The 70,036-nt window shown below is 48.2% G+C and overlaps 5 protein-coding genes, 1 long non-coding RNA gene and 1 pseudogene across 8 annotated transcripts; 2 read left to right on the top strand and 5 right to left on the bottom strand.

Moving 5' to 3' along the window:
• Positions 1-820: 820 nt before the first annotated feature.
• LOC136529518 (uncharacterized protein At3g17950-like) lies at positions 821-1,992 on the bottom strand. Its single transcript, XM_066522587.1, has 2 exons — positions 1,804-1,992; positions 821-1,650 (listed from the first exon to the last, which is right to left on the bottom strand). Exons 1-2 carry the CDS (start codon positions 1,879-1,881, stop codon positions 1,093-1,095), a joined length of 636 nt encoding a protein of 211 aa, XP_066378684.1. The 5' UTR covers positions 1,882-1,992; the 3' UTR covers positions 821-1,092.
• A 22,883-nt stretch (positions 1,993-24,875) lies between these two features.
• LOC136527767 (uncharacterized) lies at positions 24,876-33,764 on the bottom strand (annotated as a pseudogene).
• Positions 33,765-34,254: 490 nt separating this feature from the next.
• Positions 34,255-40,991, bottom strand: LOC136527765 (uncharacterized). The gene is made up of 6 exons (XM_066520605.1): positions 40,387-40,991; positions 39,929-40,264; positions 39,192-39,250; positions 38,953-39,081; positions 36,018-36,153; positions 34,255-34,883 (listed from the first exon to the last, which is right to left on the bottom strand). Exons 1-6 carry the CDS (start codon positions 40,753-40,755, stop codon positions 34,557-34,559), a joined length of 1,356 nt encoding a protein of 451 aa, XP_066376702.1. The 5' UTR covers positions 40,756-40,991; the 3' UTR covers positions 34,255-34,556.
• Positions 40,992-44,035: 3,044 nt separating this feature from the next.
• LOC136528317 (THO complex subunit 4D-like) lies at positions 44,036-51,785 on the top strand. 2 transcript variants are annotated; one of them, XM_066521265.1, is made up of 7 exons: positions 44,036-44,418; positions 46,132-46,402; positions 46,902-47,045; positions 47,144-47,212; positions 50,313-50,509; positions 50,603-50,659; positions 50,745-51,314. In XM_066521265.1, exons 2-7 carry the CDS (start codon positions 46,172-46,174, stop codon positions 50,788-50,790), a joined length of 744 nt encoding a protein of 247 aa, XP_066377362.1. In that variant the 5' UTR covers positions 44,036-44,418; positions 46,132-46,171; the 3' UTR covers positions 50,791-51,314. The 2 variants fall into 2 exon arrangements, with proteins under 2 accessions (XP_066377362.1, XP_066377361.1); XM_066521264.1 differs by lacking the exon at positions 50,745-51,314 and adding an exon at positions 51,325-51,785 and having other exon boundaries at positions 44,038-44,418.
• Positions 51,786-52,594: 809 nt separating this feature from the next.
• LOC136528924 (uncharacterized) lies at positions 52,595-54,862 on the top strand. Its single transcript, XR_010777159.1, has 2 exons — positions 52,595-54,070; positions 54,590-54,862. It is a non-coding gene; the product is annotated as an uncharacterized lncRNA (long non-coding RNA).
• Positions 54,863-55,307: 445 nt separating this feature from the next.
• Positions 55,308-56,506, bottom strand: LOC136529707 (uncharacterized). Its single transcript, XM_066522780.1, has one exon. It carries the CDS (start codon positions 56,201-56,203, stop codon positions 55,589-55,591), a length of 615 nt encoding a protein of 204 aa, XP_066378877.1. The 5' UTR covers positions 56,204-56,506; the 3' UTR covers positions 55,308-55,588.
• A 3,238-nt stretch (positions 56,507-59,744) lies between these two features.
• On the bottom strand, positions 59,745-66,143 carry LOC136528230 (uncharacterized). Of its 2 annotated transcripts, none has more exons than XM_066521161.1 (12): positions 65,728-66,143; positions 65,176-65,379; positions 64,937-65,082; positions 64,566-64,828; positions 64,216-64,301; positions 62,963-63,110; positions 62,456-62,895; positions 61,331-61,845; positions 61,189-61,249; positions 60,797-61,069; positions 60,388-60,649; positions 59,745-60,279 (listed from the first exon to the last, which is right to left on the bottom strand). In XM_066521161.1, exons 1-12 carry the CDS (start codon positions 66,121-66,123, stop codon positions 59,918-59,920), a joined length of 3,156 nt encoding a protein of 1,051 aa, XP_066377258.1. In that variant the 5' UTR covers positions 66,124-66,143; the 3' UTR covers positions 59,745-59,917. The 2 variants fall into 2 exon arrangements, with proteins under 2 accessions (XP_066377258.1, XP_066377259.1); XM_066521162.1 differs by having other exon boundaries at positions 64,216-64,298.
• Between the last annotated feature and the right edge of the window lie 3,893 nt (positions 66,144-70,036).

The raw sequence follows: 70,036 nt of genomic DNA, 5'->3' as shown, positions 1-70,036 counted from the left end.
CACACATATTCACATAGGTTTAATGTGACTATCCTAATTTGAATCATAGAAATGTGATTTTAAAAGCCAGGTACATCTATAATCTATTTGTATGGATTTGAGAGAGATAGGTGAATGTATATTGGATAATTGCATAATTTAAGTAACTGCCGTCTCTTTACACCTTCGTCCCGAGATCACGGCACTGTCGACTCCGATCTCCGACGCCAGAGGCGGACCCGCCAACTCAAATGTCGTAGGTACCCGCATGTATTCTCCTTGTGTATTCTCTCCGTCCCAAAATAACTGTTGTTCTCGCTTTCCAAGAAATAACTTTGAGTAATTTTATATAAAAATATATTAATATTTATGGTATACAATTAACATCATTAGATAGATCGTTGAATTTATTTTCATAATATTTATTTAGATATAAAAATATTATATATATTTTCTATAAATCTAGTTATACTTATGGCACGAACACATAAAACACAGTTAATTTGGGACGCAGTGAGTACCTGTGTATAGCAAGGAGCGGTGGGTGGGGCAATCCAGCTCAGACCGGGACCGGTGAACCCGTGCAGTGCAGATCACAGGAGGCCTGCAGATGTGTGCCGCGTTCGCGTATCTTTCGGCTGCCGTGCGAGTGCGAGTGCGAGTGCGAGTGCGAGTGCCGTGGAATCGTGCCGCAGTGCCTGGACAAAAACGCCTCGAGTACCGACGGTACTGGGCCCGGGATGCTTACGGTGTACCAGCACGAAAAAACAAGCGCAACTTTGTCCGTTGCAGCCATGAAATACAGTAGAGCTGCAGAATGTACATTGTGACAACTGATCGCTGATTTTTTTTTTTATCTGGCTCTTGATTCTTTTCTGTGCATAGAAGATTAGTGGAAGAGCTAAAGGGAAGAGAATAAGAGAAAAGGAACATCATCAAATGGCTAAAAAGACCCAAGTGGAATAACTAATGGCAAAAGAAGAAAAAAGATGGGGGACAAAGGGGCTTGATTAAAGAAGCGTCAACACCATTTTGTCACATGAAAGTATAAAACACCCCCTCCAAAGCCACTTTAATTGCAATTTGCAGGAGCCATTGGATTCGGTTGTTCTGTTACCCCGCTCCGCCGCTGCAGATGCCAGTGAGCAGCACCGGCAGACGCGCCAGGGACGAGGACGAGCCTTCCGACGCCCGCAGCAGCCGCCACCTCCCCCTCTCCTCCGCCGCAGCGGCGGCCTGCTGCGGCTGCGGCTGCGGCTGCGGAGGCTGCACTCTGCCGTCCTCGAACAGCGCCGTGGCGGCCAGTCCGCGCCCCGAGGCGCTGGCGCCGGCGCCGCCGTCGTCGCAGAGGAAGTCCGCGCCCGCGAGCTGCCGCTCCATGTCCAGGAACTCGCCCAGCGACGTCGGCGGCCCGCCGCCGTCGCCGTGGTCCCGGCACAGCCGCCACCAGCTCCCGCCCAGGCTGCCGCGCCCTCGCCGCCGCCGACGGCGACGCCACACGCCCACGCCGCTCCTCGCCTCCTCCCTGTCCGGCGCCACGCGCTGCGCTCCCTCCGCCGCGCTCTCCTCGCCTGCCGCCGGCGCCCGAGCTGCCCGCCGCTCGCCGAACGCCGACACGCCCATCAGCGTCCCCAGCGTCGTGCTCCGGTCCGGGAAGAAGGACCCCGTCGACTGCATGCCCCACAAGAAGCGAAACGTTATTCCCACCACAGACACCATGTCAAGCTAAGCTAGATTCGAGAAACACAAGAGGAATGCGATTGACCGTCCAGGTAGCCAAGAAGATGAGACCCAAGAACCTGGACGAGGGTGAACGGTTTCTACCTCGGTGTCGAGGTCGGAGGAGGAGGGCGAGGAGTCGGCGGAGGGGGAGGTCGGGATCATGCCGGCGTCGAGGTCCATTATATCGCCTCGCCGGCCCCGCCCGCCCGCTCCTGCAGAGAACCGTGGCCAGGCCGGGTGTGGGCAAGGCGAGGGGTGTCGTGGTAGTGGACGCCACTGGTGGAGGCCGAAGCGGAGTTATTAGGGTACGAACCTTGACGCAAGATGCCTGGCTAGGAGCTCGCCTGGAAAATGCCTTGTCCTGAGAGCTGGAGTGACCCAGGCAGCCGTGCGCATGCCCAGGCAAAGGAAAACGTCCGCCTGTCTAAGAGCATATGAAAAGTAGTCTATATACACGAGACCCACGTAACCAATCTATAACTATTCTTACATTCTCACAATGTTCAGTCAACAAGTAGTCTATAAGAATGGTTCCATTAGAAATATAATAACCTTCTTTCTACCATTCTAGCCAACAAAAGAGAGAGGAGTGAGAAACAATAATATTTTTTATTGCTTATGGGTAGTCCATAAGCTTATGGATAGCTTTTACTATAGACCACTCTATTGACAGGCTCCATAATGTTTCAGGTAGCTGATAGGTAATATTTTAGTCCTATGAACTGCTCATATGGACACATTGTGGTTGCTCTAAGGCTGCATAGTTTGTCGGGTCTAAATACATAAAATATCTTTATTGATATTAATGGTCACTTGATTAATTCCATAAGACCATGATTACAGCAGGTTTTTCCTCTCCTTTTTTCTATGTATAAACGTAACATAGTATATAAGATACCATAAATTATTGTATATTTGTATAGAAAAATATTATAGTGTAATTCAAAACTGAGCGCTGGCATAAGTGTTGTCTCGCCTAATCACCATCATTAGCTAATGGAATAGGAGTCACGACAATTTTTTTTACTGTCTAAACACAAAAATATTTTTTTTGTCTTTACTTTTCTCTTTCTACTATAATTAAATACATATAGAGATTTGTCATTAGAAAAAAAATTAAATTAATATTTTAACAAAGAATAGATAATTAACTTAAGTTATTTATTTAGTAAACACACAATAATAACGTTCATTAATCATATACACACAATTAAAAAAAGTAAAATTTCACTCGCATAAGCATTCTCAGGCACAGGCATCCAACCAAATAGACTTTCTCTGACCTTGTCTCACCAGGCAAAACTCATCAGCTTTACAGCAACTTTCAGACAATACTTTTTGCCAAGCAAGTCACCCAGCCGGTCACCAACTAAACATGCCCTAAAGGGTTTATAGGCAGTTGCTGGCGGGGCAGTTGGTTGTGGTGCTGTGACGGCGATGTGGTCGACCCGACGACTCATGGCGGCCGGTGCCTTTGCCTTTGTTCTCTCATCGGGGCATGCATATGCTATAAGCTCGTACAAAGTCCTGTGACCCAAAGTTTCAAAAAAAAAAAGAGTCCTGTGTGTGACCCAACAGACCAGCTGCACGGCTTCGCGTGTGCACCCTTTTTGCCTTGTTTTTTTAGTGGAAAATCTTGTGTTATTCCAAACAAATCAATATAAATTTTGGTGAATTCTCACTCGACATCTGAAGGACTCAAAGGAGCTCCTCGTGTACAGGCTACAGGGCGGTCCTTTATTTTGTCCTCGTACAACGAAGCTTTTACCTTTGCCTCGAACTTCGTATTTGGGCTAGACATGTTTTGCGAGCTCCGTCGTGCCACTGGGACCCTAACGGACGGTATCATGGTACATGATGCAATGCCACTAGGTGGTGCACGAGAACTTGAGATGATGGCATCGGTTCTATAAACACAGGAATATTGTAGTCTGTAGAGCAATGGCTAAGAGGACCATTCACCCAAGGGCACCCCCCAGACCAAACAAGGGGTAAAACACACAAGCAAACTTGCCAGCAACCAATTCGGTAATATATTTATCTATCTAGAACGGCTGAACCATCTTTAGCACATGTAGCTACGCCGCTGAGCATCAAGATTCCCCTACTATACTACTCCTACAGCTAGGTAGAAAAATCAAAAGAAATGAGCTAGAGAGCAGGACTACCCTAGCAAAATTTCTACCTACTGTAGATCGCTAGACGCAACAATCAAGGACGCCGGTGACTTGATGTCAACTGCTAGTACAACTGATTGACCATTGAGAGTGAAAGGGGGCATGCGATTCGTTGAGAAATGAGATTAGTTTGACGATCAGTACTGTGGTACAAGTGCACGCTGTGCACGACAGAAAACTACTAGTTACATGATCATGAAACATGCCTTGGACTGCTAGGCTAAGATTGTTGCTAACCCCTAGCTATCGGTATATATGAACTCTTCCCTTGTGAAAGCTTCTTAAATTTTTAGTTCGGCAAACAGTGCCCAACAGTACATGTTTCCAAAAAGAACTACAAGTGCACCGCACTGAGACGAAAAGACTAGTTTCATGACTAAGACCAACCATGAGCATTTGCTTCGAATGGAGACTGGGAACCGAATATTTGCTTCTCCTACGAGGAACAACGCTGTTTCTAGTGTGCTATAGCATTGGGGTTGGGTTAGACTGTCTCCAATAACGTACCCCAATCTCAAAATGCGTCGTATACAGTGTTTACCGTAGCCATAAACGCAGTCCAACAGAGCACCCAAACCGACGACCCATTTTGCATCCCATCCGAATCGAAACGCAAATAAGCGTCTTCGACGGAGACGACGCAAATCTCGGACGCCCGAAGCGGTGGGCCCGTGGCGAGGCGCGACCGGCTCGGCTCGGCGAGACCGCGGCGGGGAGCCGCCGGCGCTTCCAGACGGGTCCACGGCGGAGCGCGGCCGGCCGGGCAAGGCAGGGAGCGGGGCGAGGCGGGCCCGCGGCGGGGAGCAGCCGGGCGCGGGCGCGAGCTCCGCCGAGCCGCGGGCGCGAGATCCGCCGGCGCGGGTGCGAGCTCGGCCGGGCCGCGGGGGCGAGCTCCGCCGAGCCGCGGGCGCGAAGAAGGAGAAGGAGAGGGAGGGGGGCCGGACGCGGGCGCGAGCTCCGCCGGGCTCGGGGAAGAAGAAGGAGAGGGGGGGGGCGGATGTGGGCGCCGCGCCAGCGCCAGAGCGCGCCATCGCCCCACGTCGTCGCCGTCGCCACGCGTGGGAGAGAGAGGAAGAGAGAAACCAGCCGCGTGGGAGAGAGAGAGGAAGTGAGGCCGAAGATATTTGCGTTCGCTGTTGGAAACGGAAGTGTTTGCGTACCTCCTCATTTTACTGTGCCGTGACCCAAACATGAAATTTGGGTCCGCTCTGTTGGAGATAGCCTTAGGTGGGGGGAGGGATTGAAGTGGCTGCAAACACACGGCACTACTTCATCGAAGAAATAATATTTTTCTCTCACAATAAATTAGCATAAGCATCAACAGCACCAACGAAAGGAACAGGGCCATCATTTACTAGATGTTCCGTGCTTAACTGGGATTTGTTTTCTGGTAAGCAAGATGAAGCTTGCATCTCCCAGCTCAACTACTCTTAAAAATGCCATCCATGCATTTCTATAATGTTTTCAGATAGATAAACGGAGTTAAGTATTGTAATTTTGATCAATTTTTTAGTTAAAATGTTAATATCTATCTCGCCAAATAAACAATTTATGAAAATATTTTATAAATATCTCGGATGAAATATTTAATTTATGTCGTAATAAATATGTATGTTATTTTTTACCCTAATGCTCTGTGAGGGCATCCGGAGGGACAGACGCGGCTTCCCCACTCGCTATCCCGCGTCCGCCTGCTCTTGTCCGCGCCCCTTATGAAAAAAACAATCTCTCTATTGTGCTTCTTTTCCACCGCGCCACTCGCCTGCATTGCGCGCAACACGGCCGCCTCGACCACGCTGCCCACTCGTTGCGGGCGTCTTGACCGTGCTGCTCGCTCGACGCGGCCGCCTCCACGACGGATGCCCCAGCAAGCAGGCGAGGGGAGGAGCTCTGTGTGACACCGCCCCGCCGGCGAGTTGTCCGCGCCGCTGCCGCACTGACAAGCTCCATGCACTGTCGCCGACCTCCACGCCGGCGTCGAGCTCCGCAACGACGAGCCTCCATTCGTCCAAGCAGCAAGGTGACATTGCGCTAAAAGCACATGTTACAAGCGTATGTTTCAAGTGTTTCAGATATTTCAGAGATATGTTGCAAGTGTTTCATATGGATGTTGCAAAAGTAGATCGGGACGTTGCACATATTGCAATGGCTATACATGTTTGTTGCAAATGTATGTTCCAAATGTTTCATCTGTTTTCGGATGTATGTTTGAAAGTGTTTCATCTGAATGTTGCATATGTTTCACACATATATTGCAAATGTTTTTATCTAGTTGTTCCATATGTTTTGCAATGACGTTCAAGTATTTTTAGGTGTTTTTGCAAGTGTTTCAGATGCATGTTTCAAGTATTTCATCTGTCTTCAGACGTATATTGCAAATGTTTCATTTGCATGTTTCAAAAGTAGATCGGGTGTCGCATATGTTGCAACGGCGCCAGCCACCACCTTCCCCTTGTCTACGAACTCCCTAACCAGCGCTAGGGGCCCTGTCGTGGGTCACCAGTAGCTCTGGCGCCTCACTTCCCAGGATGATGCAGTCGAAGGGGATGGCGGCATGGCCTCTTGAGACGACATAGTCGAGGGGGGAGGGTGGCGGCGCGGCCTCCTGAGACGACGTGGTAGAGGGGGATGGCGTCCCTGGTGCGGGAAGCGGAGAGGGCGCGGGCGTCTGAACGGGAGGCGTGGAGGGAGCGCAGTTTCCACGTGAAATGGAGCAGCATGCGCCAGTGTCCAGACGCGGGCATCCGTCCGAACGTCCGGGCGCTAGCAACACCGTATTTTTTATAAATCAATTTAAATAAAAGTGTGATCTAGAACAACTCTTCATTTATTTATTAGGGACGAAGGTAGTACATGGAAACACACGAGGTGCGTTTGCCTTTGCCAAGTTGCCATCCACCCCCTTGAAGACATTTAATAAAATCTCATTGAGGAGTTTATCACATTTATATAGCCATCTTTACAGAGCACCTTTCCTTTTTTTTAATTTGCATGGACGAGTGGGCGATACTTCTTCCTCCGTTCAAAAAATAGGTGGTGTTCTCGTTTTCTGGAAAATCAAACGTTTTTAACTTTGATCAAGTATATACAAGAATATATTAATATTTATAATACATAATTAATATCATTAGTTGGATCATTGAATCTGTATTTATAATAAATTTATTTGAAGATTTAAATATTGATAATATTTTCTATAAATGTGCTTAAACTTTAAAAAATTTACCGGTACGAATAATATGACGGCACTTATTTTTGAGACGGAAAGAGTAGTATTTTATTTTAATTTTATCACCCATTATGATAAGTCCGGCAGGTTCCACGGCTCACTCACTCTTGTTGTTGGAGGCAGTAAAATTAATCCGGCGGTTACAGCGTCAGTCAGTCAGTCACGCAGATTTGAGCCCTGTTTAGTTTCTCATCGGATGTTCTATACATGCATAGAGTATTAAATATAGATTAAAAATAATTAATTATACAGATTATGACTAATTTGCGAGACGATTTTTTAACCTAATTAGCCCATGATTTGGCAAAGTTGTGCTACAGTAATATATACTAATAACAAATTAATTAGACTTAATAAATTCATCTCCTGAATTATTGAGTACTTTTATAATTTATTTTATTATTATCATCCAAGCACTCTCCTCTAACAACCTGATATGATATTTGATGTGACATTCCTAGACTCTAGGGCCTTGTTTAGATTGCAAATTTTTGCAATCTGGACACTGTAGCATGTTTCGTTTGTTTTTGACAAACTTTGTCCGATCATGGACTAACTAGGCTCAAAAGATTCGTCTCGTGATTTACAACCAAACTGTGCAATTAGTTATTTTTTTTACCTACATTTAATGCTCCATGCATTCGTCCAAAAATTGATGTGATGGGGAGAGAGTAAAAAAACTTGAAACTTTGATGGGATCTAAACAAGGCCTAGGATTAAGGAAATGTTGGTCACTGGTAAGGTCCATTTCATCGTTTGGCTCCCAAAATAGATGTCATTCTCGCTTTTTAAAAAGTCAAACACTTTTAACTTTGACCAAATATATATATATATATATAATTATTAATATTTATAATACATAATTAGTATCATTAGGTAGATCGTTGAATATATTTTCATAATAAATTTATTTAAAGATATAAATATTACACATATTTTCTATAAATCTCGTCACGGTTAATAAAGTTTGGCCTGCAACCCACGACGACGGAGGGAGTACGCAGAAGACACAGAAGTGGTGCCGCTGGACTGACCTGACGGCCGTGGGCTCGTGAATCGGAATCGGGCCGGGTGGGGCGTGGGGGTGCTTGCGCCGGCACGCGTTCTGACACCGATTTTTCTCTGACATCTTCGGCGTGCGTGCCATTCTACCATGTCCTCGTAGCATATGAAGTTGCATACTGCTAGTACCGTAGGACGAGAGTAGTAGTATACTCCAATCATAGGCCATACGCCCAGACGCATATGGAGGAGTATCATCATCGCCCCAGTCTTGCAGTCGTTAGTTGTAATCACGGAAAGCAGCTGAACCAAATCTCTCTTCAGACTTCAGTGCCCTTTGCTTCTCCTTCCTATCCACGTCTGGATCGATCACATGGCCCTCATCATCTTGTTCCTCTCTTTTCCTCGTTCGAGGTAGGAGTAACGAATTAGGACAAGCGCTTCCATGATAACAGCCTCCACCTGCTACCTGCTTGGAGCTTCAGGGCCTTCAGGAGAGAAAAAAAATGAACGTTTTCTTAGCTAACCAAAGAATGGGCCTTTACCTGACCTATTGCCGAAGAGATGGATCAAAATGACTCATCTTATTTGTTGGACTGCTTTTAGCTCCTCCATCTTCAATGGAGCTTGGGCCGAGGCTGATAAGAATCTTTTTTCTTGTTTCACAGGTTCTCGATGTATTCAGGATGTATTCAGAAGAAGAGAGAAAAACAATTTCACGCTATATTGCACAAAATTCAAAAGTTAGGAGCCAATTCGGTAGGAAAAGCCCTCCCAAATAAGGGCTAAACTTATACAAAACACTGAATAGGTTGCAATTAAACAAAGGTTTCAACATAACATCAACATGCGGAAGATAGAGATGAAGATGAGCGATAGAGATACCATAGTAGGTTGCAGTTAAACTATGGTTTCAACGTAACATCAACATGCTGAGGATAGATAGATGACCGATAGAGATCACATAGTATCTGTCGGGTACCTCAGAATGGGGTACCCCAAGCAAAACATCAAATGGGTTGCCCAAGTCCCATCTAAAAAATAATGAGGATAAAAGCAAAAAGGTAAGTCGCGGGCCCCTCCCCGTCGCGACCAGGCCCACTGGGTCCTCCTCCTCGCGTCGAGCCCCGAAACGGAAGCCTCAGCAGGGAACGCCATCTCCGCCTCGCCCGAGGCTCCCCACAGAAGGCCTCGGCAGGAGGCGCGGTCTCCGTATCGCGCGAGGCCCCTCGCGCGAAGTCTCGGCAAGGAGCCCGATCTCCGTCTCGCGCGAGGCCCCATTCTCCGTGTCGCTCGAGGCCGGCTCACCCGCGGTCCGTCGCCCCCCGCCTCGGCCGACCCTCCCGACAGCCGGTCACGTCCCATTTAATGCTTCCAACCACCCCCGTGATCTCAGCCGGACAGCGGCTCAACGTCACAAAAAGACCGACGCGACCCGAGGTCGCATCAGCACCATACCGGCCGGGGCAGGGCACGGCGGGGGTTACCGGCCACTGTGTCCTGCCACTGTGACCACGATCAGCGCCTGGGACAGGGTATGGCGGGGGTTACTGGCCACTGTGTCCTACCACTATGTCCACGATCAGCCGCCCGTTCAAGGCCTCGGCGCTGTACACCAAAGCCTCGGCACTGTGCATCAGGGCCTCGGCAACGTTGGGGTCCGCGCCTACCGAGACCCCCCATTGAAGTACCAGCCTCGGCCCCGACCAAGTTTCGGCCTCATGCATAGTCCGTCTCCAGCGGCTTATGGTCGCCGTCACGTCCACTCCGAGGAATTCCTGGGGCTCCCACGACGCACAGGATCTGATGGGACGACCACGACGCCCCGGTACTCCAAGGATGGGCCACCTCGACGACCACGCCGCCACAGGAACAGACCACAGGGTTTGGACATGCCGTTCCTGTCGGCACGACGCCGCATAGTAATACATGTACTGCCCTTGTCCCCCCTTCAACTATAAAAGGAGAGGACTTGGGCCACTTAGAAAAGGAGGAGAGACGTCCCGGATAACAGACACACAGCCACACCCTCTAGCCGCTTGAGAGCAACATCTCAGACGGCCCCATGACACCCTACCGAGACCTGGGACAAGTTCCCTCTCTCCCTTAGCTTGTAACCCCCTGCTACGAGCACTTCGGTGCGAGGAATACAAGTTCTATCCCTCAGACTGGACGTAGGGCGCCGATTGCCTGAACCAGTATAAACCTTGTGTCTCTTTGCATCACCATCCGGAATCGGGAGCACGCAGAACAAATTCACTAGTTGGTTGAGGACCCCCCGGTCCAAAACACCGACAGTTGGCGCGCCAGGTAGGGGGCGTCTGCGTGTCAGTTTCGTCATCCCAGCAGGTTCCGGATGGCAGACCCCGTGCGACCATTGCGTCTCGGCACCGTAGTTCGGTTCGGGAGCATAGAGTTCATGTCTTTAGGGCATGAGTACGATATGGTACTCCTCGCTCCTCGAGCCCCACCACCCGACGAAGAAGTTGCGCACCGACAACCCAGGCGCAGGCGGCGTCCGGGCGGCCGCTCTCGCCGCGCTCGCCAGGCACGACATGAGCAAGGCCACCCCGACGCTACGCGAACACGGGGCGGCACGCCACTCACCGCCGATACCCTACGACCAGCTGTTGGTACGGGGTCCCTGGCTAGGGACCTATCTGGCCTGAGCTTGGACAAGGGGAAATCGCCGGTGGCTCGCGATGATGCCCAGTCGTCAAGCTCCGCTCCACCACTCCCTGAAAAACCAACCCCGACGGAGCAGAACCTGGCAACGACATCATCTCCACACCCCTGTGGATTGAGAAATGCCGCCGCTTCTTACATCTACGCACACGCTGCTGCTCATGAAGGTCCCTCAGAACGCTGCCAGCGCTTCGGTCTCGACCTAAGCACCCACGCTGACTCCTCGGATGAGGACGAGGCATGGCCCGGGGCGGATTTCTTCGGGCTCCACGACCCTAGGACTTTGCGCCAGTTCTTGGCCGCAAGTGACTACTGCTTCGGTTACTCCGACTCCGACGACAAAGGCACTTACGACCCCACACGTGAGTGTTTCCACGTCGGGCTCGGGATGCCGAGGGCAGGCGAAGAGGATGAGGGGGCAGGTAGCCGCTCCCCACTCTGTCCAGGGGCGGGCGCCGTCACGCCCCCAGGCGATGTCCTGCCTGCCACACGAAATGAGGACGTCGCTCTTGCACGACCTCAGCGCCCAGACCTAGAGCAGCTCCGTGAACTCCAGGCCAGGGTCGAGCAAGACCAACTCCTTCTGCAGCTGCTTCGAGACTCTCTCGAACAGGAACAGCGAGGCCGCGGCGAAGGCGGGGGAGCCCGACGAAGAGCTCGCGATGTGTATCACCGCATCCATGATGACGAAGGAAGCGAGCAACCCCCAGTCTTCAATCGCGCCAGCCAGAACGTCGTGGCTGCGGCAATGCTGGTCCGTGCAATGCCCGAGCCTTCTACCACGGAGGGGCGGCGGGTCCGTGGCGAGCTCCACGATCTCCTAGAGACCGCTGCGGTTCAGCAAGCCGAGAGTTCCGCCTCTCGACGGCGCGGGGGCGCCTCGAACCTTCTCACGGCACCGCCTCGGCAGGACAGGGAAGCCCCGGCTCGTCCCGAGCCCGACCAAGTGCCAATGGCCCACAGGGTCCCCGTGCTTCCGGACCGCCTCGGCAATCGACGCGAGGTGCAGGGAGACCATGAGGTGGTCAGCAGGCGACGACGCCACGACAGCGAGGGGCCCGCTCGGGGCTACCACCCACACCGAGGCGGTCGCTACGACAGCGGTGAGGACTGCAGTCCTTCCCCTGAGCTGCCAGGCCCTCGGGTCTTCAGCAGGGCCATCCGCACTGCTCCTTTCCCCGCCCGGTTCCGACAGCCGGCCAATCTCACGAAGTACAACGGCGAGACCAACCCGGAACTCTGGCTCGCCGATTACCGCCTGGCCTGCCAACTAGGTGGCGCAGACGATGACCTACTTATCATCCGCAATCTCCCTTTGCTCTTGTCGGACTCGGCACGAGCTTGGCTCGAGCATCTCCCTCCCTCGCAAATCCATGACTGGCGCGACTTGGTTAGGATCTTCGTCGGGAACTTCCAGGGCACATACGTGCACCCTGGGAATTCTTGGGATCTTAAGAGCTGTCGCCAGAAGCCGGACGAGTCCCTCCGGGACTTCATCCGGCGCTTCTCCAAACAGTGCACCGAGCTACCCAGCGTCGGCGACTCGGAGATCGTCCAGGCTTTCCTCTCCGGCACCACTTGTCGGGACTTGGTCCGAGAGTTAGGTCGCAACGTCCCGCGCTCTGCTGCCGCGCTCCTCGAGATCGCCACCAGCTTCGCCTCAGGAGAAGAGGCTGTCGGAGCCATCTTCGCCGACGCCGATACCAAGGGTAAGCGGAGGGAAGAGGCCCCCGAGGCCTCAGCCTCCCACCTCCCTAAGAAAAAGAAAAAGGGGCGCCTGGGGAGGCAGGAGGTCCTGGAGGCTGATTTGGTCGCGACCACAGAGCGCAAGAATCCCCGAGGCCCCAAAGGCCCTAGGCCCTTCGACGACATGCTCAAGAAACCCTGCCCTTACCACCAGGGCCCGGTCAGGCACGCTCTCGAGGATTGCACCAAGCTGCGGCGCTACTACGCCCGCCTCGGGCCCCCCGATGACGACGCCAAGCAGAAGGGCACCGGCGGTCGGGATGAAGACAAGGACGACGGGTTCCCCGAGGTGCGCAACGCTTTCATGATCTTCGGTGGGCCCTCGGCATGCCTTACGGCGCGGCAGCGCAAGAGGGAACGCCGTGAAGTCTTCTCGGTCAAGGTGGCCACCCCCCAGTATCTCGACTGGTCTCGAGAAGCGATCACCTTCGATCGAGGTGACCACCCCGACCGTATTCCGAACCCCGGGCAGTACCCACTGGTCGTCGACCCGATCATCGGCAACACCCGACTCTCCAAGGTATTGATGGACGGAGGCAGCGGCCTCAACATCCTCTACGCCAACACCCTGGAGCTCTTGGAAGTCGACCGATCGAGACTACGAGGCGACGTCGCACCCTTCCACGGCATCGTGCCAGGGAGGCGCACGCAACCCCTCGGGCGCATCGACCTTCCTGTCTGTTTCGGCACCCCTTCCAACTACCGCAAGGAAGTCCTCACCTTCGAGGTAGTCGGGTTCGGGGGAGCCTACCACGCCATTTTGGGACGACCGTGCTACGCCAAATTCATGGCAGTGCCCAACTATACCTACCTCAAGCTCAAGATGCTAGGCCCTAATGGTGTCATCACAATCGAGTCCACGTACGAACATGCATACGACTACGACGTCGAGTGCATCGAGTACGTCGAGGCTCTTGCAGAGGCCGAGACCCTCATCGCCCACCTCGACCAACTCAGTGGCGAGGTGCCTGACTCCAAGCGTCGCACGGGGGCGTTCGAGCCCGCTGAAACCATCAAACTCATCCCGATCGACCCCGCCTGCCCCGACGACCGGGCGCTGAGAATCAGCGCCACCCTCGACATCAAATAGGAAGCCATGCTCATCGACTTTCTCCGTGCGAATGCCGACATATTCGCATGGAGTCCCTCAGATATGCCGGGCATACCAAGGGAAGTCGCCGAGCACACCCTGGACATCCGGGCTGGATCTAGACCGGCGAGGCAACGCCTGCGCCACTTCGACGAAGAAAAGCGCAGGGCCATCGGAGAGGAGGTACAGAAACTCTTGGCGGCCGGGTTCATCAAGGAAGTATCCCACCCAGAGTGGTTGGCTAACCCCGTTTTAGTCAAGAAGAAGAATGGGAAATGGAGAATGTGCGTAGACTACACCAGTCTAAACAAAGCCTGTCCAAAGGTCCCCTTCCCATTACCTCGAATCGATCAAATCGTTGATTCCACCGCAGGGTGCGAGACCTTGTCGTTCCTTGATGCGTACTCTGGGTACCACCAGATCAAGATGAAAGAGTCCGACCAGCTCGTGACTTCTTTCATCACACCGTTTGGCATGTACTGCTACGTGACGATGCCCTTCGGCCTCAGAAACGCAGGTGCCACGTACCAGCGGTGCATGACCCAGGTCTTTGGCGACAACATCGGGCAGACCGTCGAGGCCTATGTAGACGACATCATGGTCAAAACCAGAAAGACTGAGAATCTCGTGAATGACTTGAGGGTGACCTTCAAATGCCTTAGAGAGAAGGGCATCAAGCTCAACCCTGAGAAGTGTGTGTTCGGGGTCCCCCGAGGCATGCTCTTGGGATTCATAGTCTCAGAACGCGGCATTGAGGCCAACCCAGAGAAGGTCTCGGCTATAACCAGCATGGGACCAATCAGAGACCTCAAGGGAGTACAAAGGGTCATGGGATGCCTTGCGGCCCTGAGCCGCTTCATTTCGCGCCTCGGCGAAAAAGGTTTGCCTCTGTATCGACTCTTAAGAAAGTCCGAGCGTTTTTCTTGGACCCCCGAGGCCGAGGAAGCCCTCGACAGACTCAAGAAGCTGCTCACCAATCCTCCCGTTCTGATACCCCCGACCTTGGATGAGGCCCTCTTACTCTACGTCGCCGCAACAACCCAAGTGGTCAGCGCCGCCGTAGTAGTAGAGAGGCAGGAAGAAGGGCATACTCTGCCTACCTAGCGACCGGTCTATTTCATCAGCGAGGTGCTCTCCGAGACCAAAGCGCGCTACCCCCACATCCAGAAGCTAGTCTACGCCGTGGTCCTGGCCCGGCGCAAACTACGCCACTACTTCGAGTCACACCCAGTGACTGTGGTATCATCCTTCCCCCTGGGTGAGATAGTTCATAACCGGGAGGCCTCGGGCAGGATAGCCAAGTGGGCTGTCGAGCTTATGGGGGAAACCTTGACCTTTGCGCCTCGAAAAGCGATCAAGTCTCAGGTCTTGGCCGATTTCGTGGCTAAATGGACAGATACTCAATTGCCACCTACTCAAATTCAGACGGAGTGCTGGACCCTGTACTTCGATGGATCCCTGATGAAGACCGGGGTAGGCGCGGGTCTGCTCTTCATTTCGCCCCTCGGAGTACACATGCGCTACATGGTGCGGCTCCACTTCGCCGCCTCCAACAACGTGGCCGAATACGAGGCCCTCATCAATGGCTTACAAGTCGCCATCGAGCTTGGGGCAAGGCGCCTCGACGTCCGAGGCGACTCGCGGCTCATCATAGACCAGGTGATGAAGGAGTCAAACTACCTCGACCCTAAAATGGAGGCTTACTGCAAGATGGTGCGACGCCTAGAAGACAAGTTCGACGGTCTTGAACTAAATCACGTCGCGCGAAAGTACAACGAGGCCGCCGACGAGCTGGCAAAGATGGCCTCAGCACGGGCCCCGGTCCCCCCGAACGTCTTCACCAGAGACCTCCACAAGCCGTCCATCGGCTGCACCTCGACAATAGAGGAGTGCCCACCTGGGAAAATCATGGCAAAGCCAAACACCCCCTCTGCTGCCGAGACCCCCTCGACCAAGCCCGAAGTCATGGAAGTCAACGCCGAGCCTCCACAGAATGATCAGGACGCGGATTGGCGAGTCCCGTTCCTCGATTGGCTTGATCGGGGGGAGCCTCCCGACGACCAAACTGAAGCACGACGGCTTGCGCGCCGAGCCAAGACCTACGCCCTCTACAACGGCGAATTATACAGGCGAAGTCCCTCAGGCGTCCTTCAACGATGCATCAGTTCTGAGGCGGGCCAAGCCCTGCTTTGGGACTTACACGCAGGCGCCTGCGGGCACCATGCGGCGCCTCGGACGCTCATAGGGAACGCTTTCCGCCAAGGATTCTACTGGCCGACGACGGTCACCGACGCTACCAAGCTAGTACGCTCCTGCGAAGGATGCCAGTACTACGCTCGGCAGACACATCTCCTGGCCCTGGCCTTGCAAACCATCCCCATCACATGGCCATTCGCCGTATGGGGGCTCGACATGGTTGGGCCTCTGCAAAAGGCCCCCGGGGGCTTCACCCATCTACTGGTATCAGTCGACAAGTTCTCCAAATGGATCGAGGCCCGTCCGATCAATCGAATCAAATCCGAGCAGGCAGTGCTGTTCTTCACTGACATTATTCACCGGTTTGGGGTCCCCAACACCATCATCACCGACAACGGGATGCAGTTCACCGGCAGAAAATTCCTGATGTTTTGCGACGACCACCACATCCGTGTGGCCTGGTCGGCCGTAGGACACCCAAGGACCAACGGCCAAGTAGAGCGTGCCAACGGCATGATCCTACAAGGCCTCAAGCCAAGAATTCACAACCGGTTGAAAAAGTTTGGCAAGAAATGGCTCGCCGAGCTCCCATCGGTCATCTGGAGCCTGAGGAACACTCCGAGCTGAGCCACGGGGTTCACGCCTTTCTTCCTAGTCTATGGGGCCGAGGCCATCCTACCCACTGACCTGGAATATGGTTCCCCGAGGCTGCAAGCCTATAACGAACAAAGCAACCGCACGACCCGAGAGGACGCCCTCGATCAGCTGGAGGAAGCCCGAGACGTCGCGCTACTACACTCGGCCAAGTATCAGCAGAGCTTGCGGCGCTATCAGGCCCGACGCGTCCGAGGCCGAGACCTAAAGGTAGGCGACCTAGTGCTGAGGCTAGCGCAGAGCAACAAGGGTCGCCACAAGCTAACCCCGCCATGGGAAGGACCGTACATCATCGCCCAAGTCCTGAAGCCCGGGACCTATAAGCTGGCCAACGAAAAGGGCGAAATCTTCACCAACGCTTGGAACATAGAACAGCTACGTCGCTTTTATCCCTAAATTTCCAAGCATTGTATATGTCGTTTCTCGAAATGCAATTAAAAAGCGTTCTTTAGTTGGTCTTTACTTTTCGAGAAACCCCCCGAGCCCACCGTAGGTCTCGGCAGTACAATAAACACAATAAGGGAGACTCGGCTCTACCCTAGCAGAACCAAGCCTCCCTCGGGGGCTAGATGGGGGACTTCCCCTAGGTCCCATGCACCATTTTTTAGTTGCTTTTCGAAAAAAAAAATTCCTACGCCAAGTCTCTGGCAGGCTCTGACGAATCATTTGTAGAGACTCCTCGGACCAAGGTCCATTTCCTAAGCAAGAGGTCGGCTGAGTCGCGAGACGGCCTACGCCCCCGGGCTACAGCACTCCCTCACTACCTCTCGCTCAAGGGACGGCTTAGGCCCCAAAGGGGTGTCTTGCAAACGAAATCGGATCAGGAGCAACAGAGGGCAAAGGCTCGGAAACATGAGAAAAACAACTAAGAAACACAAATACGTCAAAAATAAAAGCCTCGACGGCCACGAATGTTATGATACAAAAATAACCCCTATTCCATCTTTACATAGCCCCCGGGGCCCAGATTAAGGCTCAGGACCCCCAGCACCGGCAGAGGGTAGGGGAGGAACCACCTCATCTTCAAAGAGCGTTGCCAGCGCCGTGCTAGGGCCTTCCGCCGCCTCCAGCAGCTTCACGACCGCCGCGTGGGCCTCCTCGTCATCATCAGGCAGAACGTAACCATCACTGATGGCCGGGAGGTCGACGCCGAGGTAGTGAGAAGAGATGACGGCCATCGCCCGCTTGACACCCGTGTGCAGCGCCCCTCGGAGCCGCTCGCGCATCTGGCTGCTCAGCGCAATCAAGCGGCTCCCCAAGGAGCTGCCCGACTGAACCCCCTCGACCTCCACGGCCTCGCAGGCGGAAAGGGCAGCACGCTTTAGCGCCTCGTGTTCCCCGATCTCGGTCTCGAGCACCGTCTGCACCGCGCTGGAAGCCTCGGCGACCCGAACGATCTCCGCCTCTGACTCTGCACCACGGAAAATGAAATAAGGTCGAGCCAAAGAAAAAACAACCTAAGTTAGGAACGGGGGCCCACAGAGCTCACCCTTGGCCTTCAGCTCCCAGCGTCGGGTCTCAGCCCGACAGACCTCGGCTTTCTCCTTCAACCGCTGGGCCTCGACTCGAGAGGCCTCGGCCACCCTGGAGGCTTCACTCCCCAGCTCTGTGTCATACAAGGAAGTTAGGAAGCGAACATAAGGGGAAGAAAACAAAACAAGGGGACCCAAACTCACCCTCGACCGCCCCCTCAAAACCACAGCCTCAATTTGCGAGGCATCAGCCGCAGCAAGGGCCTCATTCAGAGCGCCTTTGGTCAGCCGGTGCGCACTCTCCTCCGCCCCCAGCTGCTCGGCGAGGGCCTTGCCCAAGGTCATCGCTTCTTCAGCCCAGGACCTGAAGGCGTCCCGGTCGCTGACGGCGCGGGTAAGCTCCTCCTCCAGCTCCTTGATCCGCGCCGCCAAGGGGGCGAGCTGCGTCTGGGCTGTGGCCGCCTCGACCTTCGCGTCGGCACAGCAAAGGTGGAGGTCCTCCACCTCCGCGCTTCGGGCCGACAGAAGCTCGTTAGCATCGGCAAGAAGGCCCCTCTGCCTCTGAAGCTGGTCCCAGATACCCCTCTCCCGCCGGAGAAAGACCGACTTCCTGAGGGACCGGGTCTCGAGCTCCTGAGGAGGCAGAGCAGAGGTCGTCGATTGCGATAAAACAAGGAAAGAACAACGTCGCGCGAGAAAGGAAAACACGAACCTGAGCGACTCCGGGCAGATCGTCGGCCACCACGGACAGCGCCGTCCATAGCGACCGTTCCGCCAGCTCGCGGTACTGCTCGAAGGTACTCCAGCGCCCGCCCTCAGCCGTGTCCTCGAGGGCGAACAAAGGCTCCCCCTCAGGGTCGTCCCGGCTCCACCACAGTACCCGCGGGTGATCCCACCCGCGGGGCTCAGGTCGCACCCGCACGAGGGCCGAGCTTCCCTCGTCTAAGAGCGGCGCCGGCTGCTCCACGGCATCGGTCTCCTCGGCGCCAACCACCTCCCATGCCCGGGATGTGTCGTCGGAGGAGATCGGATAGACCTCCGTCTCCCGGGCACTCTCCCGCAACAACGGCGGGCCCTGGGCCAAGGGCACGGCTGAGGCCTCCGCCGCCGACATCTCCGCCTCCTGCACAGACGGCCTCGCTGCCATCACGACGGCCGTGGTGACCTCGGGGGCTCCGGCCTCTGTAGTCACGACCTCGGCGGTCTCGGGGGCTCTGGCCTCCGTCATTATGGCCTCGCCAGACGCAGAAGCGCCGGCCGCGGACACTGCGGTCTCGGCGGTCATGGGCGTCGAGGCCCCCATCGCCTCAGCCCCGGGGGCCCCAGGAGCCTTGGCAACAAAGGGCACGATGGCCCCATCCGACCGAGTAGGGGCCGCCTCGGCAACCCTTCCTTGGGCAGCCGGTTCCTGTGGGTCGACCCTCGCCGACGCCGCGCCGCGCTGGATGGCGGCTTGTGCCTCCGCCACCCAGTGGGCAGAGGAGCCGGGGCTCGCCTTGAGCGCTTTAAGGGGCGCCAAGGGGAGGTCGTCCGCAGGCCGCTTCCGACTAAAGAAAATCAACCTACAGGGTCAGCACGAGACCAAAAAAGCAAATGGAAGACGCCATAACCCCGCCAAAAACACACTTACTTTGAACGGGGCAGCCCCAGCTTCGCCACAGCAAACCTCCTCCACAACGGCGAAGGCGGCGGCAGCAGCGTCGCATCCGTATCCACCGGCGCCGGTCGATCCTCGGCGGACCCCGGCGCCCCTTCGATGCTCTGCGGGGCCGGCGGCGTCGCCTCCACCGCCACCGGCTCTGCCGCGACCGCCGAGCTTACCGGGCTGACGGCGCGTTTGCCTAACGCCCGCGCCCCGGGCGTGTCGGCCATGGCCCCGGAGGGGGCCACCGCCGGCCCCGAGTCCGCTTCCTCTCTCCTTCCTGGGGGTGCCGGGCTGCTCACCGACGCCCCGGGAGCCACCTCCTCGACGTCCGGAAGGTGGTCTAGGGGGCCTCGCCCCACCTCGCCCTTGTCATTCCCATCCGAGGCCTCCGTCGACAACGACGTCGACGGGGACTCCTCCAACGGGAGACCTTCCTTCCGTTGCTGACGGCGGCGTTTATCCAACGCCTCGCGCGCAAGGATGTGCTTCGTGCGCTTCGCCGCCTTAGCATCCTTCCGCTTCTTCTGCGCGTCGGCGTGAGCGCGGTTAATCGCTCGCTGCCCCGCGTCCTCGGGAACGGGCGGCGGGGAGGAGCGCACGTCCCTCATCCCCTGAACAAACCACAAACGTGCATAAGGAAACAAGGGATAAAGGGAGATTGAGGAAGCTCAGAGGCTGCAGCGGCACTCGACTTACCAGCGAAAGAAACCCCCGCGACGGTCGCATCGCGAGGGGGGTCAGGTTGCCGCCCCTCAACTTCGCATCTACCGTCTCCCCCACCCGACGGTGAATCTCCTCGTCGGAGAGGGCGGAGGAAGACATCCGGGTGCCTTCGACGAGCTCACCCGGCCTCATCTCGAACAGCCGCCGCCGTCGAACCATCAGCGGCAGCACCCTCCGGCGGTGGAAGGCGGCCACGACCACAGCGGCGGTGAGGCCATGGTTCCGCAGCCTCGCTAGCCCCTCCAGGAGCGGCTCCAGCTTGGGCTGGTCGACCTTCGGGACGCCCCATTTCCATTTCTCCGGGCAACTCCCCACAATCCACCCAGTATAAGGGGGAAGTCCCCCGTCGTCGTTGTGGAGGTAGAACCAACTCGTGTACCACCGGCGGTTGGAGGACGCGAGTTGGGCCGGGATGTAGAGGTGCAGGCGGTCCTGACGCACTTGGAGAGTGCAGCCTCCGGCCCTCGATGCCTTCCTCTGGCCCGATGTGCCCGTCGGCTTGGTAGTATGCCCCGCCCGGAACAGGTGGAGCCACAAATCCCAATGGGGAGCGATCCCCAAAAACCCCTCGCAGACGGCAACAAAGATAGCCGCCTGAGCGATGGAGTTGGGATTAAAATTGTGAAGCTCCACTCCATAGTAACGCGGGAGCGCCCGCATGAACCGGTCCGCCGGAACGCCGAGGCCGCGCTCGTGGAAGGAGACGAAGCTCGCGACGTAGCCGTCGCGGGACCTCGGCTCCAGCTCGCCGAACGGAGCAATCCACTCCGGCCTGCTAGGGTCTGTCACTGGGCGGAGGAGTCCACCGTCGACAAGCGACTGGAGCATCTCCTCAGTGACATCTGATGGATCCCAGGGGTCCACCTCGACAACGACGATGTTGCCGGCCATGAATGCGATGGAGGAATCAGGCGCGGCGGTGAGTTTTTCTCCCCCCTCCACGCTCTCGCTTTTTTCTCGCTTTCTCCCTAGACTCGCTCTTCTCTCCTCTTCTCCCCGGCACCCGCTGCTCTGGCGACGGCTCGACGGAGGTGGCAGGCAAGGTAAGATAAGGAGGGGCGAGACCCTTTGGGTATATATGCAGGGAGGAGGTGAAACGAACGGGCGATGAAATCAGAAAGGTGTTCCCCGTCCGGCGCGGTTAACCACGAGCCGATTTCGGCGGCCCACGCACCCACGTCTCCCGCATTAAATGCGAGAACAGTTACGTCCCGTCCATCACGTCGTGCTCGCCCACTACGGCAGCAGGCGTCGCTTCGCCTCCCCGTGAAACCGCCTCAAAAGGCGCACCACCCGCGGCCGAGCCAATAGGGAGGATATTTCCCGCGGCCTGTTCCTTTCATAGGAAGGAATCGGGCTCTGAGCCCGTTACGATCCAGGGGTTCGAAAGCTGGACCCCAAAGGGTTTCGACAGCTGCCCCAGGATAATAGAGTCAGGGGCGACTGCGGGCGAGCCTATACGGGGCCGAGGCCCAAGCGAGCGAAACGCCTGGGACGCCCAAAGTTGTGTCCGAGACCAGCAGGAAAGTATCCGAATGGGATCCCACCGTAGGGAGGCACCGAGCCACCGAGGCCCAACGAACGGCCTTGGCACCCACTAGAGAAATCCTCTGGTACTCTTGGAGTGTGTCTCTGGACCGCTAGCCGTCCCCTAACGAACAGGGTTCGGACCTCCACTCGGACTACCCGATAACAGCTCACCGGAAGTGCCACCGCTCATGCCCATCGAGGGTAGCGAGGCACGTTCCACCCCTCCTTCCGAGCGAAAAGGAAGCGCGAGGGTCGCATAAAAAGTCAGGGGAACCCCTGACGGCCTTCTCGCCCTATGCAGAGGCTAGGGGGCTCCTCCTGCAAATATGCCGAGACCTCACGACCCGGGCTCGCGCCCAAAGGGGCCTCGGCAAACAAACCCTCACGCGCGAGGGGCGCATAAAAAGTCAGGGGAACTCCCGACGGCCCTCTCACGCAGAGGCTAGGGGCTCTTCCTGCAACCTTGCCGAGACCAGAATGGGCTCGGCAAACTAACCCTCCGTCCGAACGAAAAGGACACGTGGAGACCAGATGAAAGGGCCAGAACACCCAAGACAAAGGCAAACAGTCCAAAACCGCGCTAGAGGTTTCGCTACAAACACGATAAAAGGGCGCCGAGCCCGTTACGGTCCAGGGGTTCGAAGGCTGGGCCTCCAAAAGGTTTCGACAGCCGCCCCAGGGCAACAGAGTCAGGGACGACATCGGGGCGAGCCTACGAATGGCCCAGATCCGAGCGAACGGCCGCTCGGGGCGTCCTAAGTCGTGTCCGAGACCGGTGGGGAAGTATCCGAATGGGATCCCACCGTAGGGAGGCACCAAGCCACCGAGGCCCGCGAACGGCCTCGGCACCCACTAGAGAAACCCCCTGGTACTCTTGGAGTGCGTCCCTAGACCACTAGCCGTCCCCCAGCGAACGGGGCTCGGGCCTCCACTCGGACTACCCGCTAACAGCTCACCGGAAGTGCCACCGCTCGTGCCCATCGAGGGTAGCGAGGCACGTTCCACCCCTCCTTCCGAGCGAAAAGGAAGCGCGAGGGTCGCATAAAAAGTCAGGGGAACCCCTGACGAACCTCTCGCTCCTCGGAGAGGCTAGAGGCCTCCCTGCAGCCTCGCCTAGACCCCCGCAACCCGAACTTACGCTTGGGGGCTTGGCAAATGCAATAAGAACTACTCGTTCAAGACACGGAAATAAAGAAAGCCCCTGGAGGAGTAACTCCACTCCCCCAGGGGCTCGGGGGCTACACCCGGCGGGTGCGCTCGCGCGCACCCACCAGAACCTCAAAAAACAAACCCCAATTCCTACGGGGCAGGTTTGAACCAAGCTTCGGCCAACCCTCAGGGGGAGTGCACGCACTCCCCCCGAGGCTCGGGGGCTACTGTCGGGTACCTCAGAATGGGGTACCCCAAGCAAAACATCAAATGGGTTGCCCAAGTCCCATCTAAAAAATAATGAGGATAAAAGCAAAAAGGTAAGTCGCGGGCCCCTCCCCGTCGCGACCAGGCCCACTGGGTCCTCCTCCTCGCGTCGAGCCCCAAAACGGAAGCCTCGGCAGGGAACGCCATCTCCGCCTCGCCCGAGGCTCCCCACAGAAGGCCTCGGCAGGAGGCGCGGTCTCCGTATCGCGCGAGGCCCCTCGCGCGAAGTCTCGGCAAGGAGCCCGATCTCCGTCTCGCGCGAGGCCCCATTCTCCGTGTCGCTCGAGGCCGGCTCACCCGCGGTCCGTCGCCCCCCGCCTCGGCCGACCCTCCCGACAGCCGGTCACGTCCCATTTAATGCTTCCAACCACCCCCGTGATCTCAGCCGGACAGCGGCTCAACGTCACAAAAAGACCGACGCGACCCGAGGTCGCATCAGCACCATACCGGCCGGGGCAGGGCACGGCAGGGGTTACCGGCCACTGTGTCCTGCCACTGTGACCACGATCAGCGCCTGGGACAGGGTATGGCGGGGGTTACTGGCCACTGTGTCCTACCACTGTGTCCACGATCAGCCGCCCGTTCAAGGCCTCGGCGCTGTACACCAAAGCCTCGGCACTGTGCATCAGGGCCTCGGCAACGTTGGGGTCCGCGCCTGCCGAGACCCCCCATCGAAGTACCAGCCTCGGCCCCGACCAAGTTTTGGCCTCATGCATAGTCCGTCTCCAGCGGCTTATGGTCGCCGTCACGTCCACTCCGAGGAATTCCTGGGGCTCCCACGACGCACAGGATCTGATGGGACGACCACGACGCCCCGGTACTCCAAGGATGGGCCACCTCGACGACCACGCCGCCACAGGAACAGACCACAGGGTTTGGACATGCCGTTCCTGTCGGCACGACGCCGCATAGTAATACATGTACTGCCCTTGTCCCCCCTTCAACTATAAAAGGAGAGGACTTGGGCCACTTAGAAAAGGAGGAGAGACGTCCCGGATAACAGACACACAGCCACACCCTCTAGCCGCTTGAGAGCAACGTCTCAGACGGCCCCACGACACCCTGCCGAGACCTGGGACAAGTTCCCTCTCTCCCTTAGCTTGTAACCCCCTGCTACGAGCACTTCGGTGCGAGGAATACAAGTTCTATCCCTCAGACTGGACGTAGGACGCCGATTGCCTGAACCAGTATAAACCTTGTGTCTCTTTGCATCACCATCCGGAATCGGGAGCACGCAGAACAAATTCACTAGTTGGTTGAGGACCCCCGGTCCGAAACACCGACAGTATCCATATGAGCATCGTGTTAGAAAATAAACATACAGATAGAGTGCACAAAGAAAAGAAATTTTGATTAGTCCAAGGTCTCATAATATTCTAGTTCGTGCAAGAGCATATATCGATAATTAGTTCTGCTATTTGCAAATAAAATGATAAAATAGCTCAAGCTAAAAGAGAAGCGGTAAGATATATTTTTGCAGAATTTGGTCACAATTCAAGTGAACGAGCACGCATCCTTTATCAAATGAAAAGAAAAAAAACATTGAAAGCAGATTCAGAAGGATTTTAGTTTTGCCCAAAACAAAATTCTGAATTCGCAATCCATTGCCACTAACAATGTACAAAAAATTTACAAGACTTCAAACGTCCAATAATGCACACAGATGAAGCCTCTGCACTAGATAGACCTTGGTACTATCCCTCTTCTCTATACCAAAAATGACCGATCTCAAAAAGACATTCTCAACACTAGCCAAAAAAGTAGTAGACATATATTACAACTGCAACTTACTCTTTTATACAGCTGGCTAATAGAATGGACTAAACCATGGGCAGAGCAGTCTCGGCACTCGTTACTCGACAGTAATTTCCCTTACCATGGCATCCTTGTTCACGACAAGTTTCCCATCTTCATCCCTGGTGAAAAGCTTCTCCATCAGTTCGTCCCAACTTGTTCTACCTGCAGATTTTGTATCCGTGGTTGTCTCGCTATGAGTACCAGAGGGTGGTCCAGTGCTACCATGCTCCTGAATCTCCTCTTCAGACAGGTCTGCGGCATGAGGAACATCCAGGGTCTTTGCTCTCTGGAGAGCATTTTTGTGTTCATCCTCAAAACTTTGCAATCTCTCCATCTTTTGCTGCGGAGGTGGAGTCATTTCCTTCTTGCTGTCCATCATTAGCTGCGAAAAATATAGATCTGTAATCAATAACAAATATTCGCTGCAAATGTTAGCATACCAGTGCTGCAAGTAACCACAAGTTCCAGCACACAGAAGCTCTGCTGAGTTTGCTGCTACAAAGATGTACTCGCTCAGTTCCAAAGTATAAGACGTTTTGGCTTTTCTAGATACATTGCTTTAACTATGTAGGTAAACATAGTGTATATCTAAATGCATAGCAAAATCTATGTATCTAGAATAGCCAAAACATCTTATATTTGGAATGGAGGGAGCACATTTCTGAACACTTTGTTCGCAAGTAGCTCACCCTTTTGTCTTCTAAGTTAAGGGTCTGTTTGGTTGGTGCCAGAATTTGCCACGCCTAACCTTCGGCAAACTGTGGCTGCCACAGAAAGTGCAGCGAGCAAAATCGATGCCACACTTGTGGCAAAGCTTGGCATGAAAATGAGTCTATGACATGTGGGACAGTGTGCTAAGAAAGTGCGGCGTGCCATGGTTGTGGCAGTGAAACAAACAGCTGCCAAAAAAAATGTGCCATGACTAACCTGTGGCGTGACAAGAAGTGGTGGCGAACCAAACAGGAAGAAAATGCAGTATACTACAAAAAAACCATGATGACACAAGTGTACTTCATAATTTATTTATTTTTTTGAACGCAAAAGTGTACTTCCTAATTTACAACAGCTTTTAGGGAAGAAAAATGCACAGAAAAGAGAAATAGAAGAAGCAAAAAGGATAACACGTAAAGCCAAATCTAAACAAGTATGCTATTCACAGATGCTTGGAAAAATACAGTTTTGGCACAGTTTTCCATGGTTTTCCATACGGCAAAACCATATAAGCTAGTCATGCAAACATGGTTCCACAATTTCTTGTTGATCCTCCGCTATTTAGGAGTTAGTATCTTGTGGTACTATTTCCTTATATTGGATATTTGTAGTATATAGATGGTCGGGGGTCTTCCCTTTCATTTTCTAACAATTTCTTGTAAATACAATGGTATACCAACCATAAATACAATATGGCCTAGCAATTGGATAACTGTGTAATCAACAAGATACTACAGTTCAGAAAAAAGTGAAAATACATGGAAATTTGTTAAATAAATCTGCAACATGTATAATGAGTATATACCTCTAAAGCCTTTTGTGATTCCCGTTCAACCCAAGCAATAGCATGATCAGAAGTGGTACTGCATGATAACACGACATGCTCAAATCGTCCTTCCACTGGAATTGCAGTTCTGACCTCAGGTGGGAATCTTCCACATCTGCAGATGAGTAGCATTGTAGTCATTAAAAATATCAAAACATACTTTTTGTGTACAACAATGAAGAAGTTTTGTGAAATAAAACATCTCTAGCATTGTATTATGCAGATAGTGCAGAACATACATCAAACCAAGGTCCTGACATGGATCACATTCCATGATAATAGACCCTAATAAGATATATTATCCGATAATCTCCAGATAACTCGTCAATTCTGTAACAACTAATCTGTACTAGGCTCCTGAACTCTATCTTATTTATTCTTAAGATTCGTAATTCATTTCATCTTGATCCTGTAATGGACCAGCAGAAATGTAAGGAAGTTGAGGAAAACAAGGTAGCCTTCATCTGTTCAACCAATATAGAAGAATACATGATTGGAGCTTCCATACTCTCATGCACGAGCAGACTGAAGCTTTGCTGCTTTCTGCTAGAAACAAAACAAGGACTAACAATCCTCGCTTTAAATTAAATCATGAAAAATGGCTGTAGCATGGAATATAAGCAACAGGCAGGAGCTTCCTTATACTAGAAGAGTAGGTTTGTTGTTTATATTATTTATGACACAAAAACGCAAACGAGCAATTAGCAAGCAGGGGAAGCTACTCTGTGCAATCATATGATACATTACCTGCAAAATTTCCTCTCAACGATATGATACAGTCGCCCAGGAGCATACAATCTTCTTGGATCTTTAAATTTTCTCTTGTCTTGTTTAAATGTATCTCACAAGCAGATGAGGAATAGCAAGCAGGGCAAGCTGTCCAAAGCATAAAGGCCTGGTGAAAAACTCAATCATACATGCAGTTGTTTTGTTTTTGCTAGACAAGAGCAGAAATACATAAGAATCTGGAGAAAATGATCTAGTTACCAGAAGATAGACCCAAAGATGTACTCTAGCGGTGTCGGCGTTCTTGGCAAAAAGTCATCCTGGAAGAGACACCAAAACGTAAGCCAAAGACTTCAGATGAGACTAAGATTTCATTACTACCAGAGATGACAATTAAACTGACAACATAGGATTGGCTGAGTTCACAGAGGTTCATTTATTTAGAATAAACAAGACAGCAACAGAGCAACAACCAACATTAGTAGTTGCAGACTTGCAGCACACACAAATAGCATAAATAACATATTCAAGTGTGCTATCTAGGTTTCTTCAGAAATATAAACCATGCTCCCTATCCACTCAACTTGCTGTATGAAACAAATTCATTGTGTTTTGGGGCAATGAGAAAGCAGCGTACATTTACTGATACAGGCTGCTCCTCAAATTGAACATTGCATTTCATGATCGACAGTCGACATATATGACTTAAACCTCCTGTAAACCTTTCTTTAGCACGTGAAAACTAAATGATTCCTGCTGTTGTCTCTAATCAAACTAATTCACCTTTGAAAGACATTCCAAATGAGGCAACAAGCAAAGCACATTTGATCAAATCGATCCCCTTTCCCCCCTCCCCTCCCCTCCCCAAAAACCATCCCAACAGGGCAATTGTTGATGAAAGGCAGCAGATCAACATCCGGAGAAGTCCATGGCAACATCCTAATACAGCCCGAAGCGACCACCCCAATATAGAAGGTCAAACTCGTCCCCCGTGAGGCCGTACCTAGAGCACGACGGAGTTGATGACGTCAGCGTACTTGACGGCGAGGTTGAGCGACATGCACCTGGCGGGCGCGAGGGTGTAGCACTTGACTCGGCTCCTGGGTATGTTGTCGAACTCCTTGCGGTTGTTGACCACCAGCACGGTCATGAGCGCGGCGATGCCGGAGCCGAGCGAGTGGCCGGTGAGGACGAGCTTGTACTCGGGCCCGTAGCGGCGCAGCAGGTCCCGCAGCGTCTCCGTCTCCCGCTCCAGGATGAACTTGGCGGCCTTGAGCAGGCCGTGGTGCACGTAGCCGCCGTCGAACATCTGCATCCCGAGCTTGTTGTCCATGAGCACATGCGGAACGAATTCGCGACGCGACAACAAGACCCGTCAAATCATCTCGCCTGCTTGCTCATGGAACGGCGGGCCAATCACGCGATTGCTCGCGAGCTGGACGATGTCATTCAGGCACTAACCTTGTAGTCGGCGTTGCGCACGAAGTTGAGGCCGCGGATGGCGAGGATGATCTCCTTGTGCGCCTCGTCGACGTAGATAAGATACGGTGGGCACGCGTTGCCGACGTCCTCGTAGGCGGCCCGCTTGACGATGCCCCTGGGGTCGATGTCGAAGTACCCGCGCTCCGGCAGCGCGAACTTGGGGTTGGACAGGTCCTCGTCGTAGTTGGCGAGCACGGCGCGGCAGAGGCGCGGGACGGGCTCGAACTCGTCGGGGGACGCCGGCGGCCAGGTCTAATGTAGACGGGGTCCCAATCTTCCGTCAGGTTCAAGATAATTATCATTGTGGCGGAAAATGACACACCGATCCGGCTTCAGATCGAAAGATCGAACCCTGCAATCTTAGCACCACAGCTCCTCTGGTTATCAACCAAGTCACGGACCAGGTTGACCTCGCCAAGAAGGCTAATCCCTGCCTGCGCAACGAAGAACACAAGCAAGAACAAGAAAGAAAGCAACCAAATTACAGATAAAAAATTAATCTCACGAGTTGGGATCTCACAAACCGAAGAACGGCGAAACTGTTTCTTGACAGAATAATCTAAGCAAAACCCAAAACCTAATGACGGCGGCGACGTATGATTATAAAGGTCTTAGGGTCGTCGCCTACCCTGGACGCCCCCCCTAATGGGCCCAAACACGATACACGGTCCAACGGACCAAAAGTAGGTGTCGCAGCACCCTAACAGATTCTGGACGCTGACTTGTTTCGACGATTCCCGTTGATTCCGAAAAGGTTTTGACACGAAACCACTTGGATTGACTTCCTTATCAAATTAGCTTTCCATCCATATGTGGATCATCGAAAACGGAGTTCGGATGCGTCCTGGGCGTCCGTTTTATTGCAGACTGGTTCTGACGGCCGAGGCAGACTCGAACTCGGATTGGACTGGGCCTCTGGCTTGGCTTGGACGTCCTTGCTGGCCTCCTAAGGTGGTGGCCAAGGAGGAGGACGTCCAAGGCCATCTCTTAGGCATTCTCTATCTTCTTGGGGCGTGCTCCAACTTGGGCCTGGGTCCTAAGGATGTCTAACAAGCCCATGACGACAGTGCAGCTCTCGCCAGAAATAGCGACAGAATATATTGGTGATTTGGAGGCCTTGACGACGTGATATTGATATGGGACCAGATCTATTTGAAAGCTTATCAAACAAGCTTTCCATCAAGTGCTCATTGACCTCGATCGCACTCCGGATGGATGAGTTATGGCCTTCCCAATGAGGCACTGTCGGGCTGCCGACGAACCAAAAGTTCAACTTTGATGAACTTGCACGTTGAGACATATTTGTACCTACATTCAAATAGTGACATGTACATGTGGAACCAAGTGAATTATAACCAATATCACTATACAAATATAGGAACGAGCGCACCTTATAATCATTGTTCGTATCTGAAGGTGCCATGTCCTCATCATCCTCCCCTTCTTGACAACAAACCGTCCTCGGTTTGAGCTTAGCTAGTGGACAAGTTGTCGGTAGTAGCCAACATTGCTCTCCTTCTTGAAATTTAACATGTTTCTTTATAACAAAACTATGGGAACTTGACATGACAAGATTATAGCAATTGCAATCCTTTGGTTGATCATACTTTTGCACAATATAAAGAGATTTCATATTTGAACAAATATAGACACGATGCACCATATACTCTCCTTTACAATTATATTTTCCAATAAAATGATATGTATGTCTAGAGAACCATGGCAAATCAGCATATGCATAAAGTTTCTCCTCTAAAGAACTAAGATTACACGGAACATCAAATTCAATGTAACCCAAAGTATTTAAAGAAGACAACAATTTCAGCTCATCAACTTCACTAGCATTATGAATAACAAGTCTATTTTCAGCACAAGTGCTCATTTTCAGCACACATATAGCGTGATCATTCTTCAATGATTGCATGGGTATAACATAAATATCATCATGCAAGTCATCTTTATCATAAGAAACATCAAGCAAATCATCTTGTGACAAAGGTAAATCAAGCGAATGCTCCACTAAAATTTGCTCTATCATAGCATGATTGGTGGAAAAATTTAGCACATCAAGAGAACTCTCACCTTCTGTGAGTTTAGCATCAAGGGCATTACCTTTGCTCTCATGTTCAGCAGAGGTAATAGTTGATGGTTCTGAATTTTCACATGGGGCTGTGAGCTTCTCATTTTCTGTCACATCATCCTTACTCTTTTCTACATTGTCCTGCAAAAGGTTAGGCATAGTAGGAGGAATAACAACAGACTCTTCCTCTAAATGGTGCACCTCATCATATGAAGTCAAAATAGAAGGTGGATTAACAAAGGTTTCTCGCATAAGAAGTTTCATATCATTCTAAGTTTGAGGCTTATCAAAAGGATCTAAAGACTCCCACCAAGATAAAGCAGAATGTAGCAAAACACTAGCTGCATTTTTTACCTTTCTCCTTGGACACATAAAGCGAGTAGCAAATATGTTATCGATGGTAATTTCCCACTCCATGTACTCATCAGCACCTATACCATCATAAGTCGGTGGATACGAACAACCTGTCATTGTAAACACAAAAACAAGGAACAAATAGTGAAGGTTATCCCTAATAATCCTACTACGCAGGTGGAGTGGTGCTGCCTCTCAAGATCATAGCAAAAGGAAACACCTTATCAAGCTCTTACAAGGTTCTTACCAACGCAAAGCAGTGGACGGTACAACCGGTGGCTGGTACGTGATACCTGTGAGGGTGTGACACCAAGATTGCAAGGGTCTTTTTCTGTACCGATCTGAAGTATATGTGGAGCTTGGGAGGCACGCAAAAAAACAAATATGTATATATGGCACATAAGTCAGTGACAGACAGCAATATTGAATAAATGTCCAGAGCACTTGTCCTAGTTGCTGGCCTATACGTGTTCCTATCACCAATTGTGATAAACAAGAGAGGAAACAAGGATGAAAGGAAACAAGTATTAAAGGTAGCAACGGATATGAACAAGGCAAAAGGTACCACAAACAATAGAGCTATTGAGTGTTCCTTATGTGCTCCTTTTCGATATCTTCTATTCTCTTTTACTATTTTTTTTCTTTTATTTTTTTCCACTCTTTTTTTTCTTGCTTTTGCTCTTTTGATATTTTTTTCTCAGCAAGGAGCACACAAGAATAAACCACAAAAAATTTGAGTTCAATTGAATAAAAGATGTGGCCTATAGAAAATTAGGACTGTGCTCTAAAAAGCATACCAAAACTTATGGGCCCAGAAACTCAATTTTCCTAATCGAATTTCGCAAATCTAATTTTTGCGAACCCAGCAACGCTGGGATGAAATAGATCTAAAATTTTCTGGCATTCTCCGTAGATATAAAATTTTTCCCGTTTCGAGTTCGGATGCAAAAGTTATGACTGTTTTAAGGAAGCTGCTCGAATAAGGGTTTTAGTGGACACAAGATGCAAACTGATGGTGATACGGAATAGCGGCGGGTGGAGGAATCAATACAAACTAGAAAAGAACACAATCTAAACCAGCAACAAGACTTTGACCTAGGACACAAACTCAACAACAGAATCTGAAACTGAAATATGCAAAGGCTATGGCGCGGAAGGTTCTAGGATAGGAAATAAAGTATGTCACTGGACTATAGGACGAATGCGAAACTCTCAAACTAGGGAATAAAAGTGAACCTGACGGTATACCTTAGCTCTGATTACCACTTAATGTAGACGGGGGTCCCGATCTTCCGTCAGGTTCAAGATAACTATCGTTGTGGCGGAGAATGACACACCGATCCGGCTTCAGATCGAAAGATCGAACCCTGCAATCTTAGCACCACAGCTCCTCTAGTTATCAACCAAGTCACGGACCAGGTTGACCTCGCCAAGAAGGTTAATCCCTACCTGCGCAACGAAGAACACAAGCAAGAACAAGAAAGAAAGCAACCAAATTGCAGATGAAAAATTAATCTCACGAGTTGGGGTCTCACAAACCGAAGAACGGTGAAACTGTTTCTTGACAGAATAATCTAAGCAAAACCCAAAACCTAATGACGGCGGCGACGTATGATTATAAAGGTCTTAGGGTCGTCGCCTACCCTGGACGCCCCCCCCTAATGGGCCCAAACACGATACACGGTCCAACGGACCAAAAGTAGGTGTCGCAGCACCCTGACAGATTCTGGACGCTGACTTGTTTCGACGATTCCCGTTGATTCCGAAAAGGTTTTGACACGAAACCACTTGGATTGGCTTCCTTATCAAATTAGCTTTCCATCCATATGTGGATCATCGAAAACGGAGTTCGGATGCGTCCTGGGCGTCCGTTTTATTGCAGACTGGTTCTGACGGCCGAGGCAGACTCGAACTCGGATTGGACTGGGCCTCTGGCTTGGCTTGGACGTCCTTGCTGGCCTCCTAAGGTGGTGGCCAAGGAGGAGGACGTCCAAGGCCATCTCTTAGGCATTCTCCATCTTTTTGGGGCGTGCTCCAACTTGGGCCTGGGTCCCAAGGATGTCTAACAAGCCCATGACGACAGTGTAGCTCCCGTCAAAAATAGCGACAGAATATATTGATGATTTGGAGGCCTTGACGACGTGATATTGAGATGCGACCAGATCTATTTGAAAGCTTATCAAACAAGCTTTCCATCAAGTGCTCATTGACCTCGATCGCACTCCGGATGGATGAGTTATGACCTTCCCAATGAGGCACTGTCGGGCTGCCGACGAACCAAAAGTTCAACTTTGATGAACTTGCACGTTGAGACATATTTGTACCTACATTCAAATAGTGACATGTACATGTGGAACCAAGTGAATTATAACCAAAGCCACTATGCAAATATAGGAACGAGCGCACCTTATAATCATTGTTCGTATCTGAAGGTGACATGTCCTCATCAAGGTCTCGCTGTCGTAGGCGCCGATGTAGGTGAGCCGCTTCCACGCCCAGCGCGCGCAGCCCAGACATAGCATCCCTGTGAGCTTTAGCCAATTCGGTAGGAAAACCACTCCCAAATAAGGGCTAAACTTATACAAAACACTGAATTGGTTGCAATTAAACAAAGGTTTCAACATAACATCAACATGCTGAGGATAGAGATGAGCGATAGAGATAACATAGTAGGTTGCAGTTAAACTATGGTTTCAACATAACATCAACATGCTGAGGATAGATAGATGACCGATAGAGATCACATAGTATCCATATGAGCTTCGTGTTAGAAAATATACATACAGATAGAGTGCACAAAGAAAAGAAATTTTGATTAGTCCAAGGTCTCATAATATTCTAGTTCGTGCAAGAGCATATATCGATAATTAGTTCTGCTATTTGCAAATAAAATGATAAAGTAGTTCAAGCTAAAAGAGAAGCGGTAAGATATATTTTTGCAGAATTTGGTCACAATTCAAGTGAACGAGCACGCATCCTTTATCAAATGAAAAGAAAAAAACATTGAAAGCAGATTCAGAAGGATTTTAGTTTTGCCCAAAACAAAATTCTGAATTCGCAATCCATTGCCACTAACAATGTACAATAAATTTACAAGACTTCAAACGTCCAATAATGCACACAGATGAAGCCTCTGCACTAGAGAGACCTTGGTACTATCCCTCTTCTCTATACCAAAAATGACCGGATCTCAAAATGACATTTTCAACACTAGCCAAAAAAGTAGCAGAGATATATTACAACTGCAACTTACTCTTTTATACAGCTGGCTAATAGAATGAACTAAACCATGGGCAGAGCAGTCTCGGCACTCGTTACTCGACAGTAATTTCCCTCACCATGGCATCCTTGTTCACGACAAGTTTCCCATCTTCATCCCTGGTGAAAAGCTTCTCCATCAGTTCGTCCCAACTTGTTCTACCTGCAGATTTTGTTTCCGTGGTTGTCTCGCTATGAGTACCAGAGGGTGGTCCAGTGCTACCATCCTCCTGAATCTCCTCTTCAGACAGGTCTGCGGCATGAGGAACATCCAGGGTCTTTGCTCTCTGGAGAGCACTTTTGTGTTCCTCCTCAAAACTTTGCAATCTCTCCATCTTTTGCTGCGGAGGTGGAGTCATTTCCTTCTTGCTGTCCATCATTAGCTGCGAAAAATATAGATCTGTAATCAATAACAAATATTCACTGCAAATGTTAGCATACCAGTGCTGCAAGTAACCACAAGTTCCAGCACACAGAAGATCTGCTGAGTTTGCTGCTACAAAGATGTACTCGCTCAGTTCCAAAGTGTAAGACGTTTTGGCTTTTCTAGATACATTGCTTTAACTATGTATGTAAACATAGTGTATATCTATATGCATAGCAAAATCTATGTATCTAGAATAGCCAAAACATCTTATATTTGGAATGGAGGGAGCACATTTCAGAACATTTTGTTCGCAAGTAGCTCACCCTTTTGTCTTCTAAGTTAAGGGTCTGTTTGGTTGGTGCCAGAATTTGCCACGCCTAACCTTTGGCAAACTGTGGCTGCCACAGAAAGTGCGGCGAGCAAAATCGATGCCACACTTGTGGCAAAGCTTGGCATGAAAATGAGTCTATGACATGTGGGACAGTGTGCTAAGAAAGTGCGGCGTGCCATGGTTGTGGCAGTGAAACAAACACCTGCCAAAAAAATGTGCCATGACTAACCTGTGGCGTGACAAGAAGTGGTGACGAACCAAACAGGAAGAAAATGCAGTATACTACAAAAAAAACATGATGACACAAGTGTACTTCATAATTTATTTATTTTTTTGAACACAAAAGTGTACTTCCTAATTTACAACAGCTTTTAGGGAAGAAAAATGCACAGAAAAGAGAAATAGAAGAAGCAAAAAGGATAACACGTAAAGCCAAATCTAAACAAGTATGCTATTCACAGATGCTTGGAAAAATACAGTTTTGGCACAGTTTTCCATGGTTTTCCATACGGCAAAACCATATAAGCTAGTCATGCAAACATGGTTCCACAATTTCTTGTTGATCCTCCGCTATTTAGGAGTTAGTATCTTGTGGTACTATTTCCTTATATTGGATATTTGTAGTATATATATGGTCGGGGGTCTTCCCTTTCATTTTCTAACAATTTCTTGTAAATACAATGGTATACCAACCATAAATACAATATGGCCTAGCAATTGGATAACCGTGTAATCAACAAGATACTACAGTTCAGAAAAAAAGTGAAAATACATGGAAATTTGTTAAATAAATCTGCAACATGTATAATGAGTATATACCTCTAAAGCCTTTTGTGATTCCCGTTCAATCCAAGCAATAGCATGATCAGAAGTGGTACTGCATGATAACACAACATGCTCAAATCGTCCTTCCACTGGAATTGCAGTTCTGACCTCAGGTGGGAATCTTCCACATCTGCAGATGAGTAGCATTGTAGTCATTAAAAATATCAAAACATACTTTTTGTGTACAACAATGAAGAAGTTTTGTAAAATAAAACATCTCTAGCATTGTATTATGCAGATAGTGCAGAACATACATCAAACCAAGGTCCTGACATGGATCACATTCCATGATAATAGACCCTAATAAGATATATTATCCGATAATCTCCAGATAACTCGTCAATTCTGTAACAACTAATCTGTACTTGGCTCCTGAACTCTACCTTATTTAATATTCCTAAACAAGCTAAGATTGAAAGAACAAAGTGGTGGAAACTGAAAGAGGAGACGTCAGAGGTATTTAGGGAAAGGGTTATCAAAGAGGGCGCTTGGAAGGAAGAAGACGACATAAACAATATGTGGGACAAGATTGCAACCAATATTCGGAAGGTAGCCTCAGAGGTGTGTGGAGTAACCAAAGGAAGGGGATGCGAGGCTAAAGATACTTGGTGGTGGAACGAGGAAGTCCAAAGGGCTATTAAGGAGAAGAAAGAATGCTATAGACGCTTGTACCATGACAGGAGTGTGGACAACATAGAGAAGTATAAGGTGGCAAAGAAGACTGCAAAGCGAGCTGTAAGTGTGGCAAAGGGTAGAACGTACGAGGATCTTTACCAACATTTGAGTACGAAGCAAGGAGAGAAGGACATTTATAGGATGGCTAGGATTCGTGAGAGAAAGACACGGGACTTCAACCAAGTTAAGTGCATTAAGGATGAAAGGGAGCATCTCTTGGTAAAGGAGGATGAGATCCGACATCGATGGCAAGAGTATTTTGACAAATTGTTCAATGGTGAGAATATGGACAACCTTTCAGTTGGATGGCTCTTTTGATGACACCAATAGGCGCTTTGTGCGGAGAATCCAAGAATCTGAGGTCAGAGAGGTGTTGAAAAGGATGAAAGGAGGTAAGGCGATGGGACCGGATGGTATCCCAATCAAGGTGTGGAGATGCCTCGGGGACATAGCTGTAGTATGGTGAACCAAGCTGTTCAACCATATTTTTCGATCGAACAAGATGCCTGATGAGTAGAGGAGAAGTATATTGGTACCGACCTACAAGAATAAAGGGGATATTCAAAGTTGTACAAATTACCGGGGAATTAAGTTGATGAGCCATACTATGAAGCTATGGAAGAGAGTTATCGAGCATCGCTTGAGAGCAATAACGCGGGTCTCTATGAACCAATTTGGTTTCATGCCCGGAAGGTCAACTATGGAAGCCATTTTCTTAATAAGACAAGTTATGGAGCGGTATAGGGAGAAGAAGAAGGACCTACATATGGTTTTATTGACTTGGAGAAGGCTTATGATAAAATACCAAGGAATGTTATGTGGTGGGCTTTGGACAAACATAAAGTCCCAACGAAGTACGTCGGGCTCATTAAGGACATGTACAGCAATGTTGTGACTAGAGTTCGAACAAGTGATGGAGACACGGATGACTTCCCGATTAGGATAGGACTACATCAAGGGTCAGCTTTGAGCCCTTATTTGTTTGCTTTAGTGATGGATGAGGTCACAAGGGACATACAAGGGGACATCCCTTGGTGTATGCTTTTCGCGGACGATGTAGTGCTAGTTGATGAAAGTCGGACAGGAGTAAATCAGAAACTGGAGTTATGGCGGGAGACTTTGGAGTCCAAAGGTTTTAGACTTAGTAGAACTAAAACTGAGTATATGAGATGTGACTTCGGCACTACTACTCGGGAGGAGGAAGATGTTAGTTTGGAAGGTCAAGTAGTGCCTAGGAAGGATACCTTTCGATATTTATGATCAATGCTACAGAGGGACGGGGATATTGATGAAGATGTTAGCCATAGAATCAAAGCAGGGTGGATGAAGTGGCGGCAAGCGTCTGGTGTCCTATGTGACAAAAGGGTGCCACAGAAGCTAAAAGGCAAGTTTTATAGGACGGCGCTTAGACCTGCTATGTTGTATGGTGCAGAATGTTGGCCTACGAAAAGACGACATATTCAACAGCTAAGTGTCGTGGAAATGCGTATGTTGCGTTGGATTTGCGGTCATACAAGAAGGGATCGAGTTCGGAACGATGATATACGTGAGAGATTAGGGGTAGCGCCAATTGAAGAAAAGCTTGTCCAACACCGGTTGAGATAGTTTGGTCATGTGCAACGGAGACCTCCAGATGCACCGGTGCGTAGTGGAATCCTAAGTCAGGATAGTAACGTGAAGAGAGGCAGAGGAAGACCGAAGTTGACTTGGATAGAGGCAATAAAAGGAGACTTGAAAGGATGGGATATACCCAAAGACTTAGCCTTAGATAGGAGTGCTTGGAAGACAGCTATTCACGTGCCTGAACCTTGATTGCTTCTGTTGGGTTTCAACTCTAGCCTACCCCAACTTGTTTGGGACTTAAAGGCTTTGTTGTTGTTGTTGTTGTTGTATTTGTAATTCATTTTATCTTGATCCTGTAATGGACCAGCAGAAATGTAAGGAAGTTGAGGAAAACAAGGTAGCCTTCATCTGTTCAAACAATATAGAAGAATACATGATTGGAGCTTCCATACTCTCATGCACGAGCAGACTGAAGCTTTGCTGCTTTCTGCTAGAAACAAAACAAGGACTAACAATCCTTGCTTTAAATTAAATCATGAAAAATGGCTGTAGCATGGATTATAAGCAACAGGCAGGAGCTTCCTTATACTAGAAGAGTAGGTTTGTTGTTTATATTATTTATGACACAAAAACGCAAACGAGCAATTAGCAAGCAGGGGAAGCTACTCTTTGCAATGATATGATACATTACCTGCAAAATTTCCTCTCAACGATATGATACATTCGCCCAGGAGCATACAATCTTCTTGGATCTTTAAATTTTCTCTTGTGTTGTTTAAATGTATCTCTCAAGCACATGAGGAATAGCAAGCAGGGCAAGCTGTCCAAAGCATAAAGGCCTGGTGAAAAACTCAATCATACATGCAGTTGTTTTGTTTTTGCTAGACAAGAGCAGAAATGATAAGAATCTGGAGAAAATGATCTAGTTACCAGAAGATAGACCCAAAGATGTACTCTAGCGGTGTCGGCGTTCTTGGCAAAAAGTCATCCTGGAAGAGACACCAAAAAGTAAGGCAAAGACTTCAGATGAGACTAAGATTTCATAACTACCAGAGATGACAATTAAATTGACAACATAGGATTGGCTGAGTTCATAGAGGTTCATTTATTTAGAATAAACAAGACAGCAACAGAGCAACAACCAACATTAGTAGTTGCAGACTTGCAGCACACACAAATAGCATAAATAACATATTCAAGTGTGCTATCTAAGTTTCTTCAGAAATATAAACCATGCTCCCTATCCACTCAACTTGCTGCATGAAACAAATTCATTGCGTTTTGGGGCAATGAGAAAGCAGGGTACATTTACTGATACAGGCTGCTCCTCAAATTGAACATTGCATTTCATGATCGACAGTCGACAGATATGACTTAAACCTCCTGTAAACCTTTCTTTAGCACGTGAAAACTAAATGATTCCTGCTGTTGTCTCTAATCAAACTAATTCACCTTTGAAAGACATTCCAAATGAGGCAACAAGCAAAGCACATTTGATCAAATCGATCCCCTTTCCCCCCTCCCCTCCCCACAAACCATCCCAACAGGCCAATTGTTCATGAAAGGCAGCAGATCAACATCCGGAGAAGTCCATGGCAACATCCTAATACAGCCCGGAGCGACCACCCCAATATAGAAGGTCAAAGTCGTCCCCCGTGAGGCCGTACCTGGAGCACGACGGAGCTGATGACGTCAGCGTACTTGACGGCGAGGTTGAGCGACATGCACCTGGCGGGCGCGAGGGCGTAGCACTTGACTCGGCTCCTGGGTATGTTGTCGAACTCCTTGCGGTTGTTGACCACCAGCACGGTCATGAGCGCGGCGATGCCGGAGCCGAGCGAGTGGCCGGTGAGGACGAGCGAGTACTCGGGCCCGTAGCGGCGCAGCAGGCCCCGCAGCGTCTCCGTCTCCCGCTCCAGGATGAACTTGGCGGCCTTGAGCAGGCCGTGGTGCACGTAGCCGCCGTCGAACATCTGCATCCCGAGCTTGTTGTCCATGAGCACCTGCGGAACGAATTCGCGACGCGACAACAAGACCCGTCAAATCATCTCGCCTGCTTGCTCATGGAACGGCGGGCCAATCGCGCGATTGCTCGCGAGCTGGACGATGTCAGTCAGGCACTAACCTTGTAGTCGGCGTTGCGCACGAGGTTGAGGCCGCGGATGGCGAGGATGATCTCCTTGTGCGCCTCGTCGACGTAGATAAGATACGGCGGGCACGCGTTGCCGACGTCCTCGTAGGTGGCCCGCTTGACGATGCCCCTGGGGTCGATGTCGAAGTACCCGCGCTCCGGTGGCGCGAACTTGGGGTTGGACAGGTCCTCGTCGTAGTTGGCGAGCACGGCGCGGCAGAGGCGCGGGACGGGCTCGAACTCGTCGGGGGACGCCGGCGGCCACGTCTCGCTGTCGTAGGCGCCGATGTAGGTGAGCCGCTTCCACGCCCAGCGCGTGCAGCCCAGGCACACCACCCACTCGAGCCCGCAACTCACCGACATGGCCGGCCGCCCGCCCGCCGCCGCCCCGACCCGACCCGCGCGCGCTCACTCGCCTGCCTGCCTCCGCGGGGCCTGGTGCAGTGGCGGCGGCTAAGGTCGGCGTCTCCTGGCGGCCTCTTCTCCGGCGGCTGCTGGGTTTGGTCGTCTTTCGCGAGTTGTTTTCTAGAATTATTATAATAATATTTCCCAGCTTCTTCCGGAGCCCACGAGCCCGGCGAGCTGGAGTGGGTGGCCCGGTGGGGGCGGAGCGGAGTGCTTTCTTCTGCTTCGCTGGCGCCCACCTGCGCGCCACACTGGGGACTGGGCTCTTCGCTTTCCTTCGCGGTGCTTTCGGTTTCGGACCGACGCGGTCACGACTCACGAGCCGAGCGGCACCGCGTAAAAAGCAGCCGATCTTCCTTGGGAGAACACGGAAGTATAGGACAGTAGCATCCTGCATCATCCATCTCGGTCAATGAATGCATCCAGGAAATTTCCTGGATACGCAGTGCCGTTCTACTTCTAGCCGAGGAAAGCGTTAAGGGCTTGTTCGCTTAAGGTTGATTGAGCTCTAGAATTATTCCCACGGATCAAAGCTATACAAATTAGAGAATCAATCCGGCTGAGAATTGTCGTTTAGCCCGTTTCATAGGACATTTTGTCTGAATAATAGCTAAACGGTAGGTGACCGATTGTTTACCGTCTAGCGTTTAGAAAAAACATTGGTTACAAGTAACCATTCCTGATCAAACGATCAGGCCCTGAAACCGTGGCCGCCCCTCCGCCTATCTGGTTTGCACTTTGCATGGTAGAGTAATTCTTCTTTCGTCATCAATCAAATGGCGGAAAAAAGGAGTTTCACAAGACCAAATGCGCGAATTCGTTTCTGAGACACAGATATAACGAAAACTTTAGCCAAGATTGTTAAGGCTCTGTTCACTTGAGCTTATAAGCCAAAATTAGACCTACTTTTTCAGCTATGAAACAGTGTTTTTCTCTCACAACAAATCAACCCTACAAATCAGCCACAACAATAATAAGTCCTGCCGAACAGAGCACAAATCTCTGCTCTGTTTGAACTACCTGATCAGGTGTACAACCCGACACGAAAAAGATAATCGGCCTGTTCGCTGGTTGGTTTCTGACCTGATAAGCCCGGCTGACGCTGGTTTATTGTGAGAGAAAAACACTATTGGTTGGTTGATAAATCCTAGCTGAAACCAACGAACGAACAGACTGAATATATTTGGTCTTAACCAAAGTGCGTATAGCAATGACAGCACAGGAGCTAATCATCCTTGCCACTTGCCAGTCGAGACGCTGGGTCCAGGTTTGACCTGGATTCAGGTCTGTTCCACCTAGTTTGAAGTTGTCTGAGCTGGCACGATTCCTCTGCACGGCCAGGCACAGTTGGCGAACTCTGGCTTGGATCGATGCTTCTCGCCGCCAGTGTGGCGTTATTGGGCAGTGTTCGGCTGGCTGGTTGCCGGCTGGCTGGCTAGCCAGCCATCTCACGAAATCACTGTTTATGTCCTATCAGAATAGTATTTTTCTCTCATAACCATCAGTTGGAATAGTATTTTTCAGTCCTGCCGAACAAGCCCCATTGATCGGTGGGTTCTCACCGCACAAGCACGTCCAGACAAAAAAAAAAGAGGGAACGAGTGGTAGGCCAGCTTATTCACACTGTTTCGCACTATACCACGGTCCGAACGGCTGGCTTACCCAGCAGCCGAACACTCCCGACCCTGGGTCAACGGTTGAACTGCAACCCCATCCAATCTTCAGTTTGTTCGCTGTTTCGATAAACTGTCTATGTTGATTTATATGATTGATTTATTATAAAAGAAAAATATTATACGAGTGGCTGAAACCACCGAACGAACTGTTGGTTGCTTGGGCCTTTGTTTTCAAGGTAATCGCATGCCCAGGGGATTACTGACTCTGACTGGCTGACAGCGACCTCGTGGTCAAGCGTACGCGTGCAAAATGTGGAAGCCGATAGTGACATGCTTTCCCAGCAACTCTAGCCTAATCTTGCATTGACTCGCTTCCATCTGCCATCCTCCCTTGCCGCATTTCTGAGTGACTGTCCGAGTGGCATGGCACACTGCACAACTGAAAAGATATTTTTACGCGCACATACACACACGTGTAATTCTGCATTTGTGTTGTCAATCATGGGCAAAGGTGGATAGGTACGGATTTGTCAATAGTTCCTTGGACATTCGTTCAAGAGCTGCTGGCACTCGCCTTTATATGGGGCATGCATGCATGTCGGTTGTGGAGATTGCCCGAGAGAGCAAAAGCATCAAGCAAAGTAGGGCAAAGCGGGGGGAGCTTTCGTTATGTCATGTGGAGAGAGCCGCTGTCACGAGCTGTGCGCGGGCCCACGGTTTCCTTCGAAGCTAAGGCCAGCCCGATCGGCTGGGGCTGGCTGGTTGGGTTGGCTGGCCAACCCCTCATATGAATACTATTCAAATGAACCAGCCAACAGTACTTTCTCTTATATAAACGAACCAGCAACGATACAAACCAGCCAACCGAACAGGCTGCTGAGACTTCGACGCTCAACTGGCGCCTTTTTGGCACGAGCGCATCACTGGGCATGTTGGCTGTCGTCATTTCCATGTTCGCTGGTCCGTGCGCCACAGCTGCCAGCCTGCCGCCGCCTAATCTGGGCTGCCACGCTCGGAGCAATAATTAGTTCATCATAAAAATTTCATCACAATTAGATCATAAAAACTGCAGCTATGAATTATTCTAATTAATTACTGAAAAGCATAGATCTAAATCCACAACAAAAACATTATACTAAAGCATACCATATTATATATTTACTATGTAGATCTATTCATGTGGAGTCCAACAAAATTTGATTTTCCATTTTATGATTTTTCTGTGATTTACTATGATTTTTCAAATATTCAGTCAAAATAAATAAAAAAGAAAAAGACAAAACTGTCTTTAAAACTGCTTATAAAAGGGTAGATGAACGGTTTTAAAAATTGAGAGAGGTGTTTTGCTGGGTTTTAGAGTTCAGAGAAAAAAAAAGATTTTCATGAAAATTGAAGAGGTAACGTGGACTTTTTGCGAGATTTTTTACACGGAAGTGAGTAGATGAGAACTTACTGGGCTTTCACGTACCGGGCCTTGTATGATGGGCTGGAAGCGCAATTGCCGGTTGTGGACGGACGCTCGTTTCGAGCTGCGTCCTGCTTCTCTATCACAAGTGGACCCTTCCCTTCTCAGTGGACCCACCCGGCCGGCGGAGGAAAACGGAAAACCACGCAGCGGAAAAGAACCCAATCCCCGTGGCCCCCACCACACACCAAAGCCGTCCTCCTCGCCTACTCCCCTCTCTCAATTCGACGAGGAGACGACTCGTCGAGTCGCCGGTCGTCGCAACCGCCGGCCAAAACCAATCTCGGCGCTTCCCGGAGAACCCCCTCCGGAAGTCGGCCGATCCCGGGTCATCCAACGCACCGCACTTCGTTTCTCCCGCGCCCCCCACCCGCGCGCAAGCCCTCATGCGACTAGGGTTATAGCGATCTCGTCCACCTACCGGCGGCCGGCTGCGGAACGGGCCACCACCAACAGCTGAAACTGCACTTTGCGCTGTCGCCACCAGAAAGCCCCTCGCGAGCCCTTTGCCTCCTCACTCCGTCAGGCTCGTCGCCCCAGGTGCGTGGATCTCTTTTCTGTTATTTTTTTCCCTTCCAAAAATACTTTGATTGATTTCGGCATCGCAGAATCGTATTGTAGCTACTTGTAGATCCACAGATTTCTCCACGGTAGTCTTCAGACCAGGGACTGCGTAGATGCATTGTTGATGAAGTGCGCAAACTGAGGTGGTAGTTAGCTCTGCTAACTTACATACTATCCCATACTACCGGTCCCTTCGAAATCTAATTGAAGGAGCACTTGCAGTAACTAGTTGGCAGATTGGTGTGTTCATGGCTTAATGCAAATCATTTTTTGTGCGCTTGGAGATTTGGACTCAGCCATGTTTTACGTCAACAATAGCTATTAATTGCTGTTGTGTATTTTTCTTTATCATGTACATAGGAGTGCTCAACATTTGACACAAGAACTTTGTTTCGTTTGAAATTTACTTACTTCAGTTTTATCCAAAATTGTTTTGCTGGTAAGTGCTGCAGAAAAAGAAAACATTTCAAGATCAAAGTACATGTATGTGTTAGTATTTTTAAGTTGAGTCCTATAATAAAGTTCAAAACCCGTGATATTTTGGCAGCAGTCAAAGGGAATGCCAGACATTTCACACTTCACCAGCAGAAGTGTATCTGCCAAGCAGTCTTGGTTAGCTTATCAAATGCGTAGCTGCTTATCACTGTGACTTTTTAAGGTTGGTTGCATTTGTGTTAATCTCAGTGTGCTCCATATTAAGGCTTCAAAGCTTAGGTTTTATGAATTTCTGGCATTGTTGGCTAGTAGCTATCTCACTTCATCATGCCACCCTGCTTACTGTGACTTAGCTCCCCTTTTTTCCCCTCATAAACGCAGGAGAGCTGCATTTTATTTCATCACTAGGAGAAAGAAAGGTGTTAGGATGTAGGCCATAACTGTCTAACTATTAGAAAACATGTGTTAGTGCTACAGACCAAAAGAGTGATAAGCTCCCTTAGCTTGTATTATTTGAGTTTAGCTTACGACGTGGGGATAATTTTGCCCCTATATCAATGTGGTAGCTGTTGCATTGTGCAAATTCTTTGTTTGGAGTGTCTTCGGTTTGTTCCTGTGTTCAAATAATAAGAGAACATAACATAGGTAACATAGAGGCATGGAAAGGTTATTGTAATAAGGCTGACTTTTTGTTTCTATGTTTTGCTGGTGCCTGATACTGTGATTTTTAAAAAAATTACTGAGCTTTTTTAGGTGATTCCGTACTTTATAAACTGAACTTGGAAGCTTATGATCATTTCACTAAATTGTTTATGTGTGGAAAGTCAGAGACATGTTTATCAGAAACACATGATGATAAGTGTGGAAGAATAAGGAAACAACTAACGATGTATCCTGATCATATAAGGTCCAAGGTTGGGCCTTTCTTTAAACTGCAAAATGATTCAGCCTGTTTGCTTGGTCGTATTTGGCTTATAAGCCATGGCTTATCAGCCAACGAACGGTATTTTTCTCTCACACCAAACCAGCCAACAGTACTTTCAGCCATGGCTTATAAGTCAAACCAGCCCAAACGAACAGGGCGAAAGCTGCAAACTTTTTGATATAATGTTAAGCTCTTGACCATACCAAATAAGTGAAAAATGGAAGTAAAGCTTAAGTCTGCGATTATCTTTGTTCTGTGTACGTGTGCTTGCTTGGTATACTGTGTTCATCTAAACAATCAAGATACTGAAATTGTTCTGTGTTGTGCAGGGTTTTGTTCCTAACTTTTTAGCCTCAAATTTTGTCTTGAATGGCTACATCTCTGGATGTTCCACTGGATGATTTGATTAAGAGCAGAAATGGGAGGGGAAGGGGAAGAGGCAGGGGACAAGGAGGCCGAGGCAGAGGTGATGGCCAAAGATTGGCTCGTGGTTCATGGCGTGGGCGTGGTACTGGCACCTTCCGTGGAAGGGGACTAGGGGTGCCTTCACGAAGGCCACTTGGTGTTAATACTCGGTCCTCATCATTTGCTATTGCCAAGGCAAGCACAAAACTATAACTGTTTTTCGGTTACCTTCAAGAATCCAAATTGTAGTAGGTACCTGACAAGAAGTGGCTATAAACTTATTAAAATGGGACAGCCCAACCGTTCCATTGAGGCCATATCTGTGACCATTTAACTGTGGAGCTTCGAAGAGGATCCAATGGCTTTCTCATTTCAAATTACCAGGGACCTGTCCCTTTTCTGCCAAGTATGTTGGGTGGTGAAGCATATGTTGGTTTATGCTGGCTAATGCTTAAAAGTTCAAACTGAAAACATTGTCTCTACTCGTTGTCAGCATGCTGATGGGCCACTTAATAATCTGTGGATAAGGCCTTTGATGTATACAGAAATAGCACCATTGTGTGCAATGGTATAGGGTTTTATGATTTTGCTGATGCTAGTTGCTTCATCAAGTACCATGGATTGATGAGTTTTGTGATTTTATGCTAATACTTGCTCGTCACAACATGGACATGCATGATATGGAATATCACAGTCATTCAATAAAGCAAAGGATTTTGTGTGGAGACATGATCTCTTTGAGGATAGCATGGTGGCAGCTGGGCTTTCTGGGATAGAATCTGGTACAAGGCTGTACATTTCAAACTTGCACTATGGAGTGACAAGGGAAGATATACAGGTAGCTGGATGTTCGTCTTTGTAATACAACATCTGACAGTCCGATTCATATTCGGTATTCCTGAAGCTGATCTTTGTCTATCCACAATATTACCTCAGGAGCTTTTTTCAGAAATGGGTCATTTGAAGCACTGTGCTGTTCATTACGACAGTTACAGACACCCAACTGTAAGTCTCACTAAACCTTGGTTGTTGTTGTTTTCTATAACACAATTGAGTGTTTTGTAATTAAATTAAAAAGTGTGTAAAATTAGCAAAACTACAAAATTAAGAAGTTGTATCACAAAACTGTATTTAATACATCGAATTATTACAAAACTACATATTTATGAAATAGTACCACAAGGTTCAGGTGTGCAATGTATCATATAAATAAGCCTGAGGTCACATATCCTATACAATTGAACTCTTATATGATTGTTGGCATTGGTCATGTTTTTATGTTTGTGGAGGTGTCTATAATCCATATGGTATTTTGGGAGTAGGCCGACTGGCCTGTCTCTGTATTTCTTTTTTCTCTTAATGAAATGACACGCAGCTCTCCTGCGTTGTTCAAGAAAAAAATGTATCACATAAAAACAGATTTTTGCTGGGTGGTGGAATTTTTAGTTTTGCCATACCTTACACACCAAACATGTAGTTCTATGATACAATTTTTGAATATGCAGCTCTTGAAACTGACACTTTGAGTCTTTACTTCTATATTCAAATTTAAATATGTAGTTTTATGATAATTTTGACCCATGTTTCAAAAAAATACTAGGCACAAGGCAGGCAGGCAGCCTCTGACTAGCGCCTAGACATATCATTGGCGTTGTAGTTTTGACATATTGACATAGGAAAATGGAGAAAATAAGCAAGATGCTGTATATTAACTGACTGAAGTGGAGAAAATAGGAAACACAGATGATAATGTTGACAATTTATCTGCAGTTTTAAATATTCATGCTTGGTTATTTTCTCATATTGTGTTGCAAACACAAGCCCCTTTGCCTTAATATGTGTACTGGAATGTTACTTGCACGTTTAGGGTTTGGATATTAGTTTGATTGATTGTAATGAAGTTTGGTGGGATGGATATGTGGTATTTATAACCTACTTAAATTTAGTTTGGTGCACCATACTAGTCATTCAAACTACTCCATTGGTTCCTTTTTTGTCCAGAGTTCCTGCAAGTTTTTCCTTTTAAATTTCAGCTGTTTTTATTTGTTTATGATGTTGCCTTCTGTTTTTTGGCATATTGCCAGTAGTGAGGACATGCATCCCTCTCCGCCTCCATCCACCTATGGATAAAGTAAAACTACTCGTGTGCATTGAAGAAAAGTAATGTATTTTGAAAGAATATCAAATTGAAATGTGCATTTGTAATGTTAGTAAGGACAGCAGTAATTCTCAGTTTGTTTAATTCAACCTCTACCTGCCCAAAACTTACAAAGTATTCAGCTGTTTCTGTTATATCTTACTCCCTCTAACCCCAAATTTAAGTGCATTAGGATATTGACACTGTCTACAATATGGGACTTGGACTAGTGATATCTGTTATTTCAAATAGAAAGTTATATATTTTGAAGCTTAGAATATCCCTGTGATTTATCGGAGTTGAATTTCTTTGAGATAAATCCGAAGTGATGTTTTGCTGATTTGATGAACAAACATTAATCGTAAATATTCTTTTCTGAACACATTAGAAAAAACTCGACCTGCGGGGGTTAAGCCACCCCGGGCATTGCTGTAAGAGAGAAGACCTTCTCACATAGGTCGAGAAAACCCCCGAACCCCTGCCCTACCCTGACATAGGGGCACCGTTGCCCTGTGAGAACCGGGCCGGGCCTTTTGACCTGTGCTTTGGCCGTGGGACAGACAAGGGGATTTTTTTAACCCCAGCTTGAAATTCGCTCCCACGGAGAGTCGAACTCAAGACCTGAGGAGTGCCGCCGAGGCCACCTAACCAGTTCAGCTAGGCACCCTTTGGCTCTGGATACATTAGAAACTGCATCAAGTGATTCAAACCCACCACTAGTAACGATATGGCTTTTGATAAAGACTCAAGGCCACTGCTTATGTTTTCCAGACCAATTGAACGAAGTACACCTGCCTTTCTAATAAGAACCCTTGATCTCTCCAATAAAACATTCTTCTGAACAGTATATTTCATCCAAAAAAATATCTATGATCCTTGTTTGCATTTGAGCACAGAATATTGTACCTCGAGGATCTATTGATCCAGTAGCATAAGAGAATTATAACTCACATAAGAGCTCCATAAACAAATATCTGTGCACGTAGCTACAAATGCTGTGGATCTGTGAATGGAAAATTCACTAAATCTGCAGAAGAAACTGAAATATTCAAGTCAATTAGTGAAAGTGTTATCCATGATGAATCTAGTAACATAAACCTCATGTTAACCTATATGATCTATTGATGGCCAAAACTAAAAAGGTTTGACACAGTCGCTAAAAATCTGGGTTGCGTCAGGGATTGAGAGAAGTAGGTCATGGCTGTCTAAAAAATGAGGGTTGAAGACCAATTGACTCCAACTAATCTTGATTGATGGATGAGATATTGCATGCCAATAAACTTGAGGAAAGAGAGAAATATTTAAATGGACTGCTATGTGCTGGCCCATACAGCCTGCCATCATAACCCTAAGCCTCATAGTCTCTTGCCAACACACAGCCGCCTTGCCCCCTTTGGCCTCGTCTTCTCTTTCTTCTCTCAGACAAACTAGCACTGCCAGTCACAAATCGGTCACCTCTGACCAGTTTTAAACACCATGACTAGCAAATTCAATTGCCCTGGCCTCCTCTTCCCTTCTGTGCTATCTGTTTTGTTGGAGACCTGCTAATTTGTTGTCTATCTGCTGAAACATATCCCACACTGGTGGTCCTATCTGATGCTCGTGGTTGAATAGCCCTCTGCCTCCAGCTCCAGCATCTTGGCCACAGCAACCTCCTACTCTCCCCCTTCTCTTCTCTCACATGTTCGTCGATACAGTGGGACAGTGACCCTGTTCGACCCTGGTCCTTGAATGGGGACAAGGGTCATGGAACTCGGCTCCAACCAATCGGCCCTTATCCCTGTGACTATGATTCGAAATCTGGAAAACCTAAATGCCATATTTCAGATTGGAAGCTGTAAACTTTAGATTGTCAAACGATAATAATAATAATATATTGGCATTGTGATTGTGATTGCTTAACAGAACAGAAACGTGCTATCTGTACTAAATTTACTCTCTTGTTTGTTCATGGATATTGTCGAACAGGGTTCGGCTGAGGTGATATTCACCAGGAGAAGTGAAGCTCTTGCAGCACTGAAGAGATATAATAATGTGCGCCTTGATGGGAAGGCAATGAAGATTGAAGTAATAGGAGCAGATTTGGGTCTATCAGCTGCTGCCGCACCCCGAATTAGTGTTGTTCCTGGTGCAAGCGAAAGAGGGCAGAGAGAAGTTGTTATGATGTATGGCTCTTCTTTGGCATTGCCTTCACTGTTGGATTCATCAGTCATGTAGCAACTTTCTTCATTTTATTCCTGACATGTGTTTCTTTTCAGGCCTGGTGGAAGTGGGTTTGGACAAGGTGCATCTGGCCCATCTAGTTCACTTCCTGGGTAGGTTCGCATGGCTAGATATTTTCTAGGCTAATCACATACAAATAGAATAGCTTTCCTCCTATAACTTGTAAAAATGTTACAGAAACAACTTAAAAGGGGCGGACCCAGTGCCGGAGGCTTCCACATGAGTGGGGTCTGGGGAAGGGAAAAACCGAGGTTAGCCTTCCCCCCGCAAAATCTGCGGAGAGGCTGCTTCGAACCCGTGACCTGGTGACTCAGTGAAACAGCTCTCACCACTGCACCAGGCCTGCCCTTCAAACTAGTAGTCAACTTATAGTTGCCAAATCTTGTGATTTTTTCCCTAAATTTTTTTAAACCGCATATGGTTGCGTCAGATTTGATCTTCATTTTTCACCATCTGTGGTGTATAAGTGTGGCATTCTGCTTGTGGTATTACCTACCAACATGGCACAACAGTGACTAGTAACTAACTCCAATGTAACCTGAAGTAAAATTTTTGTATGTTTATTATGTCTAAAAAAGTATTTAATTTCCTTTTTGGCAACAAAAACACATGCAATTACTGGATATCTTTTCATTGTTAAGGTTGTCTGGAGATCAACTTGCAAAGTTTCATAGTCGAGTGCAAAATACAAACTACATATGCTCTTCTATTTCACAGTATCTGCATTACCCTTTTGTAATCATTGTGCTATGTCCAGGTGGAAGCGTGGAGGTTTTGTTCAAAGAGGAAGACAAGGGCGTGGTGGTTTTTCTCAAAGAGGGCGAGGGCAAGTGCGCAGCCGCGGACGCGGCCGTGGCCGTAGTAGCTTTGGACAGGGCCGTGGCCGTGGCTATGTGCGCAAGGGTAATGTAGAGAAATCAGCCGAACAATTGGACAAGGACCTTGACAACTACCACTCTGGTGCGATGAATGTCAACTAAGATAGTGAAAACATCATCCAATCCAACCTGGAAGTTGGAACTATGTTGAAGCTTAAGCTTGTTTTCTGTCTGTTGGTATTCTGTTAAATGCGCACACTTCTGTCGTGCTCTTGTTGCATCAGTTAGATTAGATTCCTACTGCAATTTCTTGTTCGGGGTTAGTCCTGTGATATCAGAATTTGCTGTTAAACTGAATGATGAATTATGTTTTCAACCGTCGAGTGGTTTTGCTGCTAAATTTTTCCATATTATTCTAGTTCTTATTGTTAGAATTTTCAATAGGCATTAGCCAAAATGTTTGGTGAGGACTACAGGTTGGACGTGTTATTATGTTTGATTCTTACCCTAATCCTAATGTACCAGATCAATATTTGACCCTGCCCAACTTTTTTTGGCCCCATTTGGATGGAGGCCACTGTTTGGCTTTATTATGCCTAAGAAAATTTGTTATGCCCGCGCATTCCAAAGTAATTAGTTCAATGTTGGTTACCAAAGTAATTAATTTCCTGCCAAATCAGTCCGAAACGCAGGCTGCCGATTTACGCACCCAAATTTGATCCTGAAGTTCGGATGAGTATTTGTTTGAACCATTGTATTTCTCAAAATTCAGGAGCAATGATGGATGTTTGATTCGTAAAAATGTTTTTGTGGCATGGACTTGACGTGTCAGTGATAGTCTCACAGCTTTGGCAACAGTCAACCTCTTTTTAACTTTGAACAAACATACGGCATATGTATAGTTCACCTGCTAGATTTAGTTGGGTTCCTATCTATGCACATGGGATGAACCGGTTCTACGCCTTCCATCTCTACTCCTGAAAAGATTGAAGAGGACACGTTCACTGTCCATGGTGAAGCCAGACGCTACGTCTGTGAAAGCTCTAGTTTAATTTTGGTAAATTGATAAAATTCTAAATGCTAATCTAGTTTATCAAAGTTATTATGAGATAGGAAGTATATTTCAAATGGTGAAGATCATGGTGACCATGGTGATCAAGTGCTCGGCTTAAAAAAAAACAACAAAGTTTAAGCAAAGGTGAAATTTGAATGAAGCTTTTTGGATCCGTACTAAGATGATTGAAATTCATATCGAAATGCCCCCGCCCCTTCCCGTCTCCCATGGGCGCCGCCACGCCTTCTGGCTCCCATCGCCGGCGTTAGGCCACCTCCTCTGCGCGGCCTCCCCGGAGTAGGAAGGGCTCCCACTGTCCGTGTCGCGCCTCATCCTTCCTCTCGTTCAACAGAACACACGCGTGGGGGAAACCGACCGCGCCTCTTCTTCCCGCGCCGGCTGCCGCCAGAGCTCCGGCGACCTTCTCCGACGAGCCGGTGATGGATGGATCGGGTCGATCCGGACCCCCTCTACCTCTCACACCCCCTTCTTCCACAGCGTTGGGAAAAATGGCCCCTAGGGTTGGGCTGATGCGGCCTGAGGCCTGACGGCGGCGCACGGCTGGGGCGATGCTGGGCCTGCTCTTCGGCACCATGGTGGTGGGCGGCTACCTCAAGGGCGACGGAATGTTGAAGCACCTGGGCAAGCTCCTGGCGTCGCGGAGCTAGGGCGGCCGCGATCTGCTGTGCTGCGTCTGCGTCGTCACCGCGCTTGCCAGTGCGCTCTTCACCAACGACACCTGCTGCGGCGTGCTCACCGAGTTCGTGCTGGAGCTCGCCGCCGAGCGCAACCTCCCCGCCAAGCCCTTCCTGCTCGCGTTCACCACCAGCGCCAACACCGTCAAGAAGCTGCTCACGGATGGGCAAGTTCATGCATCCAAGTTCCTGATGCTTTCTGGAAAAATTAAATCTCTGTCTATGTACTGTCTCTTGTTATTGTCTTGTCTCCTGTGCGTTGCGGTGAATGCAGGGCGGTGATTGGAGCAGTGGATTCATTAGGCGATTGCTACTGCTCATGCGACTTGCGAATTGATCTATTCTTGGAGGATTATTTTAGCTTGCTCTTGGATTAATTTGTGATTGTGCTGATGGGAGTGATGATTAGCTGTGGATTAAAAACTTTAGATTAATAGAATTATATAAGTTTATTTAGAGTATTGGAGTTACAACAAAACTTCAATCTTTCAGCTAAGAAATTTTCAACGTTTAAACAATTAAGGACCAAGTGTATATGATGAAGCAGCTGGGAGATCTTTTCCATTTTGGTTTGAGAATTAGAATTACGAAACTGGAATCATATGGAGTATATAAGATAAGGCTTACCACAGTAATCTCTTCAGCTGTAACAAATTTTGCTTCTGCTTCGGAAGCCAATGCCGCCATCATAGACATGGAATAATTAATATCTATCTTGTGTGTCAATGTTTTTTTTTTAGAATTCTTTTGTGTCAATGTTGAAAGGGTAAAGACAAAGCTTTGGCAGAAAATGGACAAGATGGGATTGCTATCTCGATTATGTATGCTAACTAAAAAGTTCATGTTTTCTACAGAATTTGCACATGTGCTTTCCCGATTTTGCACCTGTAGCTAGGCATGGAGGAATCTGGATTTGTTTTATCCAAAGGAAATGAGGTAACTGTTGCAACATTTTTGTGCTGTCGGGATCGATTGCATTGCTTACTTACATGAATAACATGATGAGTAATGAAATTCCAATTTTATTGTGATGAAGTTATTACCTCAGGCTTGATACATTCTCTCCAAAGTTGGAACTACTATTCTTCTTGCTTGCCCTGCATATCTTGAGATTGATGCTTTCCTCAATACCAGTCAGACTTCCTTAGGCTTTTAATTTCCTAATGTTAAATTTACCTAACATATATGGTGACAGTTACTCTTCTTCAGATCAAGCAAAAATGTTCAGTTGTGACTTTTCTAATTATTCTCTTACTCCATTTTCCATGCTGCTCCCTTTCTCTTAGAATCTTGCACTTACACCACATCCAATTATTACTAATGTCAAAGCTGCAAAAGCAACACAAATACTTTTTATGGTGCAATCTCAATCTTGGAAATTTCATACATGGCTGTTTAAAATTGGTACAAATGTTCTCAAGTTAGCTCATGGCTTCCATTTTTCTTTTTGTTCAGAGCTTTGGAAAGGAGGAGGAGAATCGACTTACCCAAGATAGTGGGAAATTGCAGCTTGTGGCATGATTTGATGAAATTAGAAATTAGCTGAGCCAGAAATTGGAATCTGTATTATCATCATCATCTCTCTTTACTAGATCATGTTTGATCCTACAAGTCTTTATTTGACAATAATTATGTAACCCTTTGTTTTTGGGTTGTTGAATTCTGCACTTCTGAGATGGGGAGGCTCTATTATTTCTCTGTTGATTTTGACCCAGTATTTGTTTATTATACTCTTGTTGTGTTGAAAATTTTAAAGTTCCCGTGGCAACGCTCGGGCATTTGCTAGTCCCTAAAAGAATGTAAACCTCGATGTTCGAAAAGTTAATTAATTTTAAATTTTAAATTTGATCAAATGTATATACAAAAACTATTATTATTTATAATTTGTAATATGTACTACTAGACTAATTAAAGAATATATTTTTTATAATAAACCTATTTAGAGATATAAATATTAATACTATTTTCTACATATGTAATCAAATTTGAGATCGATTGAATTCACATAAAGCGAGACTTAAATTCTTTTTGGAGGGGGGAATACAAAACACCAAAAGATTAAAAAAAATTCCACTAAGATATACAACATCAAATAATTTTAGAGAATCTTTGGAACGAAGGAATTTCATTCATACATGAATTTCACAAGAATAGGTTCATTTTCGCATGAAAAAACACATGAAATGGAAATTTTCATGTTTGGTATAATATATTGTAAATATTGATTAATGTATCTTTTACAAACTTAGTCAAGTTAACATAGATTTGACTTAAACGGATCTAGTAGTAGACTGAATTCACAACTCACGAATTCAGCAGCAACAGTATCCTCATAATTTATTTATACCAGACTCACATAAAACCTGCAAATCTACCTAATACCAGGCGGAATAAGCAACAAGCACGAAGAACCGTATAATATATAATATCCACATGACAATAGGCTATAGCTGCTTAATTCGCTGGTGGTGCGCTAGTGGAGATGGCAATGAAAGACTCGATGACGTCCCTGGCCAAGATGACGACGTCCCTGACGTTGGCCGGGAGCACGAGGAGCCAGTTCATGTTCATCCCGGTCCTGGCGTTGATGTCGTCCTTGCTGCTCTTGCGGACCTCCTCCGCGTACTCCTGCAGCTGCACCCTGAGCGCCACCAGCTCGTCGTTCAGGGACTCGAACTCCCGGAGCTGCTGCACCATCAGGTAAGGGTCCGGGACCCAGCAGAGCTCCGCGACGACGACGGGAGGGGCAGGATTCAGAGTAGTGATGGTGGTGTGACGCCCAGGCCTAGCGTTGGAACCCTCGGTACCCGCCGCCAAAGCCCGGCTGCTGGCACCCTCCTTCTGGTGATGGTGATGGTGGTGGCAGTGAGGAGCAGGGTTTCCTGCAGACGGAGACGGCGGAGGCGGAGTACCCTGACCCTGACAGCAGCGGCCGCCGTGTCTGTGTGGGCAGCAGGTGGTCGTCACCTGGCGCAGCATCTTCCAATGAGCTCGGCACGTGCTACACTGCCACTGCCATATCTCCGTCGTGGTGGTGGTGGTGGTGGTGGTGGTGCTGGGCTGCTTCATGTTTGCACAAACTTCTTCTGCCGAGGCCAAATACAACGAGTCAGAGCAAAACACTCCCAAGAACTAATATCAGTCAGGTAGCAAGAAGTAGCCGGCCTTGGACGAAGTGATCTCCGGCGAGCTCGATGGATCTCCGCCAAGTGTCTCTGTGTGGACCGCGAAGAGGTGGAGGAGATCTATTTAATTTATAGACGGGTAACAACGCGTGCGCAGGGTGTGATCAGCTGATCACCAGTCGGCAAACGAAAGCGTTACACACAGAGTCGTTTCGCAGCAACCCTTTGGCACCTGTTCAGTTCAGTTACTTCAGTTGGAAGGTTGCTTTGCTTACGGCGTGAGTTCCACGCAGGGTTTAGAGGTTCATTCAGTACGCAGCCTGATCTCTCACTTAGTCAGTTAATAAGGAGAAGACGCCAATTTGATTTCTTTCTCTCTAGTAAGGTTTGGCGACCATCGTCATCCTCGTGTCACATCCGTGACATGCATGTCTTGCTTTATGTTCGATCGGTCGGTTCCAAGATTCCTCGTTAACTACACGAGAGGGGTTCAATTGGTGTGGCCTTGATCATCGGACACAGCTCCCAATTAAGAGGATCCTGTGGAAGGCACGAGACGAATCCAATTGCTTCAACCATTTTTCTAGTTGAAAATCTCCAATCCTATCGGTGCTTCTTCCCCTCACGCGCTTTGCATAACTTGCCGGATACTGAACGCACGAATCAGCCCTCAGTGCCTGCTGGAAAGCGCTTCGTCGTCGTGCTTTGTTTCAAGGAAGTAAGAAAATCGTGCCATTTTATTGGGGGGAAATAGAAAGACTTTACTTGCCGTGCCCCAGTTATTCCTAGGATATTTTAGTCTCAAAGTTTCGATTTAAATGTCTCAGGGCTGTTTTAGTTTTATCCTAATTCCTAAGGAATCTTTTCTAACTTTAATAAAGTTTTAAAGAAGAATACAACTAACGTCCACAATATCAGCTTACATATCCCCATAAAATGTGCTGATTGTTGCAAACGTGCCATTGCCAACACTGTTAACCATTGTAAGGAATGCTAGTCGGTTTTATGTCCCAGTTTTCCAACATATCCATATTTAATGCATAAGAGTTTTGTCCCCATAAAATTTTTATCATCTCTCTTTATCAATAATGTGTCACATCAGCATATTTAATGCACATGAAACTCTAATGAAAACTCCATTAAAAATAGCCTAAATAAAATGTCTCGATAAGAGAGCAATTGACGCAACGCAAGCGTGTTGTCTCAGCGTCGCGCTATATATTTTTTCGCTCTCTTTTGACCGAAGTTCAGGTGCGCGTGCCTGCCGCCCGCCGCACCTGCCGTTTGTCCCCTTGGTCTCACTTCGTAAGGGCGTCCTCAACAGCGTTTTTAAAACGAAAAGATTACATAGTGGCAGGTACTGCCAGAGACTTAGAAAATTTCGGTAACCGTGCGAGCTAAGCTCTTGTGCAAGCACTAGCTCGGTGAATTTCTGAATTCTCTCCTTCTCATTGGCCAAACGCTGCTCCGAGCTAGTGAATAGGACACCGTTGGGGACGCCGAAAAGGCCAGAGTTTTTCAGATCCAAGTCTGCGCCAATCAAGCTGCTATAAATGATCATTAGCACTGTACGTTATAGCACTGGAGCTACCTTAATTGTCTGTTGCACTATCAAGGGGGTGGTGGCTCGCACTACGAACTGTCTGCCAGCAGAAATGTCACGACGGCCGCTACATACGTGTATACCCAGCCGGGCAACTTGATGGTTGATGGCACGGCTTGCCAATCCCTGCTTTTTGGCAGACCGGAGATCACAAGAGTCCTTTTCCTCAATATATTTTGGATTATATTCGTATATAGCATCAAATTCAAAGGTTGATTGATGTTTACCACTTTTGCTAGCAGGCACACATGGTCCGTTTGATAACTTTTGGAAAAATGCACGGGCATAAAAAAATAGATTGCACGGAGAATACTAATGCTAATCGTTTATAGATTTGATAAGAAAATACGAATGCATTCTAGCGTTCGGGCTGCAGGTTCAATTGCATATGGACGGTCTCATTATTAGGACAATGGACCATTGGACTCCAGGCCATTTGATTGTCGACTGCGGGCCTATTTCTCTCCTCTCCCATCGACTCTACTCATTCATCCGACGCATTCCCCTTAGAAAAAATTCATCCGACCCATAGACCATAGAGCTATCGTACAGGAGAAACCAGAGCACCGTCGCCCACCGCCAGCACTGCACCGCTCCACCCAAAACGTTCGGCCCCAGTGCCGCTCGCCGCCGCCCTCGGCCCCAGCGCCGCGTCGCGCAACCGCCCCAGCACCACGGCGTGCAGCAGAACCAGTGCGCGTAGCTGCCAAGCTTCAGAGGAACCTGCACCCAATGCCGCGCCGCGAATCTCTGCAACTCCACTGCGTCGCGATTGCCATCTACATCCTCTCGATGATCCGGTGTGTTCGGAATGTCATCCCAACTCGCGTCCCCATCATCAATTCGTCGATGTGCCACATCGGGAGACCTGTCCATGGCGGATTCGATTTGGAAAAATCTTTGGCGGCTAAACTTGATCCATTTTCGCGCATTGGATATATTTTAATAATATATATCTGTTCACGTTATAAATACTGATTGATATATTTTAACAAATTTTAGATAGTTTGACTAAATAGTAAATTAGAATTATACATTTTTTTGAGGACGAAGGCAGTGCAGCAGTATCTTTCAACAGGCTCTGAAATGTTGACTTCAGGGTCGTCAGACACGATCTGTGGTCGACAGAGACCGCGTATATATAATTCTGATTTCGTAATCCTCTTTTCGAAGTGTCGTTCAATTTGGAACTAATCTTTAATAATTTTTCTATCCATAATTTTATTTTCCTTGATTTGTGTCCCCACCTCTAACGTGATGGACTCCCCATACGAATCTAATAGGAGAAATCGAATACAATACAACGACTCAATAAATAAATATGGATGCAATAGGAGAAATCGAATACAATAAAACAACTCAATAAATAAACTAAATATAAATTGGGTTGAATTGAACACCAATTAAACCAAATATGCAAGGCATCATATCAGCGTAGGCGAGGTGGCGCGAAAAGATGCTGAGGCCGGAACGACAATGGCGCGAGGCGTGGAGAGTACGGCTTGGGCAACGGAGGGGCAACCTGATGAGACGGCGATGTGAGCAAGACCCAGGTGAGGATGCGTGATGGCGACAATGTGGGGCGAGGTAGAGGAGAGAGGAGAGGGCGACGCGGGCGAGGCTGCCAAGTCGTTGGGGGGCGTGCCATACTGAGCAAGACGGCAAGTCTTACATAGGCTGCTTAGATTTCGGGCCCATGGCAGCCGTCCCCCCTTCAGGGCTGAGCCTGTTGAGCCGATGGAGTTGCATATATACATTGTAAAAAATTGATCCTGTCGCTGGTTTTGCATTTTAGTGTGACACGAGCTATATTGGTCAATGCATATCAAGCCGACGCTGTCGTTTCGATTTGTTTAGATCTGAGTTCGTTGCAAGATGCTCAAACGTAAATGACGACTTTAAATCATACTGATTAGTAACAAGAAATAAATACATAATGCAGTGACAATATCTCACCGCTGCAATTTAATTAGTTACATTAGATTACTTGGTTCTTCTACTCAAGAACCTCATCAGAACCTCCAGTCCACGATTGCACGAGAAAGTAACAGCGATCTATGACGATTCCTCATCGGATGACGAATCCTCCTCACTCGTGACGTCGGACTGATCGTCCGGCTCACTGCCATCAGACGTAATAGCAGGTGGTTTCGCAGAAATCTTGCTCAAAGCAGCAGTCTTGCTTGCTCTCTGAGAACGTGCAGCAGCAGTCATACTGGGAGTGGCTGGAACCCTGCTTACCGATGTTGCAGGCACATTAACTTCTTCCCCTTCTTCATCACTTTCATCGCTAGAGGATGGTGCCTGTCTCGCTCTTCTCCTGGCAGGAGCTGGAGGCCGGGCTGACCGTGGTGCTGGAGTAGGAGGCACTGCTTGATTGGTGTCCAACTTGAAGCCATCATCCAATCCTAGTTTCTCTGAGAAACAACAAGAGTAAGGTGCGATAAGAACCATAGAAATGAAAGCTTACGAAAATGCAGAGATGGATTGGCATAACATAGGTTCTTATTTTTCATTAGACGTACTGAATATGACATCTGCGTCATCTTGTGACAGTTCTTCGTCTGGACAGGCATCAAGCGATCTGAGACGTGCAGCCATTTGAGCTAGCTCCTTCACGAGCTCCTTGTCGGAAGCCACTGAGGCAGCCAAATGATTAACCATGCCTCTCATGTACTTGATGGCCTTCTGTTCTGATTGCCGGAATCTTAGAAGCAGCACAACCTTGCACAGGGCCAAAGCATATGCTTTCCCAGCTGCGGTCTTCTTATCTGGGCCACTGGCTACCTAGAGCATTTGCACCATATGATGTCAGTTTTTTTCCCTAGAACCTCTATAATATAATTCTAACAACAAATTGTGAGGATGTTTGTTCGGTGTCCTGCAATATTAGAAAAAAAATGTATATGTATTTTCTAGATTATTTATTGATACCTCTAGTGCTATACGGATAGCAAGCCCTTCCTCGCTGATGTCAAAATTGTTTGACACATTTGCGGAAACTGAAGCACTTTCAGGACTTTTCGAAGTTTGGTCCATACTTTCTGTTGAAAATAATTGGGTTTGCACCATTTGCACCATAAAACGTGAAGCTTGAACCGCAAGTTTCCGTCTCTTTGAAATAACATGAGGGCTACCCCCAGCATTACCATATAAACCAGGCCACATGGCTTTCATGACAGGTACAAATGCGTTGGAGATACAACTCTGTGAAAAGAAAGGCAGTCGGTAAATTTGATCTGGGATTATTCAGTCAATAAATTGGATCTGGGATAAAGTTACATAAAATAATTTCAGCCAGTGTATGATAAGCTTTATCAGCTTGCCTTGTGTTTGTCTGAAAGTGCTGGATAGTGCTGAAAGAAGACAGACAGACATTGTTTCAATCTGAAACATAAAAAAAAGCACATGAGAGAATAAACAGAAAACAAATGCCTTTAAATAACAAAGGACAAATGAGCGACTGACCTTTCGAGTTCTTTAGTTTCCTCTGAGAAATACAATCTAATGAGTTGAGCGAAGATAACAGTATGCAAATCAGCAGCTATACTTGCAAAATTCCCACTGAGGAGAAGAATCTTTGCAAAACCTTCACCAAGTATGGTTGGGACATTATCAAGATTATCACCCTCTAGATCAAATTCCCAGTCATGTTTATGGAATCCAGAAAATAGAATATCAAGAACTCCAATGTTTAGATCATCATCATTCATATCAGAGAGGTCAACTTGAGTGAACTGAGACTTTTCATAGCTAGGATCTGGCAATTCAATTCCAATGGCTCGATCTATTTCTTGTGGCCCATGCCAAGTTACAAGATCAATCAAGGCCTTGCATGCTATGGCACTAACCAAGTCAGGCCCATTGATGAAAGATAAGCGTAGCTGCTTCACCAACTCTGCATTAGGTCTATTCTCTAACAGTCCAAGGAGACAAAGGCATCTTAAAGCAGCCCTTTGTACATCAACATGATTTTGTTTTGCCTACATGAGATAAGATCAAGGGCATAAACTTTATAATTCAGCTCAATTTAATAGCCATAACAGCAAATGTAGTGTATACAGGAGCTGAAGAATATTAGCATATAGTACCATACAGGTATATTCTAGAAAGAATGCAATTCTCGGTTTCGTTAGAGTTAAATAAACTTAAGTTTGACTGAGTTTATGGAAAATAGTATCAACATTTAAAACTCCAATTAGGTAAAAAAAAGGGGCGTACCCAGTGCAGAGAGCTCCCGCTCTGTGCGGGGTCTGGGGAAGGGTGTCAGTGGCAAGCCTTACCCTCGCTTGTGCAATGCGAGGAGACCGCGACTCGAACCCGGGACCTTCCGGTCACAGGCGGTAAGACTCTACCGCTTGCACTAGGCCCGCCCTTCAAAAAAACTCCAATTAGGTATATTATGAAAATATATTCCATGACAAATCTAATGATACTTATTTGGTACGATAAGTAATATCTTTTTATACAAATTTAGTCAAACTTAAGAGACTTTGAACACTATTCTAGAATTGCATCCTTTTTGGGACAAAGGGAGCATAATATAAAGTACCATACAGTATACACAGAGAATTGTAGGACAATTGGACTTACTGCAGGAAGCAACAAAGAGTGAAGCAGTTCTGAAGGCTCAATTGCTGTGGCCTGGAGGTTCCGTAGGGTTGAAGTATTCTGAAGCAGAAGACCTGTCACGGCAAGACAGTGCATCCACTGCATGAAGTCAGCTGTTCTCTCCCTGCAAGGTCTAGCCAGCTCTTCAACAACAGTGGAAACCACCAATTCGAATTCACCAACAGAAGAATGCACTTTTTTTGCCAACTCTGCCACTGCTTTCGCCCAGTCTTTGTCTCCTCCAAGACTCACACCATCTCCAATTGCAATCTGGTTCCCATCATCATCAACTTCATGTTCAAGAGGCCTGATGAGAAGCTCATGCAGAAAAGAACTTGCAATCTTTCGGTTCATAGTATCAGAGAACTCAAGCATTTCACCAAGTAGCAATAGTTGCCTTGAAGTGAAGTGATAATTTGGTCCTGAAATGGGCAGGTAAGCAATGGATATTGTCCATACATAGAAAGAATGATAACTACTCTTGCTTACCGGCAGAAAGGTGTGCCTTTACCAAATCAACATAATCAGTAATTGTGCTAGGAAGTACACTGTCTAGAAGATCATTTTTATCAGTAGCCTCAGAAGCATATACCGCTGCTTCCGCACCTGTAGTTGCTGCAGCCTCTGAGCCTTTGACCTGCAGAATAACTATTGACTTAATAAATAAAGTATTGATTTAACTTTGAAGAATGGTATTGCCAGCCAGGAACAAGGCACTATCAGCCGGTAGAACTAGCAAACAAATTTCCATAGTTTCAATATATTATATTAAAAATTAGCAGAACACATGTATTTCCATGATTGCTCTAGATTAGATTCAACAATCCTATCAGAAGGTGGATAACCATAAGAAAGGCTTGGTCAGCATGGCTTGGAAGGTTAGAAGGAGGGGTAGGGGTATCCTTAGGTCAAAGGAGATATCGAGATAGATTGAGAGGAAGAACTAGGGTGAAAATGGGACAGATATTTCCTAATTATCTGTCGGTTCGAAGGGGTTTAGATATTAAATGGATAATCCTTATCTAAATATGGGCATTCAAGATCTGCACCGTATCCGAATCCGGATACTCAAAGTTGGATACCTGATACAGATACGGGATGGATATCAATATCCGACATATCAGAAACTATCCGTATCCGACTCTAAATCTGAAAGAAAAACAGCTACTCATATTTGTATCCGTACATATCCATTCACATCCGATCTGGTTTCATCCCTGGGAAGAACGAAGAACCTTAAGGGAGATATACTAATTCTGAAATCAACCGTCTTAGTAATCATTCAGTGCAAAATCATGTCCCCATATATAACAGAGACCTAACAATAGCATCCTAGAGGTAATTCACTTCATAAAGAAACTAATCGACTCGTAATTCGCAGCTCCTGCACCTAATCAGCTGGTAATGTTGTGAAATAGCAATAGTTACAAAATATTACAACATATCGGGTAATCTTGACATGATATGAATGATGCTTGCAAAGGATTGTTTCTTCTCACCAAGTCATCTAAAAAACGATTAACTTATTGGCAACACTAAGCATTCTAGAGCTGGTTACTGTTACCACACTTTGGCATGCAAAATTATAGCAAAAGCAAAGGTCAAATTTTCAGCAAAAGAAAAGTTATACTTCAAATGTATCTACATTGTACAGTTGACAACAATGATGTGTTAATAATTAGTTTCTTCCAAAAGTACTATAAAAAATGTAGCATAACAAGCTAAAATGGTCTGATGGTCACCTGAGCTTCAGCTTGCAAATGCTTGCACATGATTCTCCAGTAAAGAGCAACCTCAGCATCCATGAGCTGAATATTGGAATCTTCTGCTGAAAAATATTATAAGGATGCTGATATCAACTAGCAGAAAGAGGAGGAATGGGCAGAGACAACTTGATTCTTCTGTATTTTCAAACAAAGGAATTTGAGAAAACATAGCGATTGCATGGGGTTGTCTTTCAGGTTTATTCATTTCATAGGAGTTAGTTACTTTGTCCTTTGTCAGAGACTCATATTCACAATGAACATAAACTGATCAACAAAATCCGGAGAAAGGTCAGTTGAAAAGTAGGAGATAGACTAGGATAAAAAACCTTTTTCACCATTTGCAGTGATGTACTGCCTAATACTGTGCCCATCATGCACTCGCAAAGCACCATCTTTTAGAAGCACCGCCATTACAGATTCTCCAACTGATTCGTATGTCTCAACATCAAGAAATCTGAGAAGGGAAATCACATCTCCTCCACAGTACTTCACAAGCCACTCATCCTTCAGCATCTTCAGGCACTCGTTGCTTACTGAAGCAGACCTATCAGATAGCCCCCTGTGAAGGACAGTAGTCCTTTGCTTGATGCTGAAACAAAAAAAAAAAAAAAACTATAAATTCACTGATACAGTGAGTGTTGTGCATTTCATGCATACGCACTGGTCTGTTCTACTTCCAATGTATGTGATTACTCACGTAAGACTCTGGAGGGGAAATTTAGTTGAAAGCACAGAATATGCTGCTCGTCTAACTGATTCACTAATGTCAAGCATTGATTCAACAACACTCTCTAGTGCATTATTTGATGGTGGAAGAGAAAAAACTATTGCCTTCCGAACCTCCTTCAAAAATGAAACAAGGACACAATTAGATACGACCAGATGAACATATGGAATACTAGTAACCGGAAAGCTATTAAGAACGATCTCACATACAGCATTCTGCTCGTTGTCTAGGGTCTCGAGGAATAGATCAACAATGCCACCATCCTCACCATCAACTGCAAAACGGGACAATGCTCGCACAGCATAAGTGCGAACTGCAGCGTTTTTATCTTGAACCCGGACCTTCATGCCGTCAATTACTTCATCCCAAATCTGATCGCTCACCTCAGCATCATCTGGCAACCGCATAATAATCTGCAAGCAGAATTGCACGTGCACACTATGCAAATGAAGGACTTGCCAAGGTAAACACTTCTTCGTAACTAGAACAAAAGATTACTGATGGTGGCTGAATAAATCAAAGAAGTTGTTACAAGGGCAACATCCAGACTCGTGCTTTATTGAAGCATATTTGCACAAGAGAGCTGAACCTAAGCTCAATTGAAGAAGTTAAACACAACAAAAATTTAACATCTATAAACAGCTTTATAGCGTACTGAGGGAAACTAGTTTTTCACTAAAATAAGTGCTCCCATCTCGAGGGAGAAATAATAAAACCCGCAAATGGGAGGGCAAAGTTTCGAGTAATTTTCCTTAGCTCACCTCGGAGATAATTTGGCATGCGCGGAATCGCGCGGGCCGGTGCGCGGCCTTGGACGCGGTGACGAGGAAGCGAAGGAACTCCTCGAGGAACCCGTTCCCACCGCCGTCGGCCGAAGAAGATGCGGAAGCGGACGCGAAGGCAGCGACGATGCGAGCGACGCGGTCGGATCCGGCGGATCGGCGGGCGAGGGCGAAGAGCGGCGTGACAGCGACGCAGAAGGCTGCGAGGAAGGGGCGGCCGCCGCCGCCGCCTGAGGAGGAGCGGAGGGCCAGGAGCTCCCGCAGCTTCCGCGGGTGCACGGCGTGGGACGCGCGGCACTCGTCCAGCACCCGCGCCACCTCTCGCGCGAGACGATCGGAGTCCCCGGCGCCGGTGACGGCCGCGGCGGGCGCCATGGGATGTGGGGGGAGGGTGTCTTGGGGAGGAGGCGGAGTGGGGATTGGAAAGGGGAGAATTTTGAATCGTGGAGAGGGAAACGGGTTGAAAACATTGGATGGAGCGGACCGCTGCGCGACGCCGTCACACTGCACAGTGGGACCGGTGGACGCGGTCACGCGATGGTCGCTATGGGCTGGTAAAGTGGTTTCCTTTACGGGCTCGTGCTAGCCGCCCCTGGTTCCGCACCGTGTAGAAATGTTGCGGTGTTCGACTGGGGCTAGCTGGCTGGGCTGACAAATCTCCTCATGTGGACACTGTTTCAATGAACCAGTGAGCAGTATTTCTCTTTCACATAAATGAACCAGCAACAATACGAACCAGCCAACCAAATATGCTATATTCTATCGGTCAAAGTGTATAAGACGGCGAGGCTTAGAACCAATCGTCCCATCGTAGTCTATATCATCCTTTTGTCCCACTTGGTGATGGGCAAACGAGCCATCAACACAAACTTATGTGTTATGAATGAATCCACTTGCCAGTCACAATGTTAGCGCTAGGAGGACGAGGAACAACACGTCAAGTGTAGATGGCGAGTAGAACCTGAAACTCTTCTCACCAATCAGGATCGGCAAGCACACTGTGATAGTTCACTGGATCGGCGACACCCGTAAGGTCCAGATGTTCAAGATGGAACTTGTATTTACAAATCTACTTGCCAGTCACAATGTTGCTGCTGGGAGGACAAGGAACATGGCGCCAAGTGTCATTGTCAAGCAGAGCCTAAGGCTCTGTTTAGATTCCAAAAATTTTCACCCCAAAGTGTGACATCGAATCTTGCGGCACATGCATGGAGTACTAAATGTAGACGAAAAACAAAACTAATTGCACAGTTGGGTGAGAAATCGCGAGACGAAACTTTCGAACTTAATTAGTCCATAATTAGACACTAATTGTCAAATACAAACGAAAGTGCTACAGTAGTCAAAACCAAAATTTTTTGCCAACTAAACGCGCCCTAAAACTCGTCGTGCATAGTAGCGCACCAATTGAGATCGGCAAGCGTACTGCAGTAGTTCACCGGGACCATGTAGAGTTGGTAGCATGATTCCGGTCCCCTTCATTCGTTGGGTCTCCAGTCTCAACAAGACCAAAGGAATGTATCTTGTCCACAGTTTGCAAATGCCGCGGAATGCATGTTCACAGAGGAGCAAAAGTTTGCTGACGAAGCATGCTTGTTGTCCAGTTAGACGACCCATCTGCCGACCTGACGGTGTGCACACACAGCACAGGCCACAGGCACAGCGTAGCTCCTCGATCTCCCTCCCTTGTCATATTGCTCGGTACCGCGACTGTCAGCATCACATCGACGGATCACAGTTGCGCACGGCAGACACAACTCACACGGGTCTGGATCCTGCTGGTGATCCCAATCCGCGTGGACCAGCCGCGGACGACAATTGTACTCCGAACTGGCATGTGGCATGGTCGTTCGTCTGGTCTGAGATGCTGACTGGCAAGCGCTTCTGTCTTCGATGGTGAAATGGTGCTGGATCGCGATCCGTCACAATCAACGGGTCCATATGAATCTGATCACCACCGCTGGATTGATCTTCTTCTTCTTCTTGGGCCAGGTTCGTTCGTTCGTTGATCCCACCGCGTCAGATCAGATCCTTGTGCTGTCAGTAATTCGCCTTCGCATGAGTTGCATGTCTTGTATAGCTGTTGGCGTCATCGTGAATATAATTCATCATTATAAGGTGCTCTAGATTTTTTTTTTTACTTTGAGGAGTACTTTTTTAAGAACATGAATGATAATAAATCATAAGCAAGTTACAGATATGGGATGGAAAATTATATCAATGATTTACCAAGGAGAAGAAGCTGCCAACATTTTTTTTAGAGTAGAAGCTGCCAACATTATGGGTATATGTCATGGTCGGGCGCACGTACTCCAGACGCCGCCGGGCCCGTGACGTGCGCCGCGACACAGAGCGCGCTGAGCGCACGGTGGGCGCGCACCTGGACGCGCCGGACGCGCAGGGCGTGGTCAGCTCCAGTGGCTAGACTAGGAAATAAAGATAGCATTCTATTTTAGTTCCTAAATTAAGGGAGCTTGTTGATCCGGTTAGTTAAGGCCTATGGCCATATATTCTTGTAACAAACTATTGAGGAGATCAAGAAAAATATTATTCATCTAATCTCCTACCTCTCTCTCTAACCAAGCCTGCGGCTAGGGGGTCACCCTCACCGGAGAAGACGGATCAAGGCTACAAACTCCGTAGCCGAGGTCCAGCTACCCGGGGGGGAACGCCACCTGACACGGCCCCACCCCTGCCGCCTCTGCATCATGGCGATGTTGCCCCAGAACAAGAACGTGCCGTGCGCTTCAGGTTGGCTCGCGGGGTGCATCAGGTCCTTGTCCAGTGGAAGGGCGAGTCCGCCGCATCTGCTACTTGGGAAGACGTTGACATGTTCCGCACCAAGTATCCGGAGTTCCAGCTCGAGGACGAGCTGCTCCTCGACGGGGGGAGAGATGTCATGGTCGGGCGCACGTACTCCAGACGCCGCCGGGCCCGTGACGTGCGCCGCGACGCAGAGCGCGCTGAGCGCACGGTGGGCGTGCACCTGGACGCGCCGGACGCGCAGGGCGTGGTCAGCTCCAGTGGCTAGACTAGGAAATAAAGATATCCTTCTATTTTAGTTCCTAAATTAAGGGAGCTTGTTGCTCCGGTTAGTTAAGGCCTATGGCCATATATTCCTGTAACAAACTATTGAGGAGATCAAGAAAGATATTATTCATCTAATCTCCTACCTCTCTCTCTAACCAAGCCTGCGGCTGGGGGATCACCCTCACCGGAGAAGATGGATCAAGGCTACGAACTTCGTAGCCGAGGTCCAACTACCCGGGGGTTCAACGCCCTTGACAGTATACAAGTCTCCAAAAAAAAAACAAGGGTATGTAAGCATCAATAGAAATAGGTCTAAGCGCTTAATTAAATTAAATCAAAGTACGTGCATTGACAAGATATTAAGCAGGTTCAATATGGATAAGTCTACAAAAGGATTCATACCGTTATCAAAACTGGAGTAACATTGAGCAAGACTTAGTGTGCATCATCGCCTCATGAGCAAAAGAGGTGAGTGGAGTGCAACGTGCTTTGGCTATTGGTTCTATTTACGCGATTCCGTGCGCTCGCCTAGATATTTCACATATTCTGATCGACTACTACAACAGGTATTAATCAAATCCGAGTGATGGTCATTGTTTCGCAATAAAGCCAACATCCTCAAGTACTCACGAAGAACTAATATAAGAATCTGTGCCTAATCGATTGTTCAGAAGAACTCGTTGTAATTGGTTAGGCTTATAATAGCTTCTTAACCAACAAGGACAATAGCAAATGACAATAAGGATATGTCAATTACGGCTCTGTTCGGCTGACTGGCAAAACGGCTTATGTTGATTTGTTGTGAGAGAAAAACATTGTTATTTCACTGAAACGGTACGACTGCTAAGTTCAAGCGAACAGGGCCTACATAAAGGTGGGGCAGTGATCTTGATGAGTTCCGAGCAAGAAAAGGTCGTCAAATCAACAAATGATTCCGGGCAAGTACACTGCAACGTCAGAAACATTATGGTTCACAAAAGTTTGTTTCTACGGTAATGATTAGACCTGGGTCCTCTTTCGCATCGAAAAAATAAAGAAAAGGAAAGAAATCATCGACGCGCACTCTGCTCTGTACCCGTGGACGCCGCAGGAGACACCGCCGCTCCCAGCACCGCCGATCGACGCCGCTGGCTCCATATTGTCCGCGTCTTCGCCCCAGCCTCCCCTTCCTCTCTCTCCCGACGTGGCCCAAAGCGCGACCACCTCCGCGCGCTGCGCACGGCTGGCCGGGGTGTGCCCCAGCCGTGCGCGCAGCCCT

This window comes from Miscanthus floridulus, chromosome 19, assembly GCF_019320115.1.
Source record: "Miscanthus floridulus cultivar M001 chromosome 19, ASM1932011v1, whole genome shotgun sequence".
Taxonomy (NCBI): domain Eukaryota; kingdom Viridiplantae; phylum Streptophyta; class Magnoliopsida; order Poales; family Poaceae; genus Miscanthus; species Miscanthus floridulus.
The sequence above is the reverse complement of the archived record's forward strand: the minus strand, read 5'-3'. Positions and strand labels throughout refer to the sequence as shown.

Bases quoted from the DNA above. Each gene is read 5' to 3' on its own strand.
- LOC136529518 (XM_066522587.1), bottom strand. From the start codon at position 1,881: ATGGACCTCGACGCCGGCATGATCCCGACCTCCCCCTCCGCCGACTCC. The intron at 1,651-1,803 runs GTAGAAACCGTT...TGGGGCATGCAG, and splicing joins CCTCCGACCTCGACACCGAG to TCGACGGGGTCCTTCTTCCC.
- LOC136527765 (XM_066520605.1), bottom strand. From the start codon at position 40,755: ATGTCGGTGAGTTGCGGGCTCGAGTGGGTGGTGTGCCTGGGCTGCACG. The intron at 39,082-39,191 runs GTAACTAGATCA...TGCTTTGGACAG, and splicing joins ATCTTTGGGTCTATCTTCTG to CTTGCCCTGCTTGCTATTCC. The intron at 34,884-36,017 runs GTATATACTCAT...TATTTTTCGCAG, and splicing joins AATCACAAAAGGCTTTAGAG to CTAATGATGGACAGCAAGAA.
- LOC136528317 (XM_066521264.1), top strand. From the start codon at position 46,172: ATGGCTACATCTCTGGATGTTCCACTGGATGATTTGATTAAGAGCAGA. The intron at 46,403-46,901 runs GCAAGCACAAAA...GGAATATCACAG, and splicing joins CATCATTTGCTATTGCCAAG to TCATTCAATAAAGCAAAGGA. The intron at 50,510-50,602 runs GTATGGCTCTTC...GTTTCTTTTCAG, and splicing joins CAGAGAGAAGTTGTTATGAT to GCCTGGTGGAAGTGGGTTTG.
- LOC136529707 (XM_066522780.1), bottom strand. From the start codon at position 56,203: ATGAAGCAGCCCAGCACCACCACCACCACCACCACCACCACGACGGAG.
- LOC136528230 (XM_066521161.1), bottom strand. From the start codon at position 66,123: ATGGCGCCCGCCGCGGCCGTCACCGGCGCCGGGGACTCCGATCGTCTC. The intron at 63,111-64,215 runs GTGACCATCAGA...GTTATTCTGCAG, and splicing joins ATTTGCAAGCTGAAGCTCAG to GTCAAAGGCTCAGAGGCTGC. The intron at 61,070-61,188 runs GCAAGCTGATAA...TTCTTTTCACAG, and splicing joins CACTTTCAGACAAACACAAG to AGTTGTATCTCCAACGCATT.